At 30.4% G+C, this 71,674-nt stretch overlaps 5 protein-coding genes across 6 annotated transcripts; all 5 read right to left on the bottom strand.

Annotated features, from left to right (window-relative positions):
- Positions 1 to 28,470: 28,470 nt before the first annotated feature.
- Positions 28,471 to 35,765, bottom strand: LOC123299856 (centromere protein J). The gene is made up of 5 exons (XM_044882248.1): positions 35,714 to 35,765; positions 33,099 to 35,653; positions 30,993 to 31,414; positions 30,250 to 30,427; positions 28,471 to 28,744 (listed from the first exon to the last, which is right to left on the bottom strand). Exons 1-4 carry the CDS (start codon positions 35,725 to 35,727, stop codon positions 30,299 to 30,301), a joined length of 3,120 nt encoding a protein of 1,039 aa, XP_044738183.1. The 5' UTR covers positions 35,728 to 35,765; the 3' UTR covers positions 28,471 to 28,744; positions 30,250 to 30,298.
- A 2,068-nt stretch (positions 35,766 to 37,833) lies between these two features.
- LOC123300457 (guanine nucleotide-binding protein G(f) subunit alpha-like) lies at positions 37,834 to 40,899 on the bottom strand. 2 transcript variants are annotated; one of them, XM_044883034.1, is made up of 7 exons: positions 40,700 to 40,899; positions 39,945 to 40,116; positions 39,279 to 39,376; positions 38,991 to 39,192; positions 38,473 to 38,603; positions 38,235 to 38,412; positions 37,834 to 38,154 (listed from the first exon to the last, which is right to left on the bottom strand). In XM_044883034.1, exons 1-7 carry the CDS (start codon positions 40,894 to 40,896, stop codon positions 38,143 to 38,145), a joined length of 990 nt encoding a protein of 329 aa, XP_044738969.1. In that variant the 5' UTR covers positions 40,897 to 40,899; the 3' UTR covers positions 37,834 to 38,142. The 2 variants fall into 2 exon arrangements, with proteins under 2 accessions (XP_044738969.1, XP_044738968.1); XM_044883033.1 differs by having other exon boundaries at positions 37,834 to 38,412.
- Positions 40,900 to 45,222: 4,323 nt separating this feature from the next.
- On the bottom strand, positions 45,223 to 58,019 carry LOC123300061 (sulfide:quinone oxidoreductase, mitochondrial). The gene is made up of 5 exons (XM_044882532.1): positions 57,739 to 58,019; positions 48,597 to 48,927; positions 47,777 to 47,980; positions 46,790 to 46,996; positions 45,223 to 45,746 (listed from the first exon to the last, which is right to left on the bottom strand). The coding sequence occupies exons 1-5, from the start codon at positions 57,825 to 57,827 to the stop codon at positions 45,252 to 45,254; spliced, it is 1,326 nt and encodes a 441-aa protein (XP_044738467.1). The 5' UTR covers positions 57,828 to 58,019; the 3' UTR covers positions 45,223 to 45,251.
- A 2,378-nt stretch (positions 58,020 to 60,397) lies between these two features.
- Positions 60,398 to 62,906, bottom strand: LOC123300976. Its single transcript, XM_044883673.1, has 4 exons — positions 62,775 to 62,906; positions 61,974 to 62,051; positions 61,762 to 61,897; positions 60,398 to 60,493 (listed from the first exon to the last, which is right to left on the bottom strand). Exons 1-4 carry the CDS (start codon positions 62,887 to 62,889, stop codon positions 60,448 to 60,450), a joined length of 375 nt encoding a protein of 124 aa, XP_044739608.1. The 5' UTR covers positions 62,890 to 62,906; the 3' UTR covers positions 60,398 to 60,447.
- A 788-nt stretch (positions 62,907 to 63,694) lies between these two features.
- LOC123300138 lies at positions 63,695 to 70,648 on the bottom strand. Its single transcript, XM_044882628.1, has 6 exons — positions 70,438 to 70,648; positions 70,097 to 70,380; positions 68,755 to 68,912; positions 66,790 to 66,980; positions 64,998 to 65,535; positions 63,695 to 64,136 (listed from the first exon to the last, which is right to left on the bottom strand). The coding sequence occupies exons 2-6, from the start codon at positions 70,369 to 70,371 to the stop codon at positions 63,787 to 63,789; spliced, it is 1,512 nt and encodes a 503-aa protein (XP_044738563.1). The 5' UTR covers positions 70,372 to 70,380; positions 70,438 to 70,648; the 3' UTR covers positions 63,695 to 63,786.
- Positions 70,649 to 71,674: the final 1,026 nt, after the last annotated feature.

The following is a 71,674-nucleotide window of genomic DNA, read 5'->3' as shown; positions in this document are numbered from 1 at the left end:
ATGGGTGGTTTTAAAGGGGGTTGTAACCACCTTCAGTTGCTTTTTGATCTCAAATTCATGATCAGCGACTACAAAAACTCCCGAGAGACAATTTCGAGTTTTTTCGAGGGGATAATTTTGAATTAAAATTTTTTTTATCTCTGTCAATTCTAGGAGTGATTTTATTGAGGTTGCAACCATCTTCAGTTGCTTATGCCCCAAAAAGCCTCAGCAGTCGATTTCCAAGGTGAAATTTTGAACTTTTTTTCACTGTTGTTGTGAAAACTACCCTTATTTCCTGATTTTTTTATAGTAACCTGGTGGAAAAAATATTTGAAGAAAGAATAAGTCTTAGAAAACTCTGAAAAAGTCTTAGGAATTCTAAATAACTCTTTTTAATAATAATGAATTTCTCAACGAGTTATTCACACTAGTCCAAGAACGTTGAGAAATTCAGAGTTATAAAGACTTTCAGTTTCTGAGACTATAAGAGTTTTCTAAGACTTATTCATCCTTTAACTATTTTTTCCCACCAGGGAATGTAGAGACTAGTGGGTATGAATGCTCCCGAAGGTCTTAGAAACACGTACAAACAAGAATTTTTGAAATCGGTTCTGTTCCACCACTTTTCCATATTTTCCGGCTTATTAAGTGTACTATAAATGATGAAAATCAACAATAAATTAATTTGACCTGCTCAAAAATTTCTGAGGCTATATTTCAAAATAACATGTCATAAGCAAAGAAAAACCACCATAAAATTCGCGGCAACAGACAAAAATTAAATTTTTGTAAACTAGTGTAATCTTTTACTACTTGCGTAGCCTAGTCATTCTGCCACTTGGTGTTGAAACCCACACACTGTCAATGTTTCTCACAGTTTGATTGCGTTTACCCAAAAATTAGCACGTTGAAAAAGTGTATTGACAAAAAGTTACAAAAACTAAGTGTGATAATATTAAAAACTGGATTTCATGACAAGATTTGTGGTACTCATATTTAAACTATGGTGATGAAATTTCAGAAAGTCCTATTTCTTTGAGAGAGGTTATGGCAAGTCACTCACCTTTTGGTAATAAGGAATTCCAAAAATGAAGATCACAGAAGGGAATCAGTGATTCACAGAAGGAAATCAGTGACTCAATAATAAATGTGTTTTAAAAACAAAGTCCTTTGTGGATCCAGATGCCATGGAAGTTTACTTTGCGTTAACAAATCTTATATATTTAAACGAGAAATTCTTGTATATATATATATATATATATATATCAACGATCTTGGAAATGGCTCCAACGATTTTCATGAAAATGAGTATGTAGGGGTTTTTTGGGGCGATAATTCGATCTAACAAGGTTTCATTTTAAAAAAACGTCGTTTTATTCGTTTTTTCATGAAAAACTGAAACCGGCAATGCAAATTATAACTCTTCCTGACATCTATTGGTGTATATCGTAGTTAATGAAATACAATGCAAATTATAACTCTTCCTGACATCTATTGGTGTATATCGTAGTTAATGATTCAAATTGGTATTTGTGTGGAGACATTTAAAACGGTCTTCTATTAGTGATAAAATTTGTGTCTTTTTAAGAATACCGAGCCAAGCTCGGTCATCCAGATATTAATATTTTAATCACTACATGTGTATTTTATTTTTATGTTAAGCTATTTGATCTCATACGTTTATCAAATAACAATATGCTACACCTAAAATTACTTAAATAAACAATTTCTAATGTCAGATATTTAATGTTTTTTTTTTTGTCAAATAGTCAGCCTATTATTGTATGAATGGCCTAGGCATCAGACAGCCAGTTCAATAAATATTCTATTAAACGCTACGGCTGGATATCATTCAGATCGCTAGTTGAACGGTACCGTTTGGAAAAAAGGCTGTTAATTGAACGGATAATTAAGCTAGTTGGCTGCGACATACACATATTTGTAATATTAGTAGTAGCAGTAGTAATAGTAAGCAGTGGCGTGCATCACATATTCGTTGTGTGCGTAGTCATGGAAGGGACAATAAAATCGATGCCAGCGCTTTAAGTGAAAAATTTTGGAGTTAAAGGAGGCTGTTATGACTAATTTGCAATTCTTTACATGTTAATGTAATAGAAATGTCAAATTAAAATTATTGAAAAACACGAATTAATTAAACTTAATGCATTAAAAATTGTGAAAATAAGAAATCAAATTGAACAAATATTATTTTTCAAAATAAGAAATGAAAATAAGAAATCAAATTGAACAAATATTATTGAATTTGGCTGACTGATAGCCTGAAATCCTGTTCGTATGATTATATCCATGATCTAAAAATAATAAAAAATTATATAAATTAAACAAATATTTATTAATTCCATTGAGACGACTTTTTAATTATTTTTTGTTTTCATTATTTCCTTAGTATTATTATTATTTTTAGACTTTGACATAAATTTCAAGCAACTTAACCTACTGTTTACTACATTATTTATTTTCTAGCATTACACTTACTTGTTTTTGGTTCATTTAACTAGTGAAAAAAATGACACAATCACTGTAAAATTGTCACATATTTTTATGTAAATTTTTTTTATTATTACATATAATATTTATTTATATTTTTGTCTCTTGCTATAGGCATACATATAAAAACATACTCTGACAGCCTCCCGTAGTTCATGTTTTGTGTGGCGCTGCAGTCACACTCGAAGCGAATAGACAGAAAGACACTACCTACCCTACATAATTCAGACAAATATGTAGTGTCCGACCGAAGGTCGATTTTTGGCCGAAGCCGAAGCCGATTAATCGGCTATCGCCACAACCTTCGGCCGAAGCCGAAGCCTAGCCGAAGCCGAAGGTTTAAAAACATGATTTAAAACTTTAATATTAAACTTGATCTCTAGAAGTTGATCTAGAGATTATGTTCTTTAGAAGTTGATCTAGAGATTATGTTCTTTAGAAGTTGATCTAGAAGTCAATCAAAAAGATGTCAAAAAAATGATTAAAAAAGTTACCTTGAAATTTATTTCAAAATAATAACATTTAGAACAATTCGTTCAATTCCGACGCTTGCTAGGAACCTTCGGCCAAAGCTTCGGCTTCGGCCTGAATTCAGGCCGAAGCCGAATGTTTGACAAATTATACAAATATGTATAATCTTGTTCTGATTATTATTTATCTACGGTACTGTTAATAAACACAACATCTTTATCATCTATAACTCTATGTGGCATACATTGAATTTTAAGTAACTTCGCATTGCGCTGCCGAGTCGCTCCAGGAACGAACTATTCTTGCCTAAATGTTTATATGTATGCACTTATAGTCATACGTGTGTGCGTTCGTATAAATACAATAAAATTCCACACATAAGAAAGCATAGAAAGACATAGTCTTTTAACAGTACGACAAACTGTAGACAGTACGACATTAACCGAAGTAGCTTTGTTTCTTATTCATTTAAATACCCCTACACTACAAGTATTTGATTGATTAGTTGTGAGTTGATCTCCATAATTATTACGATTAGTGATCTACGCACATAAAGCACTATTATTTTCGACTTATTGCTTTTATACTGAGTCGATTCGAATATTGATTGTTTTGGTTTGTTCGTGGTTATATTATCAGATGTTTAAGATTTTAACGTTGATAAAAGAGAAAAATGGATAATATTCACTGCCAAACTTGTTCAAATGGTCTGTGTATAGAAAAAAAAATTATACGTTTTCAAAACGTATCTTTCGATGACCAAAAAACAAGTAATCGTGAAAGGTCGTTGTACACCAGATTTGCAATTAATACAAACTAAAGATAAAGTCAATCGTAAATTGAACACAAAATATCTTATTGAAAATATCGATCTGATTCATATTATTGGCTGCCAGGTTTCAAACATAGCAATCGGTTGTTTTGTTTTCCTTGTCTACTATTTGCCAACAATAAAACCATCTGGAGCGATACCGGTTACAACAATGTTCATAATTTTTCTATGACCGCAAAAAAAACACGATCAATCTGAAAAACACTTAGAAGCTTCCCTTTACTGCTATTTTTTACTACTATTATTTAATTCTAATATTTAAAGATCAGCAAATCTATGGATATTTGAGGTTACAAATACCTACATCATTATTTACTCACCATGACGATGAACCAAACCAACATGCGGTATTTTTGGTTATATAGTAGCTTTTAAAAATTTCGACCATTAGGGCATAGGTAAAATACCTTTTGCTTCATTAGATTTAAAGTCTTGCGGTACTTGAAATTCGCGAACGAAGTTGCGGACATCACCTAGTAGAATATAAAATTGTAGTTTGCAATTAATAATGATATTCTAATATTTATAATATATTAAAAATAAACAAATAATTATTAATTCATTTAATTGAATTCTCATCAATGGCATAATTCAGCTATGATACTAAACAAAAGATAAAAGATATGCATTTTCAATTAAATTGATATTTTAATAATCGAATAGTTTTTATAAAGCTGTGTTACCAAAAGCAAATTAAAATGAGTGTGTTCACAATTTTACAACCTATATTTTTCACTCTGAAAATGTTTGGAATGGCACCATTTTTAATGATTAAAAAACAATCAAAACATGCTTATTTAATTTATCGTTTAATGTTATATTTTTCTTTTCTTAGTGGTGCTTTTCTAGCACTAAATACAGCTTATTTATTAAAATTAATTTATTTTCAAACAATCGTTGGTATTATAGTTGATATTACATCCGTTATTATAGCTTTATATTTTGGCTTAGTGACTATATATCACATTGAAAATTCAGGAAATAAAATAATATTAATATTAAATAAATTCAATAAATATGAAGAATTTTTCATAAATGACTTGAATATAATTAAATTTAAACAAGATATATTAATCTTAATTTTTACAATATATATTTTTTTATCGTATTTTCTCTCATTCTATACAATTATTCGCATATTTGAATGGAAAATGATTTTTTTACTAGCTCTCTATACCACACCATCGTTTTATGAATTTTCAATAATTTTATTTACATATTTATTGATATCAATCGTACAAATACAATTTATTAATTTAAATAAATTATTAATTAATGATGGTGATTGTATTTATAAATTAAAGAAGATTGTGACCATTCATTTTAATTTGTGGACTAATTTTTTGTTAATTCAAAATACTTTTAAGAATGTTTTGTATATTGGTTTATGGATGGACATGGTTGTAATTTTGTCAGATCTACATACAACTATACAGTATCTTAAGAAGGACACGTTTTATAATTTTAATATGTTAGCGGTAGCAGTTACTTTACATGGTTTAGTTAAAGTTTTTGTTTTGCTTACATTTACACAATCATGTACAAGAACATCCAAAGAGGTAACTGAGGAATCAATTAATGTTGGGATATATTGTAGAATTTGAATTTAAAACACATATTAATTTTACTTGCAAATAATTTAATTTTATTTTTAGTTTAGTTAAACACGCTAGAGTCCGACAGCACAAAATTTCCTCTAAAAGAATAAGTATATGAACTATAATAGACACTTCCAATAAATTTTTGGATGTACCAAAAACACGTCGAATCGATTGTAGGGACCAAAAAAAATGATTCGTATAATAAAATATTTACATTTGAAAGTGTTTTGCAATAAATATACTCGCTTTAAAAAATTGTGATAATAAAACACTTCATAATCGTGCGCCATGAATCATGACATCTGTTATGACAATTCATTTAATCATTTCCAAAGAGCTTGTACAACTATAGAGAACACCAGGGCCCAAAACTTGCGATATGATAAATGATAGAGAAGACTGCCAGTGAATTCCCCTGTGCCCTTGTCTAATCTATATGTCATTGGCTAGATATTGTTTACATTATTACTATTAAGTAAATGATTAAAAAAACGATTTATGGAATATTATTTAATACATTAAAAGTTATTCAAAAAGTACAAACGTCAAAAGAAACTTTATTTACATAACAAACCCAATATAAACAGTTAAATTTTTAATAAAATTAACTAAAATTTTTATTGAGTTTAATTATTATTTAAATTTACGTGCATTTTCATCTACCAATATTTCAATTACAATATTTCTGAAAAAACAAATTGGAGAATATGCAAATCTGCGTATTAGACACTTTTTCATTTTCAAAAAGAATAATACAAACTGTATATAACCTGTTTGTACAAAATAAATATAATAGCATACACAAAATCACCATGCATTATATGATTATGACAGGGACACAGGGGAACTTACTGGCAGTCTTTTCTGCCATTCATCATATCGTATCCACTTACTGGCTAGTATAACCCGTTCTCTATGTATATAAACTCTTTTGATTCAAAGCCATTGAATAATGGGGCTGCTGTATATGTGTATAAATAATGCTAAACTTAAGACGGCTTACAAAATGAAATTTTGCGAGAAATCGTATTACTTGAAAAATAGACAAACTTTGAAAAGCTATATCTCCGAAATTGTTGGTCTTGTAAAAACTGGTTTTATCTTAAATTGTTAAAAATTTAAACTTCTTTAAAAATAAATACTCAGTAAAAATAAAAACCAGTCCTCCCGGTTAAAAATCGGCAAAAGCTGAAGTAAGGTAAAAATTTTTATTTTATTTTTTGGCATGATCCGGTCGTCTGCCGCGATCGAACCTTGGATTTTGCAATGCCTCTATATTGCAAACAACATATCAACAAGTGAAATTTACAAAATTTTAAAAAACTCCAACAATTTTTCGGGTACGGAACCATAACACGCATTTGAAACATGGCTAAGAACACTCTCCATTAAATTACCTTTCAAACAAAAACAAAAAAATCAAAATCAGTTCATGCGTTTAGGCACTACGATGCCACAGGCATATACTGACAGACAGACTCACACACATAGCGACCAAACTTATAACACCCCTTTTTTAGTTCGGGGAGTTAAAAAAATAAAAATATCAGATTTGATGCAACGTTCAATGTTCAATGTTTAATTTGATTGGCCTAATAATGGAAAACTTAATTTCGCGTATTCGTTTGTACTTGATCGTTATTTTTAATTATTTAGTATCATTCAATTACCCATTATCTATAATTTTTGAAGAGAATCATACAAAATAACCAATCATTTTAATTATATTAATTCATTTTACTAGTCGCTTTAAAATAAATATATCTTATTGACATCTATATATAATGAGATATTATCAATATTATTTTCGATTTATTTTCAAAATGGAACAAATTTTATTGTCACAAAATTTTCAGTTTTCGATCAACAATACAGTTAGAGTGACTACAAATTAAAAATGAATGTTGTATACACAATTTTAAAACCAATATTCCTTCCAATGCAACTTTTCGGCATAGCTCCATTTTTAATGACTAAAACGAAAACTAAAATTGTGTATTTAATTTATCGTTCAATATTATACATTAGTTTATTGATAATGGCTTTTTTTGCATTTAGTACAATAGACTTATTATACTTTGTTGATTTTCAAACCTGGGTTACTGTAATATTTGATGTTCTCGCAATTTCAATAAGCTTTTTTTATTGTTTAGGAACAATTTGCCATATTGAAACTTCGGGAAGTAAAATGAAATTAATATTCAATAAATTTAACAAATATAATCAATATTTTATAGATGATTTAAATGATTTTAAATCCCAACAAAATTTATTATTAATAATTTTTTTTGTATACACAAATTTAACCTTTGTTGCAATTTTGTATGTAATAATTGCAATTTATGATTTCAAGTTAATTTTTATAATAATTATATATATTTTTCCAATGTATTATCAATATTTATATCAACTTTTGATATATTTATTATTATTATTAGTAGAAATTCAATTTATTAATTTAAATAAAATGTTCATTAATAATAAAAAATGTATTCGTAAATTAAAGAAAATTGTGAGCATTCATTTTAATTTGTATACAAATTTTCTGTTGATTGAACATACATTTAAACGTATTATACATCTTGGATTTCAACTCGATGTTATAATTATTTTAACGAACGCACATATAACTATACAATCTTTGAAAAAGTATCGATTTAAATTAGATAAAACGTTAACGGTACCAATACTCTTTGGTGGAAATGTGATTATTAAAATATATGTGTTGTATTTATTAACACGAGCGTGTACAAGAACTTCAAATGAGGTAAATTTAATATAAAAAAGTGCTAAAATCTTTTCACACTACTACTATGCCCCCTCACTTCCGCCGTTTCTGAGAAAAAAATTTGCCAATTTCAAAACTTTAATTGTTTAAAATTAGCGAAAGGTTAAAGATAAAGGCTCCAGTAAAGATAAAGTTGAGTTATAGAAAATGTTATTATCTATAAAAATTATCCTTTCTATGGTTGCCGTACGATGCAGTTCACGAGATATTTGATAAAACAAGTTTTCCAAGACGGCGGCTGAAGATCCCTTCCCAGCCAAGGAGGATATCCTTGAACATAGTACCCAGAAAAAAATACCCGGTATTGGACTATTATGTAAATTACTACGGTTGCTTAATATCCATCTATTTATTCATCACCTAATTTCAGTTTAAGTCTAATATTGTAATTCTATGTAAGGACACGGGTTGTTTAGTGCCTAATTTAGGACGGGGCCATGGCCCCAGATTCCCTACCAATTCGGATAAAATAGCAAATTTTTTTGTATGTTTATTAAGGGGGCGTCCATAAATTACGTGAGGTGTTTTTTTAAATTTTCTGTCCCTCCCTCTCCCCTTGGTGAGATGTCGTGAGGTTTTAGTCAACCCCCTCCCCCGTCCCCCAATCTCACGTGAGATTTTTCAGAATGTGGGTTTATTACGTAAACGCGTTAGATTGTTTATTGTAAAAAGAAAAAAACAATTTGGTTTGTGCTTTTATTTACGACTAATCAATATTGCTGAGAGTTATAAATGTAATAAAAAGTTAAGAATAGAATACTTAATTAAATTATGTCTACTGTGATTAAAAAAAAGAATTACTCTAATTCAGTCCATGGAGAATTATGCGCTATTTAGTATAAAATAAATATGGTGGTTCGACATTCAGTAGATATATAACGTCGAAGTATTTTTTTTTTTTTCTATGAATGAAATAATTTTTTTCCGAACGAATTAGTGAATAATCGTAATCATATTACGTTAACGCTTAATTAAGATTAAATTTTAAACATGTACATACAATTTGGATTAAATTCAACAAAATAGTATAATATTTTTTTGTTTCAAACAGAATAAAAAATTACGTGATATTTGTCGAGACCCCCCCTCTCCCCAACGTGAGATTAGATGATATTTGACTCGACCCCGTCCCCCCCTTAATCATCTCACGTAATTTATGGACGCCCCCTAATTGATCCCAAAAATTCCATAGAAAGGCCATAAAGAATATGCAGCAGCTATGCTGTCTGCCTCTTTTCGTTCACTATTTTCGCATTTATACAAGTTGTGAATAGTAATTACGTTCATCTGTTAATTCATTGCCTCACATATATAAATAAAGATAATTTTATTGCAAATACGGTGCTATATGATTGTCCACAAAATATCAGTCAAAAAATAAAATTTACAAGCTTTCCAAGTTTTGATATTTTTATTAAAAGTTGTCTGGACCATATTTTTTAGGGCAACCCACAACAGGGATATTTGTAAATATTTTACATTTCATAAAAAATAACTTTCATTCGGTAAACAGATGGGTGAAAGTCGACCTTAATTCGGATCTTGTACTATGCCATTGACCAACTGATCGTATCGTTGAATGAACGAATTTCAGCGTGCGAAGTCGTTGATGAACGATTCGCTTTCTTGGCTGAGATGACCACAATGGAATCTTCTCAGTTGGAACTAAAGGCTAGAAATCTTGTACATCATTATTCTTATGATTTAGACTTGAATTTAGCGAAAATCAGAACTGTCTATACATGGTATTTCATCAACTAACTCAATCAATTGTTTTAATTCACTTGTTATTTTTAAAAACAAACTTTTTAAGGAAAAATACCTAATTTCGCAAATTTGTTTTTACTTTCCATTGTTATATCATGTATATGAAATATATCAAAGTATATTAACTTAGTCCGTCTCTCAACACGGTAACTCAAAAACGAAAAGACATATCAAGTTGAAAGTTTATAGCGTGCTTAGGCCGTAAAAAATAATGTTTAGTTCGTAAATGAGCAACATAGGTCAATTTGGTCTTGTAAAGTTTAAATGTAAAAAATGTTTCTTATAAAAAAATAAACAACTTTTGTTTCAAAAATTTTTTCGTAAACATCACTGTTTACCCGCGAGGGCGCTAATAGGTGCAAATTTTTTAGTATGTATTATATATGGGAATATCAGTTACATGTGTGTAGCTATCTAAGAGTGGATATCTTTCTTTATTTACATGACGTAAAAAACAAACGACTGGGTCCTCAACAGAGTCTATACACGGTATTTATACAATTTACTCAGTCAATTGTTTGTTTTCACTTGTTTTATTATAATTATTGGCCATCATTCAAATTTAGTAAGATATACGAGGAGAATTATATACAATGGCCAAACATTTTAATTATATTAATTCATTTTACTAATTATTCCATTAAACATATCTCTTTGTCATCTAAATTGAGATATAATTTGTATTGTCTGTTTATTTTCAAATTGGGACAAATTTTTTTGTAAAAAAATTTTCAGTTTTCGATCAACAATACAGTCAGAGTGATTACAAATTAAAAATGAATGTTGTATACACAATTTTAAAACCAATATTCCTTCCAATGAAACTTTTCGGTATAGCACCATTTTTAATGACCAAAACGAAAACTAAAATTGTGTATTTAATTTATCGTTCGATATTATACCTTTTTTTATGGACTACCGCTTTTTTTGCATTTAGTACAATAGATTTACTATATTTTGTTGATTTTCAAACATGGATTACTGCATTGTTTGATGTTATCGAAATTATAGTAAGCTGCTTTTACTTTTTAGGAACAATTTGCCATATTGAAACTTCAGGAAGTAGGATGAAATTAATATTCAATAAATTCAATAAATATAATCAATTTTTTGTAGATGATTTAAATGAATTTAAATACAAACAAAATTTATTATTAATAATTTTTATAATTTACGCAACTTTATCATATGGATCATGTCTGTATGCACTAATTGTTATTTACGATTTTAAGTTAATTTTTATAATAATTATATATAATTTTCCAATATATTATCAATATTTATATCAAATTTTTATATATTTATTATTATTATTAACAAAGATTCAATTTATTAATTTAAATAAAATGTTAATTAATAATGCAGAATGTATTTATAAATTAAAGAAAATTGTGAGCATTCATTTTAATTTGTATACAAATTTTCTGCTGATTGAAAATACATTTAAACATATGATAAGTTTAGGATTTCAACTCGATGCTATAATCATTTTAGCAACCGCACACGTTAGTATTCAATCTTTTAAGAAATATCAATTTAAATTAGATAATACGTTAACGGTACCAATAGTTTTTGGTGGAAATGCGATTATTAAAATATATGTGTTGTATTTATTAACGCGGGCGTGTACAAGAACTTCAAATGAGGTAAATTTAATTTAAGCAAGCAAGAGCACTTAACATTTTTTAATCACTCTGTAAAATACACTGCGCTTCATTTCTTATATGTATGATAATATCACGATATGATGCCTTCAATTGTAGTAAGTTTTATTTACTAACGCAAGCCTGTAGAAGAACATCAAATGAGGTAATTGTTATTTTAGATAAGCGGGTACTTAACCTAATAGCTTAGGTTAGTTTAGAGAGGCAGCCCTGGAGTGGGATCCACGCCTACGATTGTACTCAGACCATATTTATTTTGTAGTTCCACAAGTACGTTCCTCCCTCCATCTAAGATTGACCTTTTTTAAGATATCCTCTTTGAGGAGCAACTTGCAGTTCGCAAATGGACCTCCCGGATATTTATTGATGCTTGTGCCCGACAGTTCATTTTAGGATGTACGGGAGTCCTGTGTTACTTTTAACCATGGATAGACTGAACTGAAGGATTTAAGGGCTGCTTGGCTGTCGGTGAAGATTGTTTTGTCCCTTCACCTAAGGATGTTCAGTCTTATACATTCACATACCTCATAAATAGCCATCACTTCCGCCTGATACACGCTACAGTGATCCAGCATGATAGACGTAGATCGCGATCAAAGAAGATCCAACAACCCGATTCATCAGTATAAAATACGACGCCTTTTGACTTAACCAGATTCTCATCCCAATCTTGTCTGAAGAGGATCTTTACTGAGAACCTGTTCCCGAAGTTAGGAGAGTGTAAAACGCAGTCAACGGATATTGGAAGTGAGTACCTTCTTTTTATCCGTACATGACCATAATGTGTCTCAGTCCAGGGTGAGACTAGTTTTAGCCCGAGAGCTGCACCTGCTGCGCATTTCTCTTCAAGGAGGTTAGTTGGCTAGAGGTGCAAAATTACTTCAAGTGCTTTAGATCGGGTTGTCCGTAGGCATCCCGAGATTAGCACGGATGCTAACCGCTGGACTTTCTTTTTGGTAGATTCCCTTTTCTAGTGCTGTCCACCACACTAGTGACCTATAGAATAGTATGGGTCTAATGACCGCAATGTACTACTGTTTCCCCATGGCCTTTTTCAAGGTGTATAGTGCCACAATTGCCTTTCGGGACCTTTCCAAGACGGTGGCTCCCCATAGTAACTTTTGGTCTAGGATGATGCCTAGATATTTGGCTTTCACCGATAATTTAAGGCTCACCTTTAAGAGGGTAAAGGACGGGATTTTGTATTTCCTTGTGAAGAGTACCAACTCTGTTTTCATCCCAAGGCCAGAGTTGAAGCACCAGTGTGCTAGAACTTTAAGTGCGGATTGTATCATCTTTGATAAGATATCAGGATTTCTCTGATGCCGCTATCGCTACATCGTTTGCGTATGCATTAATCTTGAGTCTTCCAGTTTAAGGAGAAGTTCGTTTAGCGCAATGTTCCATAGAAGGGATGAAAGTGCATAACCTTGAGATGTACCTCTCCCTACATATCGATGTATGACCGAGTCGCCCAATTCAGAGCTTAACCTCTCTGCTTTTAAGCAAAAGATTAATAAACTCAGTGGTAGGTTCTTCGATATTCAGGTCATACAGTGCTCTGATTATAGTTTCAGGCCTGATGTTATTGAAGGAATCTTCAATGTCTAGAAAGGCTGCCAAAATGTATTCCTTATAGGTCAATAATTTTTCTATTGTACCCACAAGTGAATGCAGAGCTGTCTCGACAGACTTGCCTTTACAGTACGCATGTTGTGAATCGGATATACGTATGTATACATCCAAGAGCCTCTCCGACGTCTTGAGTAGAAATGATGAGAGGTTTATGCGTCGAAAGTCCTTGAGAGTACTTTTGATTCACGCCCCCCTTTGGGTATGAAAACGACCTTGGCCTGTCTCTATTTTTTAGGCATGTGAGTCAAGTCTATGCAGGCCTTGTATATGACTTGGAGTCGTTCTGTCGGAGATCGCTTGCATTTCTGCTGGGATGATGCCATTCAATCCTGACGATTTGTATGGCTCAAACTCAGAGATAGCCCATTTGATCTTTTCTTTATCAATAAGCACTTGGGCGAAGTTATACGAATTAGCTGTAGCCTCCAAGCCATTATAATCCCGCTGCTCTTTGCCAGGGAAATGGTTATTGAATAGAAGCACCAGAGTGCCCAAGCTTGATTCCGTCCATTGGCCAGTGATAAGGTCTTTCAGATATCCTGGTGCCGCGACGCTTGCAGAGAGAATTTTTCTTAGTCGGCTCGACTCCGAGGTTGCGTCTATTTTCTCTCAGGAGTCTGCCCAAGAAGTTTTTTTGCAAGCCTCAATGCTTTTTTGTAAGTGTTCAAGCTGGCCTTATAAACATTCCACTCATTGGTTCTTTTGGCCTGATTGAATAAACGTCGGCAATTTTTCTTCAAGATGCCAATTTCGGGAGACCACCATGGAGGATTTGATTTCCCTTTGGTTATCCTTGTTAGACACGATGCTCTAGTAGTTTCATTGCATGCCGTAGTGAGGGTTTCCACTAATTGGTCTAGCTCTTCCTTTGAGGTGGGAGGGACCGGAACCCTTACTGGCAGTAAATTTGGATAAGTATCGAAGTACATTTCCCAGTCTGTCTTACATCTGTTAGTATAAGTATTAACTTTGGGTTTTGGTACGTTATTGAGAACGCTATATATCGACGGTCTGAAAAAGAGCGTTCGCTTGTTCGCTTTCCAGGCCATACCGGCAGCATGTTCGTTGACTAAAGTGATGTCCAGAACTTCCCGCCTAACTGGTGTAATAAAGGTTGGGTGTTTTCCCTTATTGCAAATATATAGTTTGTTACTTAATTAATATATATTCAAATAGTAACTCACCTCGTTCGTTGGTGTGCTTCGCCACGTCGAATGGTGTGCGTTGGCGTCGGACCCAATGATGATTGGTATTCTTCTTCTCTCCGCTTCTGCTACCGCTTTTCGCAAGTACGCAGGGGGGGGGGATAGCTGTGGGTCATATAGGAAGACAGTAACCAGAGAGTCTGTGCTCTCAATTCTACTGCCACGCTCACGGTGTCCAGATCACTGAAATTATGCAGACTGCCCTAGGCTTACCTTTACCTTGAATGTAGATGGTATTGTAACCTTTGATGTTGAGTCCACAAACCCGGTTTTCAACAACCCATGGTTCCTGGACTAGGATTAGGTCGTCATCCCTTTGATGAAGGTGAAGGAGGAGGGCAGCCGAGGCAGCTTTCGAGTGGTGGAGATTAATTTCAACCATTATCATCCGCTTTTTGGTCAAGTACCTCGATTACTGTTGAATCGAGGTTTTCGTCCCCAGATGGGGCGATTCATCTGCACTTCCCACTCTTATTTTTGAGAAAAGCTCCAACGCCTTTTGAGTATAACTCTCTCCTTTATAGGATGAGAGGTCACTCGCGTGTTCAGAATTCTCTTCGGCGGCTTTCTTTTCCTTAGCATCCTTGTCGTAGATGCTAAGGTTAGCTTCGCTGAAGCCATAATAGATCTCCTTTCTGTTTTCCTTAAGGGGAGCTACAGAGTTCTAATTAAGGATAATCAGTACCTGTCTCGAGCCTCCAACAGCTTCGCCAACCTTAGCCACCTTCCAGTCTTCCGTGGGTAAAGTTGGGTTGCTCATTTGGATGAGCTCTAAAATTGCAAAGGGTCGGTAGGTTCGGCTGGAATCCAGGCTCTCCACCTTGGTCTGCTCGTGATCGAGTCCCTTGAGACAGCTTTCAGTCTACTGCCTTCCCATACCTTCTCCACATTTCGTATAGCCGCCTTGTAATGATCTTTGGTCTTCACAGGCCACAAGTTTTATGTGACCCTGGTACCAGCCAGCATCTTTACAAGGCGGAGGAACAAATATCTAATTTCGCAAGTTTTTACTTAACGATTGTTTTTTTAATTATTATAAGCATCATTCATTGTTTAATTATATTAATTAATTTTCCTAATTATTTCATTAAACATATCTATTTACTTGTCATCTAAAATGAGATATAATTTGTATTGTAAGTTTATTTTCCAATTGGGACAAATTTTTTATCATAAAATTTTCAGTTTTCGATCAACAATACAGTCAGAGTGATTACAAATTAAAAATGAATGTTGTATACACAATTTTAAAACCAATATTCCTTCCAATGAAACTTTTCGGTATAGCACCATTTTTAATGACCAAAACGAAAACTAAAATTATGTATTTAATTTATCGTTCGATATTATACCTTTTTTTAGGGACTACCGCTTTTTTTGCGTTTAGTACAATAGATTTACTATACTTAGTTGATTTTCAAACCTGGGTTACAGTACTGTTTGATGTTATCGAAATTATAGTAAGCTGCTTTTACTTTTTAGGAACAATTTGCCATATTGAAACTTCAGGAAGTAGGATGAAATTAATATTCAATAAATTCAATAAATATAATCAATTTTTTGTAGATGATTTAAATGAATTTAAATCCAAACAAAATCTATTAGTGATAATTTTTGTAATTTACATACCTCTATCATATGCAGCATGTTTGTATGCACTAATTGATATTTACGATTTTAAGTTAATTTACTTACTGAATATTTATATTTTTCCAATATATTATCAATATTTATGTCAAATTTTGATATATTTATTATTATTATTAACAAAGATTCAATTTATTAATTTGAATAAATTATTAATTAACAATACAGAATGTATTTATAAATTAAAGAAAATTGTGAGCATTCATTTTAATTTGTATACAATTTTTTTGTTAATTGAACATACATTTAAACATATGATAAATTTTGGTTTTCAACTCGATATTATAATTATTTTAACGAACGCACACGTTAGTATCCGATCTTTTAAAAAGTATCGATTTAAATTAGATAAAACGTTAACGGTACCAATTATTTTTGGTGGAAATGCAATTATTAAAATATATGTGTTGTATTTATTAACGCTGGCCTGTAGAAAAACTACAAAAGAGGTAATTGTTATTTTAAACAAGCAGGTACCTAATCTGGCGTCATTGTGACAGGTATCTATTTTATATTGTTTTTAAAAACCTTTAAAATTGGATGAAATAACCAATCTCCATAGCTGCGTGCTATACCTAAGTATTCTGCAATACCATTACGCATGCGATTATAACAACGTAGATTTCATTTTTGAAAGTTAAAAATATTGTTCTATTTTTGGTGAAATGATCTAATTACCAGCCTGGCTACTGGGGGCGTAGGCCAAAAATACATTATGTTCGTAACTAGAATAGAAATAGAAAATCATTTATTATTTAATTAAAATATAATGAAAAAGCTTGTTTCTGAAATTGATTTCGAAGTTAATTCTTATTGTATAAAGCGCGACTAATGTTCTAAAATAAATTATCCTCCTCCCCAGTCACTCCAACTTTGAAATTTCAAAGGGCACCGCCGTCTTAGTGAAACCTCATTTGAAAGAGCATAAAATTATCTATTTAACCATGATAAAAACATGGAATCGATCGAATGGTTCTTAAGATAGACCGCATACAGAAGATGGAAGGTATATGTAATCAATTAAAATTAGCAAAACATTGCGAATTGAATACACTGTCATAATTATTATATAACATATTCGAAATGGTCACCGTTATTTGCTAGACAAAAATACATTCTATAGAAGAAATTCCTGCAGGATGGATACCTTCCATCTTCTGTGTAGTCTGCCTTAAGAACCAACCGAATGATTTCAATTTTTGTGTCACTTTCGAATAGAGAATTTTATGCCCTTTCAAGTGAGATATCACAAGGTAGGGAGTGCCATTTGAAATTTCTAAGTTGGGGCGGATGGGAGTGAAGGGATGAAACGTGTTTTAATTCAAAACAATAACCACATCAGGGAGTATTTTTGAAATGAACACACTGTACAGTCATATCACTAAAAACTACACGGTAAAAAATGCATAGCGTTTATTACTACGCTGGCATGGTATAGGGACAGATACTTAAAAGTATGATAATACTCTATATAATATTGCCGAAAGATTGGCGTAAATAGTAAGTACAACCTGATAGTATGGCCTTGAGACCCATACTATATAGCAGATGTCGCAATGCTATTTGTTTTTCCCGCTATGATTTTTGGCGCGTTTATGAATACACATTATTGAGCTACGATTCTATTCATTATAGATGTAAACGCTATGTTTGTTGTCACACTGCTCGCCACTCTATTATTCTTAACCTATTTTGCCTCTATTATTCTTAACCTATTCGCTAGAAGTATTGTGGATATCATCAGTCAGTTTGGGCCTGATACGCATACTGAAATCGACTCATTCGCCCGAACTGTTGCTCATGTTCCAATACATTTAATGGCAAATCATCTATGTTTAAAATTTTATAGCAAATCAAAATCATCGAACCCATACAGTATTGCGTTCACGCCTATAGGAGAAAGTGCTCTATAATGATCTCTCAGGGTAAAATGATCCCTCGTTGTTTTAAGTAGAACCATTAAAGTCTAGTAAATTTATCGATAGAATTGCAACGTAAAATTTCATTTTTTGTGTTAGTTTTCACCGGCTAGCTGTTTTACTCTTGGCTTTTGTTGACTTTTAATAATATTATAACACATTTTGATAGGCATACAATAAATTTCAAAGTCAATTTTTATGACGACATTCGAATACATGGTTGTGGGTAAAATGATCCCCTTTATATACGCTAAAATGATCCCTATTTTGTGTGTAAAATTATAAAAGGTAAAATGATTCCCTATCATGTGGCGGATCTTGAATGTGTTGATTTAAATGATATTACGAGTGATTTTTTATTTCATACTAATTGTTGATGCAATGTAAAAGAACAATTAATATATATTTTATGTGAACTGTTTGGAAAAAAATAAAATGGGGTCTTTTTACCCACCTATTCTTACAAGGTCAATAAAACGATCCCTTTTGAGAAATATTAAATAGTTCTAAAAATTTGAACAAATGAAAAGAAATTAGCATGCCAATATTGCAACACTTGAATAAAGAAACTGAAAATATTTTGACGTTATACCAACACATCTTGAATAGTTTAGCTATAAATTACACTTAAATAGAAATATATTGTTAATGATATCTTCATTGTATCCAAAAACAGCAAAATAACATTCCTTTTGATAGTTATGGAATACTCCTTATACAGCACAGACAATAAAATTTTTGAACTCAAAAATTACGTGAAAAAGGTGAACATTTGGTTATATGTAGATTATACGACGCAAAATAATAATTTAAATGACCCAGTATTTCATGAAGTACCAGGTAAATTTATGTGGCCAACTTATGGAATATCGTTGGTGAGATTTGTGCCCATTGAGATATTTGTGCAGAATGGCGAGATAAACTATATTCATTAGAAATTTTACAGCAAATAGACGGGTTGAAAAAAGACTATATTAACTTGCATACTACATTAGCTAGAAGGTTCTATAAGCAGGCTTATTTAAGAGCTAATGAATTCGGCCACACGTGAGATCTTAAGAAACAATCAATTTCCTGTTGGAACTATTTAAAATTGCACCTGTATACAACAAGTGTTAAATTGCACCAAAAATCAATTTTTTAACTTCGAATTTGTGAATTTAGTTATAGTGACGTGTATTAATAATTTATGGGGAATTTTGTAAAAAATCGAACTATCCAATTAAAAACTGGTGATTCCATTTAATAAAAATGATTTTCGACACAATTTTACACTTGTTTAATGGAAGTGATATTTCAGATACTTCAAACAGTAACTTGATGGTTTTTAAATCGCACGTGTGGCAGCACCTTTTAGCTCTTAAATAAGTCGAATATGAACGTTTTACCTAATTTAGTATGGAGATTACAGCCTTTTTAAAACACGTGTATTTGCTTCAAAATTTCTAATAAATATCATTTATCTCGAAAACCTTAACGATTAATGAGGGTAAGTTTATTACAAAAGATACTCAGAATTAATAATTAATAGGGCATACCTTTTGAAATAACGATTTTAGAGTCAACTTCCGGTATAACCGAAAGTTTCACAGATCCTAAAATATTTTAGGCGGATAGGTCCCAAGCAATTATGGTGGAATACGGATTTCTTTTATGCCTGGTTCTCCAGAAACTTCTAATGGACGGTCACAGCCATTGGGGTCCTTTTGATGCTAATTTTTCATTTTCCAAATTTTTCTGGCACTCGGACAGACGTTATAAGGTCGATCTTCACCCATCTGATACCTAGATGATGTATCATATTTTTTAAGAAATTTTTAAACTCTTTTATCATAGTTTTTCTTTCGAAAAGTGTTCATGGCTATTTTAAATGAAATTAATTTTTTCCATGAACGCTTTATTATTTTTCTTCTGATATCAATTTCGATTGGTTAACAGATCGGTATAAATCTTTTCAAAGTTTCATACCATATGAACAGTAAAGTAAGTCAATACAACAACTAGAACGATCCGTTAACCAATCGAAATTGGTTAAAATTCATGGAAAAAATTGATTGAAACTATGTAACATCTGGTTATCAAATTTGTGAAGATCGACCTTATACCGTCTCTCTTAGATCATATGATACAAAATCATAGAAATTTTTATTTTGCATCCTATCAAAACCTGTAATTATCTTCTTCACGTATTTGTTTGAGCTCAAGGTGAATATTTGACTCTATTGTTTGTAGGTACCTACTAGATCAACAATTACAATTTTTTTTTAGATTAACAAAACTATACGATTAATGCACATTGTGATCAACAAATATAATTTTTCAAAAAATAAACATTTTTCACCTTCAATTGAGCCATTTTTGGATTTGCTTCATCGGTATGCAGAATTCAAAGTTTCGGAATGTCAAACAGTTGATAATAACAATTTTCGACGGGTACGTAAACATTATAAAAAATACAAAATTTTAAAAATATGGCATTGTTTCGAAAAGAACTTATTTGGTTTTTTTAAATTAAAATATGACGTGACTTTTCTCGGGAGCATGTAATTTTTAGTGAAAAAATTAATTTTAGAATTGGTACATGCCAGGATCAGTTAATTTTACCCTTAAAAATATGTATAGAACAGTCAGAATTATTGACCAATCTTTTCACTGTTTTATCAATTAAAGAGACTTTTCAGTTTCCCAGATAGTGGAGATATTTTCAGTAGATAGTCTATAATTTCGTCTTGCAATGTTCTGAAAAACAATTTCAGAAGAATGGGTGAAACTTATTAAGCAGTTTAACGACTGCATTTTTACAAGTCTGTTTAAATACATACATACAAAATAATCAACATAGCATGTCTGAATTAGTTGATTCAGTCATCATCAGTTTAGTTTATTGTATGCATATTGATATAATATTGTAGTGAGAATGGTTGTATTTATATACAATGTAGCATATCCTACCTTTTCTCCTTCTGTTATTAATAATAGTCTTCTTTACTGGACTAAATAATAATAACTTATTATTTATTCCTTAGTTTATGTAATAATACAATACCATCCTTCAAAATTTTATTGAACTGTGATTCGATAAAGTTATTTACTTTTTATTAATATTATATTAATTTATTTTGTTAATTATCTCGCAAAGTAGGCCTCAGATCCAAAATTGGTAAATAACTTTTTTCTTCATCTTTATGAGCTTATTCTGTAGGCCAACGATCTGCAGTCAATAACAGAACGCCCTGTGTATATTATGAACTATATTTTACCTAATTTCTCTTTAGAGCGAATAAATAAGTCAGAAAAACTCTAAATAATTTTCTGGCTAGTTTTTCTATTCCTTAAGAGAAGTATTATGTAAATATGATAAAATCTAATTACTATTAATTCTGAAAATGTTTTCTAGAGGAATCTAAAAACTTGTAAAATGCAGTCTTCAAACTACTTAGTAAATTTAACATAGATCTTTTCATACTTTTCAGAATGCTTTAGAATTTTTTAGACTTACTCATTCTTCTAGAATTGTTTTTCAGAACACTGCAAGACTAAATTAGGTACACTAATTATTTTTAGTCCGATTCCCTATTGTAAATTTTGTTTAGAATCACAGACACGACTTACAGACATTACAAATACAGACCAATTGGCAGTATTTTCATTAAAATACTTTTGTGCATGCACTGTTCACCAAAATAAATAAACCTTAATTTTTTTTACAGGTAATAGTTTCGCTGATATCATATCTGGTCACATTACAACAATTTGAATTATACGCTGAATAGTTTTTACGTCACAAACACTCCCTAGGAAAAACCAACCCTAACATGTTGATTGTAATCATCAATTAATAAAATTAAATGTGTTAACAGATTGAAACAATGATACCTACACTATTTTGTAAATATTTACACAGTCAATGAATGAAGAATGATGTCAGTCAAAACAAATAGTGAAATAATATAACTTAATTTAATGAAAAATATTGTTTAGTATGATTTTTAAGTCCTTTCTTTATAAGATAACTAGCCATTACTCGCGCCCTCTTTGCTGAATGATTCCAATTTTTTCAAACATTATTTTCAAAGGTATGATTAAGAAGAGTCCAACATGTGTATGCTTTGCTAGAGCAAGAGGGGCATGAAAGTTTTACACTAGAATAGTTACGTGAGTTTTCTGTTGCGGTAAATAAAGATTTAAGGTTACTCTAACAAATGCCGGAACATCAGCCAGACAACCGGGAACCGTAGGTCTAGGCGGAGAGTCAAACATGCAAAAAAAAATTTTTTTTGCAACGAACTGATACGTTGCCGATCTATTGTCATAATGTTAAAAACAGTTTGCCAAAACATCAGCTAGGTAACTGGGGGACCGTAAGTTTGAGTGAAAAGTGAGTAGTTTGGCTCTCAACTCAGACTTACGGTCCCCGGCTACCTGGCTGATGTTTTCGAAAACTATTTTTAACATTCTGACAAAACATCAACCACGTACCTGTTCGTTTCAAAAAAAAATTTTTTTTTGCATGTTTGACTCTCCGCCCAGACCTACGGTTCCCGGTTGTCTGGCTGATGTTTCGGGATTTGTTAGAGTAACTTTAAATCTTTATTTTTCGGAACAGAAAACTCACGTACCTGTTCGAGAGTAAAACTTACATGTCCCTCTTAGGCTACACTTACAGTAAACTGACTTAGACCACTGCCCTCGATACCACTAGTGGCTTTAGAGGTGGGCGACCGGAGCGACCGCTCGAGGCGCCAGGTTTTCCCGGGCGTCACGCGTTCTAGTTCCATTTATTTTGAATATCTATTGATCTAAAGGAAGACTATACTATGCGTAGGTATTAACTCGCGAATTAGACAAACAGGTTTCGAATAAGCTATTGTAACACAGCAACTGAATTAGCATCCGAACTTGATAAGCAGCTATTTTCCAAACCATATCCGTGATTAATACGCATTAAACGTAGACCGGACGAAGAGGCTACTAATGAACCAATATCTCCAAAAAAAGTTTGAAGTTTGAAGTTTTTTAATGCTATTTTTGACACCATGCTTATATCTGGTGCAAGACTTTTCACGTGGAATTTCTTGTTTAACATAAAAAATAATTAAAATAAAGAAGAACCAATGCAACATTGTTTTCTACATGCAAAAAACGTTAACAATCAATTTTAAATCTGATAGTGGTGAAAATTTCTTGTGCGATGAAGTCTTAGGTTTGCAACACTATCTCGAAGACAGCCAGGCAATGCTTAGTATATTGAAACATTAAAGTTTATCGAAAAGCACAATCTTCAAGAGTTATATCCCATCATCTGAATATCACTGCGTATTCTGTTAATAATATCAGTGACTGTTGCAAGTGGAGAACGCAGTTTTTCTAAACTAAAATTGATCAAAACGTATATTTGCTGCCTACAATATCTCCAACAAGATTAACTAGTTTTCCATTGAAAATCAAGTTGCAGAAAACCTAAATTTGGCCAATTCTATCAGAGTATTTCCTGACAAAAAAGCTAGAAAGTTTTTTTTAAATGTTTTAAAAACATTTGATGACGTGACTGACAGACAGTGTAGATAGATCATGTGTAGATTGCTTATAGAGAATAACTGGGTAAAATATGTTATTATTAACGATAAAATATATTGGATTTTAATGCTAAAAGACTCTATCTAACGATAGAAAAAAGAACTATTGTCAGAACGCTCATAGATACATAAATCTAACGGAAATGTTTGTTTACAATCTTGATACTATACGCATATGTCATAAGCATATAATAAAGCAATTTTGCAATTATTCATCATTTATTTTGAAGTTAAATTATATAAAATGGCATAATAATAATATCTACGGTATGGGTTTGAACTAGAAACTAACCCCCCTCCTCCCGTAAATCCACCACTGACAATTGAATAAACATATTTTTATGATAAACAAAAACTAATAATTCAACAAATTTCCCCCTTTTAGATTCCATATTGATAATTAGAAAAAAAATTACTTTAATTATTGATTACAGTACCCCACAGTTGCATTATCAATCTATTTAATTATAAACCAAATAAAAAATACATATATAACAAGTTATCATTCAAAGTAAAGAAGTGTTGTGCCCTAATATTTATAAGAAGAAACAGTGAAAGTTTCTAATACGAAACAATAATTCTACAATATTTTTTAACGATGTCGATTATGTTCGTTCATGAAAAGTAAATTTTATTTAACTTACTACAACTTTAATTATTATACAAAGGACCCACATGATTGATAGGAAAATGGCTATCTGTGAAACTTTTTCAAACCTCCCGCCCCCAAATGAACTTTAATATATGTGTAGCTTTGATCGACCGTAGCTCGAAAACTAGTCGTTAAAAAATTTTGTGGCCGTGAGAGCTTTTGATCAGAACGATCCGAAGAACATTTTGGGAACGATTTAAAAAAGTTTCACAGAAAGCCTTTTTCCTATCTAATCCTGCGGAGTCCTTTCAATATTATTCATATTAATAAAGTAATTCTCGTTAATGGTAGTTAAAAACTGGAAAGGAATTGCCTTTGTAGAATTTTATCATCTATATATCACAATATCACTCTCATTCCCAGTAAAAGAGGTAATTTGAATGAAAAAGTGTCGGGGTCTCATTGTAATTGTCAATAGTAGAGGTTTCTCACATATGTAGGATCCACCACAGATTATAATTTATTACATAAATAGATAGGCAACTCTACTGAACATCGAATGTTGTCCAAAAAGACCCCTGGAGTGAGGCACTCAAAGTGAACTAATTAAAAAAAAAAAAATGGTGGGAATTAGTGTCACTCAAGTATATTTTGAATAGTCAATACTTTCCGAGTTACTGGCGATTGATATCCGAAGTATTTAACGTCAAAGAGGAAACTGAAAAATTTGAAGTTTTTGAAAAAAGTATATCGCACCCTTTTTAAAGTACTATAAAAAAAACCTTGAAAATGAAAAAGTTTCAGTTCATTTTCACGAAAATTAACGGAGTTGTAATGAAAAGAAAGTTGCTCGTACCTTTTTTTATGTTTTATTCAGCACAAAAACTGATGAATTTACCACGGGAACTAAAATTAATGCTTGCCCCTATCCAATTTACTTTATGTTGAGACTGACAACACACTCAAAAAGTTATATATATTTAAAGTTATATATATTTTTTTAAATATTGCAATTAAAATTCAAATTTAAAAAAAAAATAAATAAATGTCTTTTTCGTTAAATAACTCGAAAAATGATAGTTACAAAAAAACAGTTTTGAAGGTAAAATATTTGATGTTAAAAACTCCAAATTTAAATCGCCAGTAACTCGGAAAGAATTTTTCAAATCTGCTTTCATGACACTTTTTGCTTAAAATTCATCTTTCTATCGATTCCCGTTGTCAATTTCAACACATATTTTTCGCCCCCTGGGGAAAAGCACTACTAGTCTTTGTATAACTTTTGTTTATTGGTGTCATATCTACTTACCGTCAATTTTTCAAGTCAATCGGAGTTATAGGAAAGAATTGAGGTTTACCCTCGTATACTGTACAAAAATAAATCAATTTAAACATCATGAAATAGTAGCCGCTATATTATTACGTCATAGGGCTGTGTAAACTAAAAAGTTTAATTTATAAACAATCATACAAAATATCAGCACATTTGTTTGCGCAGCCAACTGACGTCATGACCATGCTGCAATTAATTATCATTATACGAGTTCTCGTCAAATTTCGTCAAATGTAAAATTTAAATGTATTTTTATGGCACTAATTGATTTAATAAAAACTTTATTGTTTTAGTTGTTTATTAGAATTTAACTGACACACTTTTCAAAAATGAAAGTAATACCTTACTGATTGCTGCAATGTCTGTCGAGATTATAGAGGAATTCAAGCTAATATGTATCTGGGGTACTACACCTTACCCTACTGTTCGAATATCTATATATTTAAAATAAATAATTCACTCGGTTTATTCTTTTTGAACGTAACATTTTAGTGCAGTCGAATAAAAAATAAGTGTGTATATTTATCTGCAACGTTTTGAATTAATAAAAAAAACTTATACGTACCCGGAAATTTTACTTTATATAAACAAAAGAATCAAAGAAAAAAAAATGAAACAATTCCAAAACTATATGATAAAAAAATCTACAACTAATCCAATAACCGTTTACGAGACAATAAAACCATTAAATTATTTATATAATATTTACGGTTTATTTCCAATAAAAATCGAATCAAATAAATTTAAAAAATCATATATCCAAAAACTGTATACATTAATAATATATTTAATATTAATATATATATCATTAACAGAATTTATTAAAATTGAACATACGATATTGAACACAAATATTGTACAAAATGTTGCTTATTTAAATATGACAACAATATTAATTGTACCAGCATTAACTTATATAAATATATTAATAAAATCAAATAAATTAATAAACTTTTATAATTTTATCAATGATGTTGATTGTATATTAAATGAACAATTTTCAATAACACAACAAATTAATTATAAAAAATCATTTAAATATAATTTAATACAATTAATAATATTTATAATTGTAACGGTAATTTCAACACGTAGTAATTGTTTTGTTTTTCATAAACAAATGAATACATGGATTTGTATTTGGATCATTTGTATATGGCCCATATCAATTAATTTAATAAATACGATACAATTTTGTAATTGTAATTATTTAATATTAATGCAATTTAATATTATAAATGAACAAATAAAACAACAATCGATTATTATTAATAATGAAAATATTTTAATAAAAATTAATTTTATTACAATATTATATAATAAATTATATTTAGCACAACAGTTGATTAATCAATATTTTAATATACAATTATTATTAAATATAACAGCAGCGTTTTTATCGTTAACAATACAAATATATTTTTTTATAAGAATTTTTCAAAATAATGATAATGATGAATTTCGAACGTTGTATGCGATTATTAGTTGTACATTTTGGACGTTATTACAAGTATTTATGATTATATTAATTGTGTATAGTTGTTCAACAATTACTGAACAGGTAAATTATGTTTTTATAATTATTTTTAAAATTAACATTTAAATCAGTAGTGAACATGGGCGCCGTCAGGATTACATTTAGGGGGGTGCATCACCACTTGAGTTAGTCATAATAGACTATTTTCTTTTACTTTCGATACCAAATATGAAATATTTATATGAATAGAAAGGTCCTCCTCATCAAAGTTTTCATTTTTACCCCAATTAATTATGAAAAAATTCATAACGGATTGAGATTAAATTCATCCACTCTCCTCCTGGCGCGCATGGTAGTGTAAAACAAAATAATTAGACGAATCGGAAATAATTGATACAAAAGATTTTATTGTTTGGCTTTTGTAGCCTACAAACTATATCCTAGGTTACCTACCTAAATGTAAGAAATACTTACTAATCGATTCGATTATTAAGATGTATTTAAATTTACAACGAATTATTTTTATGAATAATGTAAAATTTTTTATTTCTCTCATTCTAGTTCATATTTTGTAAATAAAAACATTAGTATAAGATTAATGATTAAGTAGCGATTATGCGAAAATACTAGTTTGATTTGGTTCTGTAGTACAGAAATCTACGTGAACTGTAATAATGATTTTGGTTTAGAAAAAATCTTGCTGCTTCATGACACAGTCAGTTCTTTGGAAATTACTGGTTCACAGGACAAAATTAATCTAGTATCTAGGTTGGATCGTTGGAAGTCCAACCTAGGTACAAATAATTAATAAATACTAGGAATATCACCGAGCAAATAATTTAAAAAGTAGCGTGAATCGACAACAGTTAACTGGGTTATATATAAATGGGCCATATTTTTATGAACTAGTTTTTTAACTAGATATGTGCTTAAAACTCGAAAAATAAGTTTTATCGAGAAAAATGCTTCAAGAAAAAAATATTTCACATCGCACATTTCACGCAATTTTTATATTCAACCTGGGCTTTCGGGTTTAATGAAAAGCTCACTTCATAACTGGAAAGAGATAGAAAAAAACTTTAAATTAGAAAGTTATTTCTTATTTAAAAGGTAACATTTTTGGAATCATTTTTTCGATAGTTGCATTTTTAATTATCTTATTTTTCCAAAAATTACTTTAAAAAATTCACAAAATCATTTTGGCTTTTTATTAAAGCACAACTTTCTAATTTAAAGTATTCTTTTTCTACCTCTTATCAGTTATGATTTATGAAGCAGAGTGAGCTAGCTTTTCATTGACACTGAAATTCGAGGTCGAATTTCATATTTTTGAGTTTCAAGCGTATGTCAAGTTAAAAAAAAACGGTATATTAACTTTAGAAAAAAGGCTGGAAGAAAATCGAAAATCATCTTCGAATATTTTTTCAACTTTTCTCAAAAGAAGAAGAATTCTAACAATTCATGTAAGTGGGATAGAAGAACAGAGTCCTGGACCATTTTTCGTGTATAATCAATGTATTTGTCAAATTTAACTGCCCCGGCTGAATATTGTATTCATGTAATCGCTGAACAGATACATAAAGCATTACATTCACGTGAGAGAAATAAAAAATATAGATTTAAAATTTATTAATATGTAATTTTATTTCTAGGCGGATTTATGTGCAATGAATTTACATCGCATGAATATCATGAATGAAGATGTACAAGTTACCAATATGGTAAATTTTTATTTCGGATAATTAATCTGAAATTAGAAAAGTTAAATTAATTATATATATATATATTTTTCTTTTAGATTCAACTGGCCTCTCTTCAAATGCTTCATCAAAAAATTATATATACAGCTTGTGGATTTTTTACAATAGATTATTCGTTATTGCATATGGTAAAGTATACTAATCTTTATTACAAACAATTAACGTAACACATTGTTGCGTGTCAAGGCTATTTTCGTTAAGTCTACCCAGTTGTTACACCTTTTTCATACGTTATTTTAAACTATTTCACGTTATCTAAAAATTTTACTGTTACTGTCACCACTATAATGTTTCTAGTGGCGAGGCAAGAGTTAAATTTGATGTGGGCAAAATATATTTTGCGAGGCCTTCTACTAGCGCACGACGGCATTTTTCATTAAGAAAAAATAATAGAAAAAACAAATAAACGAAAACGACCAATTAAAAATATTTCTCGCCTAATATAGAAAATCCCTAATTTTGACAGGCAGGGATTTCCCGTGACGGTAACGCAACGCCAGCAAGTGTTACTAGACTATATAAAAACAATTAAAAGAACACGTACTTATGTACATCTTTTATTGAAAGTCTTGGTCTCATATTTACATCGTTTAAAAAGAACATTTCATTGCATTAATTTTCAATTATAGGAAATAATTATAAAACTTCAATTGAAAAAAAAAAAAAAAACAACGAAACGCAAAAAACTTTAACTTAATGCAAATATTGCCTACTTTGCAGTGTTAGTAGTTACGTATAGTGTGTCCCCGGATAGAGGTAACTATACTTGTAAATTTTCTTATTTTGCATTTTAAGAAAAAAAAGTCATTCTTTATAAGAAGTTGTGATTATTCTGAAAAGTATGTAGGTATATTTAAAACTTCTTAATAATGTAGCCAAAAATTTGGAATCACTATTTTTATTTTTGGTAAACTACCCTTCTTTTTTATAATTTGGCGAAATGTTACGAAGAAAAGTTACTCGCAATTAACAATTATGACTCTATACAAAATATCAAGAAGATCCGTGTACTATAATTATAGCATCATTTTTTATTTGAACAAAAGCTCTAATTATAAAAAAACGCAAGAAAGAAAATAATAATAAATCAAGAAACATGTACTAGTCGAGATGTATTTTTTTGTAATTTACAAGTATAGTCATCCCTATCCGGGGACACACTGTATATTGAAGTAGATTAGAACTACAATAGAGTTGACAGTTTAATCCATTTACTTTTCTATAAATTGACAGTGGAATAAAACATCATTATTACGGATTATCAAAAATTAAAATGTAAAAGGGGTAAATTCCTAATGAAATCAATCTTGAAAAAATGAAGTATGAATTATAGTAGAATCTCCATAATCAAAACACTCGACTCCATAATCAAGGTCGACCTAATACCGTCTCTTAAATTACAATAAATTAATAAAAATAATAATTGAATTTATTAAAAAAACAAATTATTACAAACTAACAAATTATAAAAAAAAAAATCTTATAATCTTACCTGACTTAAGTATCACAGCTTAAGATTATAAATTGCTAATTAATTAAAACTATTTTTGAGTATCCATAATTAATTGTCCAGTCTTATCTTTAATTCGTACACGCCCACTAGAATACCGTGTTTCTGTAGAACCATCTGGATACAATACTTTCACCGTACCGTCCGGATATTCTCTTCGCTGAACGAAATATCAAATAATTAAATCTTAATAAAGCAAAATTGGATAAGTAAAAGACGAAATATTTTCTTAAAAACTAATTTTGCTGCAAAAGGTTTTCGATCTCTACATTTTGCATTTGCTGGTGCATTTTAGAAAGCTCAAAAAAGCCAAATAAAACCATATCAGAGCGATAGAAACGGTGATTTTTTGTTTAGTTGAAACATTTTAGTTGCAATGTGAGAGAACAATCCAGAAATAACTTAAATAACGTTTTCTGTTATCAGGTTCGATGCATATGTTTTACCCCTTGAAAGCATTTTGGAAAGAATACGATTTTACGGATCACAATGATCAGAAAAAGGTAAACTAAACTAAAAATAGAAAATTATTACTAATGACCCTCTGACATTGTCCATCATCTTGAGTTTAGACACTGTATCATAAATTTGGACGAAAAATTACTTAGTTGTGTAGGAATAAAAAACCAACTACTATGACAAGAACCTAGCAAAATGTCATGACTGAAAACTTTTTGCAGCGAAATGAGGGTGAGGGCCAATCTATGACTATTCTCTCTTCTTACCTTGTGATCCTGGTTGTGAATTTCCTTTTGGCCATTAGGCAATTCAATAATTTTCTCACCATTCACTTTTGTAACGACTACAGTGCCATCTGAATAATACCAAGTTTCATTTCCTTGTGCATCAACAACTTTTTTATATCCGTTCGGGAAATTAACTTCAATACGACCATTTTTAAAGCGTTTTTCAGTTTGACCATTGGAGAATTCCAATTGTTCAAAGCCATCGGGAAAAGTAGTATGAGATGTTTTTGTTTTCGCATAATAATATTTAATAATTCCAGTATTTAAATTCGTCTCCTTTAGATCACCATTGTAATATGTTAATTTTATAATACTTCCATCAGGTGATACGCGTTTTACATTCCCATTTGCATAACGTACTTCTTTGAAGCCATCTGCTAATATTGTTTCGTCTTTTTTAACTAGAAAATAAAATAATTACAAATTATTAAAACCCTACAAATGATTTCCCACGATAATTTTATTCTCATTTTATTCCGGAAATTGTACGGAAAAAACCATGCGAGATAGCTGCATCTAAATTTAAATATCAGCTATAGATAGGCAACGTCGTATTTACTGTTTTGAACCAAGACTAAATAGCATATATCTACCTCTGATCAGGAAGAGGTATAAGCATCCAAAATTGAGATAAATTTCACATATCCTCAATCAGAGCGGAGATATTTAAATTTCGTTCATGGGGTTAGGAAATTGTTTTCCTATCTGCCGATTTGCACAAAGATTAGATCCAATAGAAGAGGAGATACAAGCCCACAAAAATGACTTCGTCACAATCCCAAGATAGTCTTGTCGATATAACTGCCGTTTTGCTCCTGATTTTGATACCTTAATCTCAATCTAGCGCTTTTGTATAGATATATCTCCGCTTAATAAGAGTTAATGAATTGAAACTTTTACAAAATGGCAGTTTTGTGTCTTATCTTTAAAATTAACCTGATTTTGTGACGCAGTCATGTTAAACATAGCCCCTCTAAAACTAAATTTTTTGATAATATCTCCCTTCTGATTGTGATAGATCCAAAAACTAATTGTTGAGTTCAAAAGATTTAAATTTTGTTCATCGGAGTATTCGTTTCCCTTGCTATCTGGCGATTTGCACCAAACTTTGACGCTGTAGGTCCAGTAGGAAGAGAGATTTAAGTTCCCAAAAAGGCAATTTTCAAGCTGTAGTATGACTGGTAGTTTGCTATTTTTCTACACCCCCTCTAATAGAAGGGGAGCCCGAGGAGATTTGGGGAGTAGCTCGAGGGCTTCAGATTAACATATGAGGAGTTTCTTGAACCTTCCTGAGTACCTCCACCAAATATATTAGGCTTTAATATAGGGAATCGCGCAGGGCAGACGATCAGTTTAGTAAAAAAAAATCGATCGGTGAATTAACTCGAATGTGCCAGATAAAGAAAGATATGGTGGGTTAATTACTTGCTAAAAAGTATATAATTCAATAATCTGACGATTTAAGTGTGACGGAAGAAAATGGGAGGCTTGCAAAGTTGCAGAAAAAAAACAACATTACCTGTTGTAATTGAAGCGCGGTCAAATTTTTTTGATTTTGAAGGAAAAATTTCAATGAATAGGAAAAACATATAATTCACAAAAAACACGATTTTCGCAAGCCACAGCCTCATAAATCGCAAAAATAGTTTTACGCGAGAAATGTCAAAAGAGTGTTATATTTTATAGTGATGTACCGGATACGATCAGATTCGCGGATACGGATCTTAATTATATACTCAAGGAATAACTTTTTCATTTAAGCTTTTGTTCTATCTCTAACTGTTTACAAGATTGATACTTTTTCATTTGATTGAATGGGCAAAAAAATTCTATTTTAAAATTGGCATATCTCGGTCAATTTTGAAGCTAGAAAGTCGAAAAAAAAATGTGCACATAATTTGTAAAAAACTGATTAAAAATGCCTAACTACCCCCAAAAAGGGGGTTAGGCGTGCCTCTGAGAGGTCGACTTTTTGGTAGGATGCTTTTACAACCTAATAAACAACTGTGCAAAATTTCAAAGATGCATCAATTTTTTTCTTTTAGATATTTAGTTTCATTGTACTGGTGAAAAAAATGAATTTACCTGTTGGAAGTTCAGCCGTATAAGGTTTATTTGTTGGATATGAATTAATATTCATACTTTTAAACTTTCCAAATGTTTTTTCATACACGTCTTCAATATCATTTAAATTCGAACCACGTGCACTATCAAACTGTGATCGACTACTACTTGGAAGGCCACCCTCATGTAATTTTTCCCTATATGTAGAAGGATTCACACTACTTCGAAATGTTTCAAAACCAGTATCGCGTGTTTCAGGTTTCGAGGATACATCTCTAAATGTGGGATTCATTGAACTACGATATGATTCAAAGCCAGTATCACGATTATCCGCTGAATGCTTATTCGATGTCACACAATAATCACTTTCCTTATAAGCCCTTGCATAACTTTCAAAACGTGGTGAAACTTCTTTTTGTTTGGTTTCATCCGCTTTATTTGAAAGTCTTTTCGACGACATATTTCCATAATTAAAATCATTTTCCTTGTAATCATTGTCTTCATACCGTACATTTTCATTTTCTTTAGCTTTTTCTGGAAAATATGAATGTTTTGAGTTTGGATACATTGTTTTAAAAAGTGTTTTGTGTATTTCCGATCTTTTTGGTTCTTCGCCTTCACTTTCATCACCACTTGATTGATTTGCTTGAGTATATTCTTCTGACGATGATTCATCTTCACTCTCTGAAGAAGATGAAAGTTGTTTTTCTGTTTTTTTGTGTATATTTTGTGAAGTTTGTTTATCTAATTTTTCTAAATTTTTTAATTGTGTTTGAGCCAAAGCTTTTGGTAATATTTTTGATATATTTTTATTAATTTCATGTAAAACTTTTGTATTTGAAATTCCCGCTTGTCGTTTTTGTATATTCGATAGTCGACGATTCTCCTTTTGTAATTTTTCAATTTCTTTTTTCGCATTATTTAATTCTTTTTCTAACGTACGTATTTGTGTACGTAATCGAGCTTGAGTAGCTCCATTTTTGCTTTCTTTAACTTTAAGTTCTTCTTTTAATGTTCGTATTTCATCTTTGAGAGCAACAATTTCCTCACGTTCTTTTCGATTTGGTTGATTTTTTGTATCTTTGACATATTTTTCAAACACCATTTTTTCACGAGCTATTTTACGTTTTTCATCTTCTAAATATTTATCAATACGTATTTTTTCATCAGCTAATAATTTTTCTTTTTCAGTTTTTTCTTTCAATAGAACACGTTTTAAATGATCATATTCTTGACGACGTTTTATTAAGTTAGAATTCTCTTTTCGAAATGTTTGTATTTCACTTTCAAGTTCTAATAAACGTTTTTTTAATAGATCACTCTTAAACTCTACATCATCAACTGCGGAATCTGACGTTTCATTTGCGCTACGCATTTGTTCAATTGCTTCATCAATAGCCACTTGATTATTCGCTGTTTCAGTGTTTACTAAATTATTTTCAAAATTTGGTTCGCTTTTATCATCATCATGTTCTTCTGATGTATCCGACCATTCTATTTGATCTTGATAATTTTCAGGACTATTTGAACGAGAACTCTCTTCTGAATTCCGTGTATCATCAATACCATCTTCAAAGCGGACATGTAAACTTTTATCCTCTTCGTTTTCATCATAAAGTTTCCGTTGACTTTTAACTGGTGATATTGGAGGCGTTTGTTCATTTTGTTCGGCAATTCCTAATTGAGATTTTAACAGTCTCTCTAATTTTGGTGTGGAATTATCGGGTAAATTTTTTAGCGCGGAACTTGTAGAACAAAACGAACCGTTTAATGCTTTTTCTTCTAAAAGTTCAAAAATTTTTAATTCTTCACGATCACGTTTTATTTTTAATTCTTCTAATAATTTCTCGTAAGAATCTTTAGTTATTACCGGATACGGTTGTGGATTAGGACGTTCTAATTTATCGGGGGATTTAAAATTACTTGTTGGTGATTTAACTGAACACGATACACTTTTCCATACAGGTTCAATTTTCCTTTTAACGTCAGGTTTTTTATATATTTGTTTAGGTTCAGTTGATTTTGGTGTTGGTTTTCTTTGAAATTTAGTACGATTCTTTAAAATATCATCCTTGGACATACGAAAGCGAGATAGACCAGCCCCCCTTTTCAAATATTGAAATTTGGGTCGATCTGATATTTCTACTGGAGCACTCATTACAGATTTTTCTACTGGAATAGTTTGTTTAATAGAATTGATCGGAATTTCATCAAAATTTAGTTGACTCACTGACACATTTGCTTGATTTTGTTCAGTTAAGTTTGTACATTCTTGAAATGTTGACAAATCATTCTTGGAATCTGCTCTTATTTCGTCAGTCGAACTTTGAGGAATATGAGATGATTGATCGGTTTCCGCGGTTTTATTATCATAATGACAACTTGAGTCTGACACTGATGACGTAAAAGATGAATTATTTGTTAATTCGAAAGCTTCACACATACGCCGTTGTTCGGTAGATAAAACTTCACGTTGTTGAGCTTGACGTTTTTTTAAACGCTCTTCTTGTTCAGTTTGCCAACGCTTTAATTCTTCTAGTCGTGCAAGAATGTTGCTTGGTGAAAATGATAATTTTCTAGAAGAATATTCATATAAAAAGTAAATATTTTATGTTTTAATTTTTTGTTTAACTTACGTTGGAGTCTCCATTTCATTTTGAAAACACAAGAGTTTTTTTAAATTGATAAACTCCCAACTTTAAGTTTTGTTTGTATTTGTCAATTTCAAAAATCACAGTTTAAACACTACAACAAAATAAAATAGCACCAAATATTTTTTATAAAAATCTTATCATAGACGTCTATAAAAAATTGACTGCTATGAATGACCAAGAGTGGTATTATCCTATGGCTATTGAGAACTGACATGGAGGCGTGGCTTAAAAAACATGTCAGAAAATAACTTACACTTTTAAATGTTTAACCCTTTTGATAGTTAAAAAAACGTTAAAAAATTTTTTTCGTTTTTTATTCGTCGTTTGTTGATGAAAATTTATTTATAATTAATGTGGACTTTAATGAAAATTACATAAAAATAATGTTCAAAGCTTTAAAGTTGGGTTTTTTTGAACGATTATTACATGAGGCGTGTTTACTCAAAAACAAAGATATATAAAATATATACTAAATTTCATGTGAATCGTTGGAACCGTTTCCGAGAGAAAGCGACGTTTTCTAAAAATGAGACCTAGCTAGATCGATTTTTCGCTCCAATTATATTTATTTAATTTTATATTTATTAAATTAAATAATTATATTTTGAAGCAATATAATAGCATCACTTCCCCAAAATATAAAATTTGTGAAAATTTCTTTAAGTATTTCTATTTTCTCAGTGTTTGTATTTTCTTATTTTTAGATATTAGCAGCAGTTACCACATACATAGTAATTCTTGTTCAATTTGATGTACCAGATTCACAAACTAATGTTTTACCGAGTTCAAACTTAAATATAACAATAACTTAAGTAAGTTGTGGCATATGGCAAGAGACATTAGCTATGATCAACTAAAAGGGAGTGAAAAAAGACCTTCAAACAGCTCGATTTTCAATTCGATAATCGAAGAAATATGCTTCGTTATTGATTATTTTTGAGGAGTACGCTAAATAATTATATACAAAATTTCCAAAATAATTTTATTACAAAAAATAAATTATATCACAGATATGGTACAGTATTGTTATTAAATTAAAATTACAATCCACAGCCATATAATAGACCGCGCCTACAACAAAGCTATCGCTATAAAAAAACAATTGAATGTGTACCTAATATTATTTTCTGGTTATGGTCAATGTTCTTTTACTTTTAATATTACTTTTTGGCTATGGCCACTGATCTTTTACTTTTATTGAACTCTGTTTTCATAAATGACCGTTTTTTGGACTCCTACTTATGAACTATTAACAGTCGAACTTTAGCCCAGAAACTATGAAGTGTAGAGTAAAAGGAGAATCATCTCTGTGTATAAAAAGTATCCGTCCTAAAGCATTAAATAACAATGGCGCTATTGTAGCAAAAGTGCGTTTATTTTAAAAGATGTGTTTAAAGTAATAAAATCAGAATAGGAAACTAAACAAGTTACAAGAGAAGGATAGAGAAGTTCACATCAAACACCTTTTTACTACACAAGCGCCATTCTAGCTACTTTTTTTTAATGCTATTTTGTGGACACTATTTTTAGTCAGTCATCTCGATGATTCATTTTTTACTCTACACTCGATGCCAGAAACCCAAGGACAATAAAATAATGAAATTTCAGCTATTTTTATGGCGTATCAGTATTCTATAAGCTAAACCTGAATTTTTTTTAGCTTAATTCATATTTTGATATAAACTTAATTTAACGTATGACGATTTAGCATTTGCAATATAATTGTTTTATGTACTTCTTCGAAAATTTTTGTAATATGATTTGTATCTGTAATTGTTGTGTAGTGATAAAAACATTTTTGTACAATTTGAAGTTGAGATAATCTTTGATTTAAAGTACCAGCTATGTTTATATCACGAGATGTTTTTGTAATATTCTAAAAATAAAAATTTCAATTTAATTAACACAATTTTATTTTTAAATTGTGAATAAAACTTATTTTATAATTTGACGAAGAAAACGAAGTAATTAATTATTAATTATTGAAGTTTACATCTTTAGATGCGTTTTTAAAAAATAATGAGAGTGATGGAAGTTAGGTACAATACAGAAAATAATTTTTTTAAATATAATAACTCAAAAATGAAAAGGAAACTCGGGTACATTTATTGAGAGCCACAAATAATCCTTCAAAGAACCGAATATGTGATTCGCATAACGCAGGTTGGGCACCCCTGAAATAGTATATAGGCCTAGAGCAATTTACTTGCACGTCTGAGATAGCGTTTAAAAAGACTTGGTTCAATGTTACGATGTACAACTAGAAATGGTTTAGTGCATATTTTTAATATGAATTAAGTAATGCTGAACGCCAAATGAAACGCAGCTTGGTGAGAATACGGTACGCAGTTTCAGCTTTAACTCCATCTTTATAAAATTTTGTGACGTCACCACACCAAACAGCGTCTCAATTAATGCTCGGCCTAAGACAATTTATATCAACGAAAATCTGCAGGTAGCTCAGAACCGTGTTTTAAAATATGAAATAAAAATAAATAATTACCATAAATTCCTCTCTAATAAAAGTTTTTGCCTGTTCATAATTATTCAAATGACTCCTTTGACGTTTCCAATCCTTAAATTTTGGAAAATAATCTTCTAATCGTACATCATTTTCAATTTTTGTTCTCAAGACATCTTGTTTATTTAAAAATAAAATGAATCCAGAGTAAAGTAAAAATCTGTAAATAAAATAATTGCATTAGAATCAAAATAAAATTTCACATTAATACAATTCTTACCTACTAGTCCAAACTTCTTGAAATAAAGTTAAGGACTCTTTTAATCGATTTTGTGTATTATCCTCTCTCAAAGTTTGATTAAATTCACTTGTTGCAACTAAAAACAAAACCGCATGTACTCCAGCAAAAGTCTAAAAGAAATTAATAATTATTATACAAAAATTTTCGTTAATCTATAATTAAAATTTTACATTATTAATTCCAACGCAATGGGTTTTCCATTAAGATTTCATTGTTCCGTTAAAGTTTTGGCTCATTTTAAGAATAAAGAAATTAACTTTAAGATGGAATACACAAGATATATCTTGTGTAATAAACGAATTTGAATTTGAATTATAACTGCGAAAGTGTTTGTGTTGTGTGTATGTTACTTCTTCATGTAAAAACTACTAAACGGATTGTGATAAAATTTGGTGTGTAGATAGCTAGAGACCCAAATTTACACATTTTATCCCGAAATTCCCATGTGATGGAACAATTGAATGTTTACGCAACTAAGAAAAGAAAATTATTTTTACCTGTATCCATTTTCGCCGTTCATTACGTTGTCCACCGACATCAAACATCCAAAATTCTTGATTCAACTTTCCATAAGCACGAGGTAATTTCATTCGAAACGATATTTTTTGTATCTCCTTCGTTGGTTTACGACATTTTAATATATCTTCATCGTTTGGAACATAATTTGGTTTGCTTATATCTTTCAATCGACCTAAGAAGCTATAAATTGACTACAGTTAAAAATATAACGTTAGTATATATAGGTAGGTATTTAGAGTACAGATCAATTTATTTAATCTACTTACTAATTTCCACAATCAATTATGTCAGAGCTAAAAAAAATATCCTTGGATGATTGTATGAAAGCATTTTGCCATAATTGGAAAACATTATCAAAATACTCCTGGAACAAAACGAGAAAAATCTCTTATAAATAATTAAATAGGCATTTTTCTTTCCATTTGATTAAAAATGTCCAATGAGAGAATATATGAAGGCATTGATAAAAGGTAAGTACCGTGGTCGTTTAAATGGAACTACTTAAACGGGTGTATTTCTTATTCTTTTAGTATGAATTATTATCGCCAATTGGCGGGGTTGCAACTCCTAGTTATCTGATAAATAGTAAGAACAAGTATTGCCATCTGGTAGTCTAAATTGGGACTACCCAAAACTGGTACTCTTTCTGTTTTAATTAGTACGAATTATTATCACCAGTTGGCGGAGTTGCAATTCCCAGTTATCAATATAGGGAGAGAACATGCTACGATAGTGCTAGTGAAGAGTGAAGTGTGAAGTGTGAATTCTGAATTATTTGTAATCAAAGATTGGACGCATGCTGGTATTGCATAAGAAATTTTGAAAGGCCGGGTATCCGCTTGTTATGGTCAGAAGGACTATACTAAACTGAAGGCATTCTAGTAGCTTAAGCACCACATTTAAATTACACTAGATTTAATAAAAATTTATACCTTTAAATAAGTTGATGGTCCTAATTCTCCCCAGTTTAATAAATAATTAACACTATGAGATGTATTTTCGTCCAATTGATTCCATAAATTATTTCTTTTAATATAAATCGCTATCTCATAAACAATTTCATGTAATGTATGTCGAATATCGGAAATAAAACTTTTTTTTTCCCTGTTTGAAAGTTAAAAATTAATACTTTCAAAGTAATTTAATCCAATAAATAAGAAATTTTTTATTTAAGTTGTTAATTTCTCTAGATAACCGAAGTGTGAGTATAATTTTTGAGTTTATTAATACAAGTTTAGTAGCTGATGAATTCTCTGCGGGTTTATTCCTATTCTAATTTTTTGCTTATAGTTCAGGAACTATTTTCCAATAACATATAGTGGGCAATCGCCCATAGCAGCTTAATCTAGCTGCCCTGGTATACATTAGAAAGTCAATACTTTCTGAATTTTACAGCACATCTTGAATGAAATTATTATAACGTCATAAATATAATTATACTGGAAGCTTAACCATTTCCGAGATATTGAATATAACCAGAGAATATATCTGTAAAGTTTACTGATATAGTCTCTGATATAACGTACATTTTCAAAAAAAAAAGTTGAACCGAAAAAATTCCATGATAACCAATGATTTTCTTTTTAAATTTACTATAATAGTGAGGAAAGTAGGTAAGAATTCCCTGCCTGCTAGTAGTAATTCACTAAATTAATAAATTATTAGAAAACAAATTATAAACACTTACTCAGTTGTATATAACCTCACATATGAAATTTTTATTTGTTTTATTAGTGTACTTTTACCGGATTCACCGGTACCCAAAAGTAATATTCGAATAATACTACTTGCAGAATTTCGGTATGTTCGTTGAATCATATCATGATCACTATGATTTTCTATCGTTTTCTTTTCGATAGATTGTTTAAAACAACATTTAAACATTGTTATCGTCCGTAATGACAATTTAAAATTAATTTTTTTGAGATTCGTGGATTGCTTTTTAGCTTTTTAATAATGTTAGTGCAGATAAGATTATGTTCTATCTAAATTAATTTTTTTATAGGATTAACAAGAAAAAAATTTAATATGTGCATGTATGAAAACTTTCATAAATTTTGGTAAAAGTTTCTATATCTACAAGGTTTGCCAGAAGATTTCCACTCTAAAGATAAATTGTTTTAACTATGAAAAAATTAATCTAAGGATTATTTGTTATTAAAATATTTCGACTAAATAAAAATTATTTAAAAATTAATCATTTTCAGTGAGATTGGAAAACTAAAATATTTGTATATGATAAAGACTTTTTAGGTAGCTTTATTCGATGCGCTTAGATGTTTAGATGTTGATGTAATTAATTGTACCTAAGGTCTGGCATACACCAAAGAGCATAGGAACTATAGTCTTTGGCATACACTAGGTGACTATCTTGTAGCGCAGTACAAAGTACGCAACGTCAAATAAGTGCCGTAAATTCTGCCACAGTTTCATGTCCTTATTATATATGTCTTTGGTTCAGAGCTTAAAGATTACCGTAATTATTTGCAGATGAATGAAGAAGTCAACCAAATTTTGTTGTCACTTGTAATTTCTCTAAAATACAAAAGATAAATTCAGTTATGACTATGAGAACTGTTATTTCTCTCCATGAAAGAGTGAGACGATTTCTTGGAACGGGTCGATCGTACGCTCTCTACTCAAAGAACTAGCCATAACTATTTAAAAATTGCATAGGCGTGCCGGAATGATTCACATTGAAATGTACATTTTTTAGCATGTATGTTAATTAACTCATCTTATTTTAATCTGACGCGCTCGAGTTAATTCACCTATCGCAATTTCTCTTTGACTAATCTGATCGTCTGCCCTACGAGTGTCCTCCCATATTTAAGGCTAATATTTGGTGGAGGTACTAAGGAAGGTCCAAGGAACCCCTCAGTTGTTTACCTGAGTGACTCGCAAATCCCCTGGTGGGCTCCTCTATTATCATATTTTTATTTATATAAAAAAAATTTTCAATCTTTTCGAGGTGTTTAGGTCTGATTCGGTATTTCAGTTCCAGTTTATGTCAAAACAAAACTTTCTCACACATTTTTTCGAGTAAATATTCTTGTAAACCCTTCAACCTATTAATTGAGCTTGTTGAAAATAAACGAAAACGGCGATGCGAGTGAACTTGAAATCACTTACGTTTCCTTGAAAATAATACTAACGTCCGTAATAATTACGTAGTGAAAACGTTTGTTTTGTATTAATAGAAAAAAATATAAAAAATTGATTGCAAATCGTAGTTCACTCAAATTCAAATTTTTGAATGAATTTCGATTTAGTTGTAAAAAAGGAAATAGCTGATAAAATACTATGAAGACAATGATATCAGTGTAATCATTTAATAATCCAAATTAAATGACAATAAAAATTTAGTTTTAAGTGTTGTATCCGCGCTGATAATTTTAAGTGCTATTATCAATAATTATTCGTTGATTTTAAAAAAAATTCCCTCTATAAAAATATTGTCGACGGTGATTTATTACCAATAATTTCTATTATGGAAATCTTTTTTCCAGAAAACTAATTCATAAATGAATTATTTTCATATCGCAAAGTATAGGAGATAAAAACTTGCATAACAACATTTTAAAATAATTTTCACATGAAATATTCAACAAAATTTTGAGACTTTCTATTCAAAGAAAATTTCTTATCAACATAAAAAATTGGACAATTAAAGTATTGTTTTCGTGATAATTTTATTGACAACTAGCAGATACCCGCCGCTTCGCTTCGCAATTTCAACTTTAAAAACAAAGATTTCTGCGTTATAACCCTCACTTATCCTCCCTTTTGTTCACAATTTTATGAATTTAATTATTTGGTGCTGAATATAATTTGAGAAAACTCTCTCTTATCGGATGCCTACGTTATACAAAGAACACACCCTTCAAGTTTCAGGTCCCTACGATCAGCGATTTACGCTGTGCGTTGATCCGCCAGTCAGTCAGTCATTCATGACAAAGCATTTTATATGTACAGATAATGATAATAATAAATAGAAAGGGGGAGCCACTTGTACCCAAATTTACAATCCTTTATTCCCTTCTTAAAAGCAACCTATCTTTTGGAATAAGGAATTCATCTGTATAAATTTTTCGGGTCCAAACATTCTGTGCTTGACTGACGGTAGTTTTCCGCAAAAACAAATACCATAAGTAAATTTCTATCTATCTATGGTGAAAGCATTTAAATGGAAAATGTCCTCTCGAAATTTGAGTCCCTATTGACCACTCTACTTCAATTATACTCAATTTCAGAATCAGGCTTAACAAAGCTTAGTTGAATGCCCAAACAGTCAGGAGGATGTAAAGAATATAGATGGAGAGGAATGTATTATCGAGTTGTTCGAAGATCGAGAGGAGAAATAGGATTCGCAGCAAAGGAAGAACAACAGAAAGGACTATAAATCATTACCAATCATGAAATCAAGTAAGCAATCAACTATGTAGGAAGTAGTTAAACATATTTTTGTAATCACTCTACACCGAGTTAAAAAAAGTATCAGCTTGTTATGTTTAGTACTCAAATAGTCAAACTGTTTTAAGTACCTGTTCAGATATATTGTGTTGTACATTGTACTTCAATTCAATCACAAGGAAGTTATTTAATATATTAACTTATATTCATGGGCGTCGCCAGTACAAAAAATGTACAATAGACAGAATGCGCTATAAAAGAAGCGGATGCAGATCTTTTATTTATGCCAAATATCCACGGATCTGGTTATGGGTATCCAGTAGATCACTTACTTATAAGCCATCAATATATAAATAGAAAAATCATGGACCCAAAGTTGTACCATGTGGCATACCAATACTATATTTTCAAGCAAACAATTTTATTAATATTAAAATATTGTGTTTACTGAATTGTTATTATAAATGTTCCCTCCAAAAATTACTAGATTTGGGTTTAGTATAAAATTAAGGACAATAGAATAACTATTTAAAACGATTCATTGTTTGTTTGTTTGTTTTTTTTTTTTTTTAATTTTATTAAATCATTAGTTAACTTATATAATGCATATGGGTGGATCCGTCACTGTATCCAATCTAATAAAAACAAGTGAAAACAAACAATTGACTGAGTTAATTGTTGAAATACCATGTATAGGCAGTGTTGATAACTCTGTCACATTTCACATACATACATATCTGACATATTTAACTGATATTCTCACATAATGCGCAAGTGTTGCTGCGCAATCGTGTTTATTTGACGTCACGTAAATAACAAAAGATATTCACTTTGATATTCCTATATTAATACATACTATAAAATTTGCACCTAATTAACGCCCTCGTGGGTAAACATTGATGTTTACAAAAAAATGTTTCAAACAAAAGTTTTTTATTTTTTTATAAGCAACATTTTTTACATTTAAACTTTTGTTCTATCTCTAACGGTTTACAAGATGGGTCTTACGGACCCAAGACCCAATTGACCTATGATGCTCATTTACGAACTTGACCTCACTTTTTACGTCCTGAGTACGCTGTAAAAATTTCAGATCGATATCTTTTTTCGTTTTTGAGTTATCGTGTCCACAGACGGACGGACAACCGGAAATGGACTAATTAGGTGATTCTATGAACACCTATACCAAAATTTTGTTCCTAGCATCAATATTTTTAAGCGTTACAAACTTGGGACGAAACTTAATATACTATGTATATTTCATATGTACATGGTATAAAAACATCGTGCGACATTTATTTGGGCTATTAAAAAACAGATTTTTTATTGTAATAATTAAAAAATTAAAAATTAAAAACAACGAATTACACATTTTTATTGTAAACATATTATATCTAAACTACAAAATAGATAGTTTAAAATATTGCACCATTTTATAGTAAAAGAATTAATTAAAAAATAATTTTTTCCACACCGAACATGATATCGTATTACCATTAGCATCGTTAAGTTTAGAAACAATTAAAGAAGGACATACACTCCAGGAATAAATTTAACAACATTTTCTCTTTAAAAATGGTAAATATAGCATCGGGAAATTGTCATTTATAGAAATAAATCACCAAACAGAAACTATGATATTTTTTCTTGATTCTAAACTTTTCGCTAATAGTGGATTTATTGCCATGAATTTTTTCAATTTTTAAAGATAATGAAATATAATTTCCATTTGAAATAAACTGAAAAATTGGAATCGAACTAACAAAAAAAATTATCTTTATTATTAAATATTTTAAATTTAAAATTTTTATGGTTTTTGTCGCTTTTTACACCATCCCCAAATGTAACATTTTTCGATAAAATTCAGGACCATTCCAGTAGCCGTTTAACATGAGATGCCAATATAATGGTGGCATAGCTTCTTTTTTCAATTGATACATAAGCCAACTTTCTTTTCGTTGATCTATGGGGAATGTTTCCTTTCGTTCTAGATTATAATCAAATTCAGCTAAAATACAGGTTCCATAGCCAGTAAGTAATGGACATGATGCATATCCGTCGTATTTTGATTGTTTTTCAACTTTACCATCCATTAATGCTTTTAAATGCTTATAAACAACTTGACTTTGGGCAGCTACTGCCGCTACAGTCTTTGAATTTGGTGAATTTGTACAATCACCGATACCAAATATGTTGGGATATTTAACGTGTTGTAAATTGTGTTTTTTTACATCTAAAAATCCAGCTTCGTTCGTTAGATGTGTTGCTGCTTTTAACTCTGGCGGTGTACTTTGTGGCGGAGTTACATGTAGTACCGAATACTGAAAAAGCAAACAAACAATTATACAAAAATATAAACCAAATAATCTACAAAAAACCAGGTTTGTCAACGTTTTAATAAGGTATACATGGTATCTTTTTTAAGTTGAAATATGCTCGAAACTCGAAGAATTAGTTTTATCGATAAAAATGCTTCAAGAAAAAAATGTAGGATATGTAGGTGCACATTTTACGCAGGTATTAAACTTGATCTAGGTTTTCAAGCTCAATGAAAAGCTTACTTTACTCCATAAGTGGTAATCGATAGATTAACACTTTAAATTAGAAAGTTTTTTTCGAAACATTTTTCTGCAAACCGCACAGTTTAGGCATAGACGGACTGACAAAAATTGTGACTGCTACTAAGTAATCACTAAATTCGAATTAAGTAATCACTAAAACAACAAAATATATACTCATGCTTTAACCCGCTCAGCTAACCGTTAATGTTAAAAGAAATGCCCATAATATAACATATAAATACAAATGTAAAATGTTATGTGTATACAATGCATGCGTATTCGCCGCACGGCTACGACTAGAAGTAAGTATTAGTTTTCAGAGGATGAGAACACCTCCTTCCTGAAACCAGCCTATCTCAATTATTAATTTAATTAATTTTAGGCATACAAGCGTACGGAATTGGTTACGCTCCAACCAACTGAGCCACTAGGGCCGACTAATGTCTGTAATGTAATGAGCTTACAAGAGAAGGAATTATATTATAATTATTAAAAGAGAATGATTCTTTTAATGTGGCTATAAATATCATCAAAGGACCAGAAAAGAAGTAGGTATATATTAAAGGCCCGCGAAAATCATAGTATTAAACTCTAGAACTGAAAAGGTGTAAGACCTACAAATGGCCAATTGAAAATAAACTGAATGGAAGACTAAATTCCTAAACCTATAACCTAACTTAAGCAATATATATTTTTTTAAATAAAATAGTTTATACAGCCGAAAGAAATGATAATCATAATCAACTTTTTTAAATGAAATGCTAAAGAAAATATTAAATTTTAATAATATTAGAAATTATTACCTTTTCGGTCGTACAACTTTTATCATTTAAATTTTGAAATACAGCTTCCTTTTTATCTGGGAAAATTTCAACCAAATGTGTGCTGTACTTAACATTGATTTTCTTTTTTGCTGCCACTTTAACCAATGATTTAGCATATTCTTTGACACCAAATATAACTGGTAACGCTGTTATATATGAAATATTTGCTTTATCTCGAACATTTCGCTAGAAACAATTAGTATTTAACAATATTTCTCATAATTTATTTAACACGTATTCGGATTGTGCTGTACGTTTAAGCACAAGGTCGAGGTTTCCGAAATACTCACGATCATTCTGTATTATCTAACAGGGCAAAATTACTCAGTAGTATACCGTGCTTAGATTGTGACTCATTTATCTGTGCCTCCATTCTACCGATATGTTTGTGAATAACCCCCCATCCATACAGTATACTCGCCAAAGTTAGCTGAAGTGAAGTACTCATCACCTGCACACTCTTGTCTTACTTCGCAAGCATCTCATTGCTATGGCTGACCCCTCAAAGTGGCAACTTGACCGTTTTGCACTTAATAAGTACCTAATCGTGTTTACTTAACATTCACTATTTCAGTATTGCTTTCATTGTGTTGCTATCATCACATAATGCTATCAACGCAACTATGAGTATTGAGTTGCGGTGTAAGTTACAGAGTACCTAATTTCTGACTTGGGTATCTAATTAACACCTAAAAAGTGCCTAATTTGGCATGTTTTAAATGCGATTTCTGTACTTTATGTCGCTGGCGTAGGAGAGCTAATTTATGTTTTGATATAATGTGTTAACATCATATAGCAAAAGCTACTAAAGATATTATGTATGAATCATGACTTATAGAATTGCACGGAAAAACAATGATATTGTAAGTGTTTTACAATGATATCGTAAGTGTTCGGAAACCATCGATCTTGTCATTGGCAAGCATCTAGTTAAAACCGAATACGTTATTAGTTATTTAAACTTACTTTTCTGAATAAATGTTCAGCTAGATAACATATTTTTTGTGGTGCACCAGGACATTTCACAGGACTATGGGGGAAGGTAAATAATGCATTTCCTGATTTGAAATTTTCAAGTGTTGGTAATACTTGACTCACATATTTTGGACTATAAATTGAACAAACACCTGAATCAGGAGCACATGCTAATGCTTCTTCGCAACCTTTAATCTATAAATAAAAGATAAGAACTTAAACTCTAGGGAAAATATTAAGTGTATGAACCTTAATTTTTCTATTTGAAATCCCCTAGGCACTTTAAGTGATATCCGTAACATCACTCTTAAAAGTTTCATCTAAATACTAAAAAGTAGTTCAAGAATTAATGAGATACTTTGCAGATAAAAAATTTCCATAAGCATAAAATTCTAAATACTCGGATAGAAGGGTTCAAATTATAAACATAGTCACCGGTAAGACGTGCTATTTTAAGGTTTCGGATCCATACATACTAAACCTGACGTCCTGCTGGTTTTGCAGGTGCAAATAACATGTATGGAGATTTCATTGTCCTACCTGTAGGCCCTATAAGTGAAATAATCAGAAATTCCCATGTTATGAAGGTGGTATTTTAATCGACAGTATTCTGTCAAGAATCTCACTATATTTTCAACTGTGCTTTAGTGAGTTTTAGGCGAGTACAGTTGAACGGCCTAGCTATGGTTATACACAGTTTGGTCTGTCGCATGCTTTGCGCAAAGTCTCAATAATTCTTATATGAGTAGCATGATATGGAAAAAAAGATAAATGAAGGGGCATTATTCATTCGCCTAGCATTAATACTTACTTGATTGTAATTTAATACTAAACCCATTGCTACTAACATATAATCATAAGAAATTTTATCACCTTCGCTTGTGATAACCATTGAATCATTAGGTTTGAATTGTGTAACAGAATCTTGAATCCATTTCACTTTTTTTGGTATAATATTTTTGGTCTGCCTATGAGACTTGTCAAACGTTTTAATACCACCACCAATTAAAGTGAACATTGGTTGATAATAATGTAAATTACTTGGTTCCACAATAATTATATCATCTTGTTTATAATCTTTTGCAAATTTCGCGCCCATAGACATGCCACCAGATCCCCCACCAACAATTAACAGACGACATCTGAAACAATTTTTTCAATGCATAAGATTTGTATTGTTGTATTTACGTGTTATTTTAAATCTGTAATCACTAGCCTAAACTGTAGTTTGTCCTGAATTACCCTTTGTACGTATATACACGGTAACCCATTTTAATCGATGGGACCCAAATATCTTCTAAAATACTTACACCACAAAAAGATGTTTTGTTCAAAAATTATTCAGATTATAGTGGGACATCAGATCCGATTTGATCTGCATCTTTTGGATCCTTTAATAGTTAACTAAGATCCGTAACAGTAGGAGATAGAATAAAACTTGAAACAAGAAAGTTTAACTTCATAAAAAAACTGACATTTTTTATTGCAAAAATAATTTCAAAAATCGTTAGCTTTCGAAGGAAATGCGACATAAAAATATTCATTAGTCATTATTAGCATACTTTTAGAATTTGCAACACGTTAACCTATTGTAAAGCCTAAAAAATAGAAAATAAACCTATGTAGGGGTTGTTTGAGGTCACTGAATCCAAATACAAGTTCAAAAAAATGTGAAAATTAAATATGGCGGCCGGAAAATACCGTTTTTGGCTGAAGAGTTAATAGGTGCCTTAAGGGGGTTTTTGAGGTCGCCCAATCCAAATCTGAAGTAAAAAATGTGAAAATTCAAAATGGTGACCGGAAAGTTATATTTTTTGTTACAATTTCATCTTCACATTCAACGCCTTCTTCTTTTTCTTCTGCTTCTGGGATCGGTATGTTTGAAGAATTTCCTTGGCAATTAATGCAAGCTACTGAACAATGAACTTCCTTTTTCCTTAGAGCCTTCTCCAAACTGAAACGATTTTGAGGATCATCGCCTATGTTTTAGTTCTTCCGGATAAGAAACCCCAAACTCGCACTTGAAACATCTAAGAACTAGTTTTTTAATTTTGTAGCATTTCCACATTTTTTTGAGCTCGAATTTGATTTTAGCGACTCCGAAAACCTTCTACGTAGATATATTTCCTTTTTTTTTACTGTTTGCAAATAATAACCGTCTTCGGGGCTTAACGGAGGTTTACAATGAAGGAGGAGTCGTGGGTCAAATTCTAAAAGTATGGCTTTTTTCTAAATTAAATTAAGAACAAAATGAGCCGTGTTCCTTGCAACATCTTAATCATACTGTTCTCAAAAAAATTAGATGCTCAACCCTGATTTTACATAAATAGCCTGCACTATAGCTTCAGAACGGCGATGGGATTATTAAAGTGTGGATTATCTGTCAGCAGTTTAGTATTCCATCGGCATCTTAATTAATTATTAAGAATCGGAATTCTGGAATAAAATAAAATAAAGGTTGATTTTGAAATTTATTCAACTTTTTACTCTAGCAAACCATTTTATCATTTATAGTAATGGAGCAAGTTTTTCTCAATTTCAAATACATATAATTTTTTTCAAAATAAAGTTAATATTCGCTTGTAAATTAGATGATAATTGAACAAATTTTTATTGAAAATATTTATATCTAAAAAACAGTATTGTTAACATAGGTAATTACGGAAATCATTTTAACAAATTAAATAATTAAGAAATTATACAATTTATAAAGAAATTAGTACCTATCATTTCATTACCAGGTGGAAAACCTGTTGTTAAAAAAAGGTAATTTTATTATGATCCAAATATTTATAACTCGATCATCTTACCTCGGAATCTAACGGAATAAACTGAATTTTTTTAGCTTTATTTTGATAGTAAAAATGTTGTCTCAAAAGTCGCAAATAATCACGCGTGCGCGTCGTTAAATATTCAAGGTCTAAGGTCTCGAAAATCAGTTTTTTTGTGAATATCTCGTTTCTTTTGCTTTCCATCGTATTAACATTTACTATAAAAGTTGTAGAGGATAAAATTTGCTACAAATTTTGCCTGAAATTTTTTTTTATATGTTGAACCGTTTTTGAAATAGTGGGCGCAGAAGGTGTTGCGCCCAGCTTAACGTACTTCAGTGCTGGGTCAATATTTATAGATATAAAGTATTAAATAATTATTTAAGCTTTATTTAGTGAATAATTATGGTAAAAACAGCATAATAGACTGGGATTTACGATTGAACTTGTCTATAATACACTTTTTTCACTTAATTATCGAATTACTTATTTAATACTTTATATTTATAAATATTGGACGTGCACTAAGGTACGTATAGTTCAGCGATCTATCTTCTGCGCCCTCTATTTCAAAAACGGTCCAAAAAAATCATTGTCTAGAATCAGTGGTGGCGTTATAAACAATTAAATTGCTTATAAAAAGTTACTGCATCATATTTCGTAAGATAAATGATTTTTCGATTCAGTAGAAAAAATACGACGAAAACCATAGGTCGTATTCGTGGACCTAATCCTAATAAAGATCATGGGACCTTCCAGTATATATAAATATTTGATCAATTATGTTCAAAATTAAAAAATTTTATCATAACATAATTGAAAAATATTAAATATAAATATGATAACGATGTATAAAATAGTTTTAGTTTTAAAATAAATTGCATCCGTGAATTGAAATCCAATGTGAGTGAAAATATTGTATTTTAAAATTATAATATTCTTTGCATGCATTTGAATTTTTATTTAGTAATAATGTAGGAAACGAAACCGAAAAATTAGGAAAAAAACTCCGCGCCACGCCGGTAGCTTTTTATGGGAGCTGCTGGAAAATTTTTGTCTGAATGTCGTTAACAAAATCATATTCTTGGGAATTTGTACATTTTCGATTTACGCCCATAAAGTGGGGCAGAAGTACCCTACTTCCGGATACCACATCTAAAAAAAAGCTATGGGACAATTTTTATATTTTGGACAATTCTAAGCTTTTTTTGACCCCTGACATTTTTTACTTAATCTCACCGTTTTCGAGATATAAGCATTTGAAAATTTCACCAAAAACTCGTTATTGAAGAAGCTAAAGATTATTTTGTGGTTCCGGTCGAAAATTTAATTTGAAATCCATTTAATATTATATTTTGGACAATTCTACGTATTTTTTACTTCTGACAATTTTCGCTAAACCTCATCGTTTTCGATATATAATAAGCGTTTAAAAAGATAATAAGTATAATTAAGTACGATATTTACGGATTTTTACTGAAAATTCGGTATTGACGAAACTCAAGATTATTTTGTGGTTGTGGTCAAACATTTGATTTGAAAACAATAGATTTTATATTTTCGACTTGACACTTTTGACTCCTGACATTTTTGAACTAACAACCTCGTTTTCAAGAAATAAGCATTTAAAAAAATAAAAATGAAAATCTTCGCCGAAAACTATTGACGAAAATAAAGATTATCTTGTGGTTTTGGTCAAAAATTTGTTTTTAAAATCATTTGATATTATATTTTGGAATATTCTTAATAGTTTTTGACTAATTTTTTAACCAACCTTCATATTCTACCTGCCATAATTTTGAAATTTTTTTTTCACCATTTTAATGGGTGGACATTTTTACCTGCCCTAGGACTAAGTATAGAAATTTTTCTTATTCCATTGTACCTTGGTGTGTAAAATGAAAACCATTCTTATCTGGAAAACCGGTTTCCTATACAAATTTTTTTCCCATCAATGAATATTTAAGAGGATTCTTAAAAAAATTATAAAGTTTCAAGTCAATCAAAAATTTGTACATCTTAAACGAGCAATTCTTATATATACGATCTCAGAAATGGCTCCAACGATTTTCATGAAATTGGATATGCAGGTAGTTTTTGAGGCGAAAAGTCGATCTAGCTAGGTTTAATTTTCAAAAAACGTCGTTTTATCAGTGTTTTCAGGAAAAACTGAAACATAAACTGCAAAATATGACTCTTCCTGACATCTATTGGTGTATATCGTAGTTAACGAAAGAAAATACATTACTGAGACATTCAACTTGGTATTTGCGTAGAGACATTTTAAACGGTTCTTATATTTGTGATAAAATTTGTGTTTTTTAACTCAAAAAATTTCGAACAAAGCTCGGTCACCCAGATATTAACATCATTAAACAGGGATTTTTTTCTCTTTATGACCATTATTACTAAAGTTACAGTCTATCAAAAAATCGCTAAAAAAATTTTGAAATTTAGTGAGTGATTAATTTTGTCTTTGTATATGCGAATGATCTTAGAAAATTCAAACACAAAAAACTGAGGATATTTCAAAACAAAAAAACCAAGGTTAAATGAATGGCGTTTGAAGTATAATGACTAATCCATAATATATCAATACTAACTCGACTCGTGAGGAATTCCGCTCCCGTAGTTACCGTACCCAGTGGCTGCCCTGTACCCCTGTGTAAAAACAACAAACAACAAATTTCGTAGAAAAGTGGTGAAAAAAATTAAATTAATTTATTTAAAAAAATCACATATATTCAAAATAGTAATTATATGTCTAGAGTAGTAGGAGAGCATTTGTAAAAAATAGCATGTTTGCCTAATACACTTATTATTTAAATTTATGATATTTGTTTATTCAAATTATTTGTCTAGCGTATTTTTTCCTAAGCGGTACATTTTTAGACCGTGAGTATATTTTTCGTCAATGAGGGGTGAGTCATAGAATTTCATATAAGGGTAGGACAGAAAAAAACTTGCTATAGTAATAATATATAAGATTAGATATTTCTTAAAACTGCTTTTTATAATCAATAAACATGACAATATACTAATATTTTTCACTATTCACATCGTAAATTATTTAAAGTTTTTAGCATGATTCATTCAAAAATTCTATAATCTATAGAAAACGAATGAGATTTATGTGTCTATAAATTCTCGATAATTTTATGCTTTGGACTTATCCACAAATTTTGGTCAGAAAACTGACCTGAAATTAAATTTTAAGTTTTTGTAGAAGAAATCGCGCTGAACACGATGGTGGTATAAAAAAATAGCAATCCGTTGTTAAAAACAATGCTTTTTTAATTGTTTTTAACTAATTTTTAACCAATTCCGTCCGCGGTATGCTTAGAGTAGCGGGTTCGATTCCCGATGTAGTGTACCTATGGTTATGCATGAAGGAAGTGCACTCAGCCTATGATATATTGAGGAGCTAATAAATGAAATTATCAGCGGAAAGGTGGTAAAACACATATATGGTATCGCAATGGGCTCTATAACCTAAGTATGTCCTTCGTGGACAGCCAATATAACCTAACCTAACCTAACAAAAAATCAAATGGATATTTTATTTTGGCCAAAACGTTGAATTTAGATCTAAAAATTAACAATTTCTTGTTTATGTCGATATATCACGTTATTTTAACAATTTATCTAATTTGTTTATTAAAAGATTTGCAGACAAATCGATGAACGTTGATGAAATTAATATGTGTACATAGCCTTGCAACAAAATAACTTTAACGATTTATAAAAAATTGCTATAAAAGCAAATAAAATATTTCAATCCATCAGGGATATGCCAAAATACTGTTGAATTCTTGCTTTTATTATCTGTTATAACTAAAAATGATACGTGCTTTTGGAATCAGAAGATCTTAAAACGTAAAGATCCGTTCAAAACTCATATCCGATTTTTTAAAGGTAACAAAATGTTACTTTTAAATATGACAAACAAGAGAAAACCCCGATTGGCTGAGTTAACTGTAGAAATACCCAGTATAGAAAGTGTAGATTACGCAACAGTTTGTTTTTTTTACGTCATGTATGTAAAGAAAGATAGTTACTTTACACACCAAGTAATAAGAGTACCTTTTTTCTCACTTCCTGAGTGGATACATTATATGCTATAAGCAAACGCATACAATGTAGTTTTGTTTGTAACGTATAAATTTAAAATATATACAATACATGTATACTTGACACAAAACAATACATTCATACTATATAATGTTCTTATCTAACATGAGCCATCACGGATAAATAGTGATGTTTACGAAAACATGTTTCAAACAAAAGTTGTTTATTTTTTAAGTTCTAAAACTCCAGAACTGGACCTGCATTGCTCATTTACGAACTCAACCTCACTTTTTACGCCCTAAGCACACTTTAAAAATTTCTTGATATCTTTTTTCGAGTTATCGTGTCCATGGACGGACAGACAGACAACCGAAAATGGACTACTTAGATAATTTTATGAACACTTACACTAAAATTTTATTCGTAGTATCAATATTTTTAAGCGAAAAAAACTTGGGACTAAGTTTAGTATACCTTGATATATTTCATATATACAGGGTATAAAAATCAATCGTAATAATTGTTTCAAAAGTATAAATGATTAGTTTGCGGACGATCTCATTTCAAACAAAGCTAAATAATTAATCATAATAATTATTACAAAAACATTGTTAATTGCTTCGTACAATTCATTAAGAAAAAAAAAATTATATCTAAATACGTATATATATATTTAGGATATAGATTTAAATGAAATTTTAATAATTCTATAGTTAATTAAATGAAGTTTTGTTGAGTTCGAATTGAGAATTAGTTTAAATATTTAAAATAAGTGAGTTCAAAAATTGTTTATAAATTTATTTTATTATTATTATTAAGGAACGTGAATAATGGAATTTTTTAAGAAAATAAATCTTAGTGCATTTACATTTATTAGGTGAATATAAATATTTGATTTATACCATTATTTTGAAATATATTATTTATAGTAAATCATTATTGAATTCGAGCTCGTGTGAAGCTTAATTAATAAAATAACTTTTGTACTTACAAAAAAAAAAAATCGTAATTAAAAACGTTACAAAACTTCGCACTAATCTTATGAAAATTGAAAATCCATGTATTATGTCGTCGATAAATGCAAATAACTGCAAACTAACAAGATTAAAATTTTACCGATGCAAAATTAAATTTTTATTTGATCTATTTGCTAATGGTTGTGCCATGTCATATTTGACCAAAATTTTGTTGCTAAAGTATATATAACAGTTCATGGTAATGTGTTATTCAGTAAATACAAGCTTGTCAAGCCAAGTTAGCGAAACAACTTTTCCCGATTAAATAAGTAATAGACCCCTAATTATCCGCTTTGTAACCGTAAATTAAAAAGAAAAATATTTCCCGCTCTTTCCTTAACGGAAATTTTTTATGTTTTTGAGTTGGTAATACAGGTATATACCATATATTTTCGACAATTAAGGTAGTTCCTCCGCGACAGTCCAGTCAAAAAGTTTTGGACTAATACTATCATTCAGCGCATTAACTGTGCTATGACTGTACCATATATTTTTTTCACAAGACTGTACTTCCTCCACTACTATATCCCCTATACGTATACACACACACACTATGAAATATACCTCTGTATGGAAATGTGGCAACGTCGCATTATTCTTATTATTATTTATCCTTTACCTATACCTGTACATATTACTACCCAACTTATAAACTATACAGTATCCGTTGCCACATCGTTTCCATACCACTAGTCTTTATATCCCCTCCACAAAAAATCATCGCTAAAACGAGTTATTTATTTAAGTTTTTTATCGAAACTATATGGTAAATAATTTTTATTTTTTTTTATATTTTCTAAATATAGTATTCTACATTATATTTGATTTTCATAGAGATGGTGAACGTCATTCATTGATAAATAAATATAAATTTGTCATTTTTCCACGCTTCTCCCATGCTACGGGCACGTACACATACAAATTGCGTCACTTTTAATTGCTAATATTTCATGTATGACATGGTAAATCATCTTCTAATTTTAACAGCATGTGTATTATGAATTAAATATTTTATATTCTGAGTTTTGAGAAATTCTTGGAATATCACTTTCGTGGAGGTACTACCTTAAGGGTAGATTAGTATGCATAGGTACTTACTTCTACATGTAGAAGTAATATACCACAGATGTATGTATCTAAAAATGAAGAGCTGCCAGGTTATAATACTATACAAGTGAAAACAAACAATTGACTGAGTTAATTGTTAAAATACCATGTATAGACTGTGTTGATTACTCTGTCACATTACATATGCATACATGTCACACATACTTATATAACTGATATTCCCACATAATACATGCTAAACAATTTGCGCATAATTTGCGCTCTCACGGGTAAACAGTGATGTTTACGAAAAAAATTTTCAAAGAAAAGTTGTTTATTTTTTTATAAGGAACATTTTTTACATATAAACTTTTGTTCTATCTCTAAAGATTTACAAAATGGGTGCTATGGACCCAAGATACAAATTGACCTATGTTGCTCATTTACGAACTTGACCTCACTTTTTATGTCCTGGTCACGCTATAAAAATTTCAGCTAGATATCTCTATTTGTTTTTGAGTAATCGTGATGACAGACGGACAGGCAGACGACAGACAGACAGACAACCGGAAGTGGACTAATTAGGTGATTTTATGAACACCTATACCAAAATTTTTTGCTTAGCATCAATATATTTAAGCGTTACAAACTTGGGACTAAACTTAGTATACCTTGCATATTACATATATGCATGGTATAAAAATGAGCCATATACAGGATATCCTGTCATTCGATGAACATAGTTTAAGTGCGTAACTTAAAAATTTCATTAATTACTGCCCTGTCCCGGAAACATGCGCTTTACTGTGCTGCCACCGTTAAATTATAATCTAACATACATTCAAATGATTAGATTCCTAATAATTATGATTAATGTTTTTGCCGGTTTAATTATAATTACAAATTACATAATATACTACACATGCATATTTTTTAGAGAATATAATATAATAAGCCTATCGATCACATTCATGTTCTCGTGCGAAATCGATATGATTTATTATACTTAACTGTACTTAAAATAGAATGTATATTTAATTATACTTACTGATGATTAATTGTGCGTATGCTAATCTTTGAAATACTATTATTATTACTATTTAAGTTGACACGAACAAAATGCTTTACAGCAAACATTTTAAAAACTGTTACTATTAAATACTTCTTTTATTTACTTAAGTAATTATTAGTAATTAACGTTCACAATGACACATGAAATTTGTTATTATTACTACTTGTCAATTTTGACATTTCATTGCAGCCAGAAGAATAACTCGACAATCACTAAAAGGTGTGGTATGGCATGTTGTTGCTATGATCAATTATAAGTTTTGAATGAATATCCGTTTGTATAAAGTAGAATATTTTTTAAAATATAAATTACATATTACTTCTATTATCAAAACTTGATTAGTTACTATACATTTATTAATTAATTGGCCAATTTACTTACTACGCGTTATCAGTATTTAACAACAAAATAATATACCATTTAGTATTACAGTTATTACTTATACTAAACAAGAATGTATAGTGGGAAAAAACGAAACAAAACGAAAACAATTCATAAGTAAGAATTTATTGATCTCTATCGATTTTTTAAAATTTTATTAGAAATTACGCGAGTAACCAAAATTTTAATAAATTAGGATTCATGGATGTTGTTTGATGTATTCTGTTATGATTAAACATTCATGTCCTATGTCCTGTAGCCATCAAAAATAAGCCAAGCCAAAGTGAGTAATTCATTCACTGAAATTGATCTAAAATATAAAATACGAGTAATTTTATTTTTGTTCTTTATTAAATATTTTATTGGCATATTTCTCAAATAAAAATTTTTACTAATAAGATTTCGACTCGAGCATTGTACTTAGTGTAATAACGTTTTGCATGCACATTACATGAACAATTAAAATACACTACACAAGTAAGCGAGAGAATGTGGAAATGAAGCTCGCCTGAATGCTTCGTGTTGCTTTTGACTCGGGTACAAAAAATCGTACTTTTAGCGAAGTCGAACTTGGTGCAACTTCGCGAGTGTGAGGAGGAGGATTTAGTGTTAAGTATTTTTTTTACTATTTAGATGTCTCATATATTTATATATAATATGTCCCGGAAGTCCTTACCCGCTTCCTTCAAAGGTTAGTCAGGTTAGGTAACATTGGATGTCAACGAATTACACACTTAAGCTATAGATACCATATGTATTTACCACCTTTTCCGCTGATAATTTCATTTATCAGTTACTCAAGTATTTTCCGAGGCTGTGTCCATATTACATGGTATATATTGTTATAACGAGTGATTTTTTGAATGGAGCTATGGAGCCACCAAATATGGTTCTGGCCCGAAAACTTTTCAGCTCTACTTTCGGTTCTGCTCATAGGCACCTTAGAATGGACTTCGACTTTGAAGGTCAGTCAATATTCGATTTCGTTACATGTAAGGGATAGAAGAAATATTCTAATATTTTTTGTTTGGAAATTTTTTTTGAAAAATGATTAGGTGTATCTGTACATAAATTGAATGTATTTATCTGTACATAAAAATATCTTAAAATTTTTAACTCTGCTTGGCCATGCGATGAGGTTTTTGGGGTGCTCTTTTAAATGCCAAAGTGCTTTTTTGGAAAAATTCCTCAATCTCGAAATTGGCGCAAAAATTTAATTATTTTACTAGATTTTTACTTTCAGTTTCTTGCTGCAAAACCCCCTTCACTCAAATTATCCCAGCTCCAACATATTTTTTCCTCATCGTTTTGTTACGCTTTCACGTAAAAACTTCTGAATGGATTTGAATGAAACTTGACAATAATATTAGCTCATTAGAATAACACATGAGCTATAATTTAAAAAAATAACTTTTTTTTTTTAAATTTATTTTTTGACATTTCATGAAACAAGGTGAAGGAGATAAAATTTAAGGAGTAGCATCCTAGAATAATATTCTGTTTTGGGCTAGTCTGAAGCGGAATTAATTAATAAACCATAGTATATAAAATATTCAATAAAAAAAAATTATCATATTATTTTATTTACTTTTCAATGACGTCTGTCAGTTATTTATAGGACAAAAACGCGTGTGAACCCGCGGGTAAAAAATATACAACAATCAGGATAGTTAGAGCAACATAATTTTTGCTTTTCAGAAACATCAAAATTTTTCTTAGATTAATACTCACAAAATTGCGTGATTAAATTTCTAAAGTCCAAAGGACGGAGTAATTCAAATTCAATACACAAAATTGCTTAGCTGTCAAGGCGATCTTGACTGATAGTTTTTAGGGTTCTGTATCGGAAGGGTAACTATATTATCAAATATTGGTCGCCCCGGGCAGTTACCCATAACATCCATGCTTAAATCCGGTCCTGCGACTAATTCAAGTTATGAATGAGTATACTGACTTATCTTTTCAAATTTGATTCGTTTTTTTCAACGAGCTTCAACTTGCATTTACATAATTTTAAATTTTAGATAATGTAAATAAATAATTGTAAGATAATCTTAACAAAGTATTTCTGCAAATATAAGTATAATTAAATATTTGATCAATAATGACTTATCGATGATTTAATACATATTTTATTAAATTGCTAAAATTTACATTACAAAGAAAAGAGTAGGTAATTTATTATTATTTACTCTTATAGCATGCAAGGTAACTGAAAATTAATTTAAATATTTAATATTTAAAAAATAATATTCGGTACTTTTTATTTTAAATAAATTTATACAAATTGATTAATTTCGATTATTAATCATGGTAATATTTGTTCATACTCAGAGCATAATCATAAAACCTAGAAGAAGAAATATTAAAATTATTTCTTCCAAAGATCGAAAATAATTGTTTTCATTTTGTCTCAGTCTAGTACCAAGTTAGTATGGAAAAGCCATAAATCAAATATATGGGGAAAGCATATAGTGAGTGCTATTACTGTGTAACTTATTCTATCTATTGATGTTTTGAGCGACAGAGTTAGACAACGAGACAATGGGTGCGTTTGGCAGAAAAAAGCGCTTGAGAGCGCTTACTAGCGCTGCAAAACAAACTGTACAGTTTTCGGCCAGAACATGTTTGCTAACTTCAGTTGCGCTGACACAATCCGCCATTCACAACATTATTTAATATATTATTCATTATTGGTAATTTTTTAATATAAATAATTTACAAACATATATTTAAATTAGGTTAGGTTCCCCGGTTAAATATAACTTAGAGACCTAGAGGTATATAGCTATTTACTATTTGACAGCGCTTACCGCTTAACAATCGCCATTTTGCTTACAAGCGCTTCCTAGCGTTTTTTTCTGCTAAACGCACCCAATAATATGAACCCCCCCCCCATCTTGGGATTTTATAACCCTTTTTTTATTGGTATTACATGGTATTACCTACCAGATTAAGAATTTAAGTGTTGGCCAACTCGGAGGCCAGTGTGTACCCCCGCCACCGTGGGTATTTTCAAAAAAATATTTTTTTGTATTGTCCAGTACTTGGTTTTAGGTGTTTGCCGCTAGCAAATTACAGCATATCCCGGAAAAACATGAAAATTCGTAATCTGGTTGGTAATACCAACAAAAAAAGTATAATTACATCATTTTTTATGTCCTGAGCACGCTATAAAAATTGCAGCTCGATATATTTTTCCTTTTTGAGTGGTCTTGTTGACAGACAGACAAGCGAAAATGGACTAATTAGGTAATTTTATGAACGCCTATACCAAAATTTTGTTCTTAGCATCAATATTTTTAAACGTTACAAACTTGGGACTAAACTTGGTATACCTTGATAAATTACATATATACATGATATAATAAGTTATTAAAATGTCTAAAAACAGTTACAATTCGAAAGTATCCAAATTTCTTCGACAGTGTGTAGCTTGCATAAACTTTTAAATTCGACAGGGAAATGCATAATTCTGAATACATATGTTGGATTTCTTGAAAAATGTTTCGTGACCTTTCACTTTCAGCGACATAAAAAATTATTATAAAATCCAAATAGGTATTCGAAATTTTAGGACCTTGACAAAAAAATATTATAGTACCATAGAAATCTTACCGTGTTCTTTCAGAAGTTTTTCGAGGTAAATGTTTAAGTTTTGCATACCAATTTTGATTTTTTAATGCCGAATCATCTTTCCAAAAACCATAATCCATTGAACAAGTAATTGGTCTCTTGTACATACTTGTAGGTCCTAATACATTCAAACATTATTTTTTATTTTGTTTTACGGCGGTAGTGGGTAGTAATTTTAGGTACTAATAACTTACCAACAGGTTTATACAATCCCCTATCACGAGTTCTATTAAATCTATGGAACGAACCATATGCAAATCCATCATAGTTGCCTAAAATACCACTAATTATTGTTTACATTTTTATTTAAATTTACGTAAATATACGCTGTCATTTCATCGATTTCTATTTGAAAGAGAGAGCGCTAAAGCACCCAAGAAGAGTAAGATTTGGGCTGAGAAGAACCAATCACCCGAAGGCGAGACGTTTCCGGGTAAGAGATGTTATTTTAAGCAGATGAGTCTATACGATTCTATCGAAACGGCACGCAGAAACCCCACAGCTTCTCTGTCAAGCTTTTTCCCAAGATTGATGGATCCAAGTTTTCGAATTCAAAAATTTTAACCTGACGCCCTACAGGTTTCTGTAGGCGCAAATAACATTATGAAGGTTTCATCGTCCTCCACACAGACCCTACAAGAGGGGTCATCAAAATCCCCATGTTATGAAGGTGTTAATTCAATCGACAGTGTCCTGTGAAGAATTCTACCACCCTTCTCAACTGTGCTCTAGTAAGTTTCAGACGAGCACAGTCGAATGGGCTCGCTGTAGTTATAAACAATTTGTCCTGTCTCATGCTCTACAAAAAGTCCCAATAATCAAGATTGGCTTGTCGTAGCCATTCCTTGATTCGGTAAATTAGGGAACATCTTGCTATGGGAATGACAGGCTGGCTGACCGACTGTCTCATAATCTAAGAGCAGTAGTTTTATGAATCGATGCCACGATGTGGGAAGTTTACGTGAAATATTCGGTATAAGAATTTCTCCACTCACCATCTACACAAGTTAAAATAGGTGTTTCAGAATAGGGTGGCTCCTTATAATTTTTTAACAGATGTGGTTTAAACGTTTCTCGGAAACCAAATTTTGTTATATTAAAAAATTCCATTTTACACAAAATATAAACATCTCATTCTTCATTAAAATTATATGTATATAAACATTTGTTTTCAACCGTTTTGTTGTTAGGAAGAAGATTCCAAAGTACTCTTAATAATTTGAAATTATGTATATATTTTATTGTTAAGGATAAACAAAGGATACATACATGAAGGTTATAAGAAGGAGAACGATCGCTATAGAAAATATTGTCCCCGATATATGGATAAAATAAGTGAGGCGCTGCAACCGCTAAGTAGTATCAATAAAAGCGGGCTGTTGTGCGCTAATTTGAAATGGTATATCAATTTGTACATTATGCAACTAACTTCATCTACTTGTACTCATAAACAGCTAACTTCGCAGATACTACTTCTTGATGACAGCGCGGCTGGTGGCTGAAAAATGAACTAGTAATTCTACAAATTTTCAGGGACAGACGCGCTAATGCTTTAACACGTAGCGATCGTTCTCCTTCTTTAGAACCTTCATGGATACATAATTAAACTACGTAATTTTTATTGTTATTATTCATTAAAATGAATTTTTGTTTCTTATATTTAGAACATTTGTCAATAGTTTACAAAATTATTACCTTAAATGTTCATTTTTTCCATTTATTTATTGTACAAACTCTTCTTGTTCAAAAATTTTTCTTTTGAAGAAATTAATAATAAAAAACAATGATTTAAAAAATTTTTTTAATTTCGCTATCGTTAATATTACTCTCATGATAATCTAGAGACACTAATTTAAAAAAAAATAAATACACAAAATACACTTCATTGTATATTGAATTTATTTCTATTTTATTTTACGAAAGAAAAAAAAATGGTTAAATTAAGGTAATAATCCAATTCGGATAATTCGTGAGTATTTAAAAATAAATTTTAAGTACAATATTATTTTAGGAGTTTGTATAATCAGTCTCTGTTCGATCATCATGTTGGCTCCAAGATTTTTTACCAGACGATTCTTTAGGATTATCATTTCCCCAACCGGATGTACCAGACCCGCCACCCGATTTTGATTTGTGTTCCCATCCAGCAGCTGCTGGATTTAAATCGGATTTAGTCTCTCTCCAATCACCACCTGCACCTGCATCATTATTTCCAGTACGTTCTCGCCAATTATCATCTTGTCGTTTATTTTCAGATTTTTGTAGTCGAACTCCAACACCTAATATCGGTCTTGGAGCATTATTATCTCGTTTAGTACCATTTGGCGAAGCACCATCCCAATTATTTATAGTTGCACCTAATTGAGATAAATTATAAATAAAAAATGCCAAACTTTATAATTTGGCTGTATTAGACGGATTATGGATAATTGTTTTTAAAATTATTACAATTATGTAAATTATCTTTTAGTTGTCATCGAAATGAGAGGTTTCATGCGAGGTAGACGTTGGCAATCATGTACAAACAAAATTTGTTTCATATTTTTCAGTCATTAACTAAACGAAGGTTTTCCACAATACTTGAACTCCACCTACTATGCTCCCTGCCAATACTGATGTATCAATTTCACTAAGTTTGAAAAAGTCCAATTACAGAACTATGCGTCCAACAGACATAATATTTAAACAAAAGATTAGTAACCAAGTCTCATCTAAATGCTATGAAAAACATTCTACCAAATTCTTAGAAAAAAGCAGCGGAAAAAAATGAGGAAAAAAACTTAATCCCCTATTTTCTAGGCGAAAATATAAATTTTTAAATAAACGATAAATCGCAAAATTTTATAAAGACTTTTGGCAGAAAATCTAATTTACAATAACTTTTACCTCTTTACTTTTTAAATTCTAGATGACGCTACGTTTCCCCAAAGCATCCCAAATTTTGAAGTTAAAATCACCAAGGAATCCCCACCATATATCAAAAATATCTTTCGGATTCAAATTATCTTTTTTCTATCACGTATAACGAAAATTTAATTTGGAATATTCAAGTAAAATTTTATGTCAGATATTTGTAAGCCATATTTTACCCCTCACATTTCAGTGTTAATAAAAAATGGTCATTTTATAAGATATAAATGCAAAAAAAAAAATGAATTATCAAACTCCGTCTATTAAAGCCCAGTTCCGTGGTAAAAACCTGACTTCATGATACTAACCATTATCCGGTGATATTTTTTTATACGTTTGTGCTTTTACTAAATATTTTTCACGACCATAACTTGGTTTTGGACCATCATGATTTTCGTATCCTGCTTTTGAGAAACTCGTTTCTTGATTTTTGATGATTAATGTGTTTGATTGATCAATAGTTACATACGAATCTCCACCACCCACTTTTGACATGTTACCATCCCATTTTTGTGTAGGTGTTCCACTATTATCCACTTTTAGTACAGTTACGTTGCTAATGATTTTATCAAGAAAATCATTTTTGTGAATTTGAATTGTTAACTCGGTATTAATTCGTTCAAATTGTTTAATTACTTTTTCGCCTAAGTATGTGACGTAAAATTTTTGTAATTCCGTTGGAAGTAATCCAAAATCATGGTTGTCGACGTCTATCGCTAACAATAACCAGCATTTAGATGTCTTTGATAATTTATCGTTTGATGCAAGTAGAGTACGAACTCGTAGCATTATTTCAGTTAAATCTTGTGGCAAATTCGAACGTAAACCATTTCCATTTATGTATAACTGAAATTATAATTTTCATGTTGACTAAATTTATCAATCTCTATTTAAGTTAGTGACGTCATTGTCCGATATCACCACGGAGATATCGGACAATGACATACATAAATATATAAATAAATAAAATAAATATAAAACTCTGTTTTGCTAAAAAGAGATGGACAACAATCTTTGAATGCTTATAACTTCTTCGTTTTTTAATCAATTTTAATTTCCCTTTCGAATTTGGTCATGGTATCAAGTCTAGTTTTACATTTTTATGCGTAATATGGCAAATCCGACATCAGGCAACTACCGTATTATTGACATTTGTTTACAATTGTCAATATCGTTTGTGATTCGGAAATAGATCGTTTTTGAACCATCTTTAAGGTTTTTAAAAAATAGTAAGGCTCTTACTTATTGTATATTTTGTTTCGAAACAAACGCACCAAATTGCAAAAAATATTTTCCTTCATTTCTTATAACGGGTTTTCCAATAAGATTTTTCATTTTGATTTTAAAAAAACGAGTATTTTTAAGAGAAAATGCATGTGTATTTCATTGTAAAGAGGAGGGGGATATGTCATTAATAATGGAAAACGATATCAGATAAATGGCCGCCACGGCTATATTGCAGCACCGTATCCTTTTCATGAAATTTTCCATGACCAATTCACACATTTGCGGCTGTAGGTCCTCGCTAACTTTTACGAATTCCATCTTTAAAGTTTTGAATCGATTGTGGAGCATTGGTAATTCTCAATGGGAGAGTGAACCCTTGACTCAAAACGGTTGAACGTGATAAATTTCGCCTTCGTATTCAAAAACTACAAGCATTCGAATGAATTGTAGATGATCCTGATAAGAATATTTTTCTTGGAGATCCAAATGTTTGAAATTTAGGAAATGCATGAATGTTTTTAAAAGAAACGATTTTTTGGGATGTAGGCGTTCGAATACGCTGTTTTTAACGCTTAGAGAATAAGGATGTGCAATTTTCCCAAAAAACTTAGCCACCTGATCCTGAAAAGTTATATTTAAAAAATTTTTTAGCCGGGATCAAGGAACAATAATTGTTAACTATTTTATTATGAAAAATTCGTTTTTGGAAACACTTATTAGATAAATTGCATCAAAAGTATTTTTGATCATCGAAAGTTTAAAAATATTGTTCACCCACCCGGAGCAAAAAAAAAATTTGAATAAAAATACGATGATACGAGTAAAAAATTTAAAAAAGGTTCAGGTTTCTCACCCTGTAATTTTAATACTAACCTGAGTGGTAAATAATTCTAAATCTTCTTCTTGTGCTGCTTCTAATAGCATTTCCAAATAAGTCTTAAGAGGTGTAGCAAAAAGTTTTATTGGCTTACCAGAAGTGAATCTGGCTTTATGATAAAATTCACCTAACATTCTGACGGCATTCCGAAAAGCAAGTGCACTTTTTGACTGCAACGCTTTGCAATCTATTACAAAGAAAAAAATCTATAAAATATCTTATAATTTTACATACAAAAGATAGAATAAAAAATTTTTCAAATTTTATTCAATACAATTACTTAATTTCTGCAGAAAGATTAAAAGGGAGATAAATTACGTCAGGACCATTGAAATTATTATAAACAAGTAGAAAAAAAACAATTGACTGGGTTAATTGTTGAAATATCCTGTACAGAAAGTGTCAGTTCTTGCATTATTTTTTATAAATTAGAAGAATTTAAAACAACTAACACAATTATGGTTGCCTTTCAATCGCCATTTAATTGTTTTTCGATTGAAATTTAAAAAAAGCATTTTTATTTAAGAAGTATTTTCTAGAATTTTTTTCATTTTTCGAGAATGTCCCACAAGACTACTAGTTGATTGAAGCTACTTGAAAATTTTCAACTCCCTATCTTTTATAGTTTTGGAGAAAATGGTCACCAAAGTTTTGATCGAATTTGCGCTCTCACGGGTAAACAGTGGTACATATTTATAAAAAAATATTCAAGCATAAGTTGTTTACTTTTCTATTAGGAACACTTTTATATTTAAACTTTTGTTCTATCTCTAACGGTCCAATTGCCCTATGTTGCTCATTTACGAACTCAACTCACTTATTTAGTCCTGAATACGCTATAAAAATTTCAACTTGTATCTCTTTTCATTTTTGAGTTATCGTGACAGACAGACGGATAGATAACCGGTAGGTTCAATATTTTAAATCGTTACAAACTTGGGTCTAAACTTAGTATACCTTGATATATATCTCATTATACAGGGTATAAAAATTTTCCCTAGAGAATCAGATTGTCACATTTGCCCCCTATTATTATGTTTTATAATCAAATTGAATTAAGCCAGAAAAAAATTGCAAATTTTAAATCATATTCAGTAATCTGAAATTAAGAAATTCGAAGTCGGATAATGGACATGTTTTTTCAAGTATCGGAAAACTAACTTTTTTATTTTTTTATTCAATTTTCGGAAAGCGTGACAGAATCCGTGTCATCTGACATTGGATTCGTAATCAGTCACCAAAGATACCCTTTAATGCACAGTTTGGACGATAAATACTTTTTTATTTTTCCATTTTTGTGCCAAAAACTGTACAATTTTCGGTATACGTGATAGAATTCGTGTAATCTGACATCGGGTATGTAATCAGTCAACAAGAAGACTCCTCAGAGCACAGTTTGGACAATAAAAGTTTTAGTGCCAAAAAATGGAATTACTGATCAAAAATGGCACGATTTTCGGTATATCTGTGTGACAGAATTCGTGTAATCTGACATCGGATTCAAGGACAGCAAAATCAAAAATTCCACAAATTCCAATGTTAAAGTCAATTAAAATAGAGATGATTAAAATTTATTAAGCCTAGAAATTTCCTTAAATTCTGTTGAAGTATGACGAAATTAAGACGTAAAATTTTTTATAAATATTCCTTTAAAAACTTATCAATTTTATTTTTTACATTTTATGTAATTTTTTCGAGGGATGAAAACCCAAAAAAAAAATGAATGAAAAAACATTTGACTTAAAATAACTAACTTGGAGAAACTATTCACATAAAAAAGACCATAAAGGCTTTTAATAGCTCGAAAAATAAGGCATACCTCAAACCTTTATACTTTTCGATATATCTTGCCCAGTTCATCACAATTTATCACCCAGAAAACCGTTATCCCTCCATCATAAGTTATTTTCATAATCCTAGAAATCGTGATTTTTTTCATAATTCTAAGAAATTATACTTACTCTCAAAATCGTGCTGAAGTTTTGCAATAAATTGATTCCTAATTTTAACATTATTTATTTCTAGAGAGTTGAACGACAACGATGACATCATATTTGCGAGTTGTGAGGCAAATGCTTCATCATATAATCCACGACGATGCATTACGTCCAATGCCTGTCTAAGAAAAATTAATTTCAAAAATTCTGAACTGTATTTCATAACGAGACCTTCACTTGTCGCGTGCTATGATTACAATGAAATGAAAATTAATAACAGTCAAAGCATACTAAATTGTTCAAAAAAAATAATAAAAAAATTTGTGTGAACAAATTTCAACACTTATAAGGTTCAGTAAAATTTTAAAGAGCTGGTATAATTATCTAAAATCGTGAACATAGCTAGATATTTAATTTTAGAACCATAGATATTAGATGGTCAAATTCTCACTGTGACTATATTCATTACTCAAAAGATAGGCAAATTTACTGTGTACCGGTAGCCAAAGAGCATAAGACAGAAGGAGAAGGTCTCCATTACTGGCAAAATTAAAAAAGAGTATACGATTAAACATGTTATGTGAATAAATTTAAACACTTTAATTATTGCTTAACCACTTTATTATATTTTATAATGCGACATGTTTCGGATATTACTCCATATTCAACTAAGATTATGTACAAAAGATTCGTCGTATACATAATCTTAGTTGAATATAGAGTAATATCCGAAACATGTCGCATTATAAAATAAAATAAAGTGGTTTAGCGAAAATTAAAGTGCTTAAATTTATTTATTCACATATCATATTTAATACTATGAAATACTACAAATTAAAGCTCTGTACCATGAAAAGAGCAAAGAGTATAGGGTAGAGGTACCATGAAAAGCAGTCCATATGAGCTAATGTAAAATCGAAGTATACGAGTTTCAGCGCATCTACCAAGTAAGGCTTTTAAACTTAATAGATAATAGTCGCCTCTGCAAAGTAGTTAAACTTAATAGTCATATCCGCAAAGGCCTACAAACTTAATAGTTGATCGCCACAGACTCCAGATGTCACTTACAAGTTATATCCCTGCTTCTTCTCTACTCTATAATCTTTGGAAAAGCGAATAATGGCTCTATTGATTGGGTCCAGTCATAAACGCTCTTCACCTCCATAATATTGTTTTAGAACATTTTTTGCGGTTTTTTTAAATATCTCTGTTATCATGAAAACGAAATATAGTAATAAAAAAAAAAACAAAAAAAAACAATGCGACTATTTACAGAAAAACTAAGTATTCTTCCTATATACAATTTTTTGTTAAGGAACTCTAAAAATCATCAAATAAATGACAATGAAGATCAAAGCAAACTTACTCAACAGCTTCTTCTGTTTCGCAAACTTTCTGCCATACTTCGGTGATATACTGTAATTTTTGATTTAATAAAATACCATCATCGTCAGCTTTTAATTTAAATATTGCATTTATTAAACTTTCATATTTCGAGTCATTGGCATGCACTGGAGCAGATGTTTCCGGTGCATCTTCAAAATTATTCGAGCCTGATCGTGGCCCTTGTATATTTGATAATTGTGTTAATAAATCATTTTGAAATTTTGGTTTAAAACCGCCTCTGCCTCTACCAGCCATTATAAGAAACTAAAAAAAAATAATTATGATTTCTACTTAATTTCTAAAATTTTTAATGATTATTACCTCAGCTATCAAAATTTGAGTAGTATGATTTTTATAATGTCATCAAACAATAGTTAAAGCTAAATTAAAACTTAAGTTTATCATAAATTAATATGAATCTTGTCAATTGCTTTTAGGATAATTTCACCGGTTAAAAGGACAAAACAAAAACAAACATTAACTTGGAGGGAATTAGGGCAAGGATGTAGGATCAGTAAAAAGGATTATTTCAAATTAGTTATATCTATTTAATAATTATAATTAATTTATATAATAAAGTTAACATATTAGCAAATAAATAAACTTAATTTAACATTTTAACGAAATATATACACGGCATTCTTTGTTAATTGTCACTTGAATCCAATGTTACCAAATCATAAACTCAATTTTACAAAACACTAAAAAACTTCACAACGATTAGATAAGTTATTTAAAATTAAGAAAAAAGCTTATAACAGAAAAAAATTTGACTTTGCTCTATTTATTCAAAAAAATTGATTTATGTCAATTTTTATGTAAAAATCTTTCACGAGTATAATTTTTTTTCTTTTTAAATTACGTGGCAACATTGTATTTTACTTCCGTATGCTTCTGTATTTATATTTTATATTCATAGATGGAATGGATTTACAAATAAGATAAGACGGATAAGTCAGATAACTTTAAGAATATTATGAAAAATTATTAATCGTGAATCGTGATCTGAATTTGTATTTCTATATTATATGATTAATCGTTTGATGAAATAAACGATTAATCATAGAGATATATTTGTTTATTCGTGACACCTTACAGGTATTTCTGGTTTTAGGATTCCCTACCTTCAAAAAAACACCTTAGCAATTGAGTTATTTACATTTTTGTTCTTGTAAACTGTTCCTTTTAATTGTTTGTCACTGCTACACATCTTGTCAATGATATTTGAAGAAACACCATACTTTCGGTCGAAAAAAAAAACAATTTCATTAGTCGAAAACGACAAGGATATATTTTTTTTGTAAATATCATTAGAATCGTTTTCGAAATAGCTCAAACAACAGAAAAGTCTGAACTAGGTCGCGAATTCAATAAAGATAAAATAATACTTAAATGGAAACTGTATTTTCACTTTTCTATTGGATATTACACCCAGAATATTAGACATCGAATAGGATTAATAATTTACGTATATGATGGTACGAAAATATATCAACCTATTTATCACTAAGACAAAGTATTTTTATCACTATTTACCATTCACAAACTGGCAAAATGG

The sequence above is a fragment of the Chrysoperla carnea genome, chromosome 5, assembly GCF_905475395.1.
Source record: "Chrysoperla carnea chromosome 5, inChrCarn1.1, whole genome shotgun sequence".
Taxonomy (NCBI): Eukaryota; Metazoa; Arthropoda; class Insecta; order Neuroptera; family Chrysopidae; genus Chrysoperla; species Chrysoperla carnea.
The sequence above is the reverse complement of the archived record's forward strand: the minus strand, read 5'-3'. Positions and strand labels throughout refer to the sequence as shown.

Excerpts from the sequence above, each read along its gene's own strand:
- LOC123300976 (XM_044883673.1), bottom strand. The coding sequence starts at position 62,889 with ATGGAATTTTTTAATATAACAAAATTTGGTTTCCGAGAAACGTTTAAA. Across the intron at positions 61,898-61,973 it reads GGGATTGTATAAACCTGTTG|GACCTACAAGTATGTACAAG; the intron begins GTAAGTTATTAG and ends TGAATGTATTAG. Across the intron at positions 60,494-61,761 it reads AAAACTTCTGAAAGAACACG|GTTTTATGATTATGCTCTGA; the intron begins GTAAGATTTCTA and ends TTCTTCTTCTAG.
- LOC123300061 (XM_044882532.1), bottom strand. The coding sequence starts at position 57,827 with ATGTTTGCTGTAAAGCATTTTGTTCGTGTCAACTTAAATAGTAATAAT. Across the intron at positions 46,997-47,776 it reads CTGAACATTTATTCAGAAAA|CGAAATGTTCGAGATAAAGC; the intron begins GTAAGTTTAAAT and ends AATTGTTTCTAG. Across the intron at positions 45,747-46,789 it reads AAAGTTGTACGACCGAAAAG|TATTCGGTACTACATGTAAC; the intron begins GTAATAATTTCT and ends TTGCTTTTTCAG.
- LOC123299856 (XM_044882248.1), bottom strand. Across the intron at positions 31,415-33,098 it reads TACGGCTGAACTTCCAACAG|TTAAAAAAGACGAAACAATA; the intron begins GTAAATTCATTT and ends TTTATTTTCTAG. Across the intron at positions 30,428-30,992 it reads TTCACAACCAGGATCACAAG|CGAAGAGAATATCCGGACGG; the intron begins GTAAGAAGAGAG and ends TATTTCGTTCAG.
- LOC123300138 (XM_044882628.1), bottom strand. The coding sequence starts at position 70,371 with ATGGCTGGTAGAGGCAGAGGCGGTTTTAAACCAAAATTTCAAAATGAT. Across the intron at positions 68,913-70,096 it reads GAAACAGAAGAAGCTGTTGA|ACAGGCATTGGACGTAATGC; the intron begins GTAAGTTTGCTT and ends AATTTTTCTTAG. Across the intron at positions 66,981-68,754 it reads ACTTCAGCACGATTTTGAGA|ATTGCAAAGCGTTGCAGTCA; the intron begins GTAAGTATAATT and ends TCTTTGTAATAG.
- LOC123300457 (XM_044883033.1), bottom strand. The coding sequence starts at position 40,896 with ATGTTTAAATGTTGTTTTAAACAATCTATCGAAAAGAAAACGATAGAA. Across the intron at positions 39,377-39,944 it reads GACCATCAACTTATTTAAAG|GAGTATTTTGATAATGTTTT; the intron begins GTATAAATTTTT and ends GTTTTGTTCCAG. Across the intron at positions 38,413-38,472 it reads CAAGAAGTTTGGACTAGTAG|ATTTTTACTTTACTCTGGAT; the intron begins GTAAGAATTGTA and ends TTTTATTTACAG.